This window comes from Lotus japonicus, chromosome 2, assembly GCF_012489685.1.
Source record: "Lotus japonicus ecotype B-129 chromosome 2, LjGifu_v1.2".
NCBI lineage: Eukaryota > Viridiplantae > Streptophyta > Magnoliopsida > Fabales > Fabaceae > Lotus > Lotus japonicus.
This window is the reverse complement of record NC_080042.1, coordinates 3,823,240-3,895,328: the sequence shown is the minus strand read 5'-3', so window position 1 is coordinate 3,895,328 and position 72,089 is coordinate 3,823,240. Positions and strand designations below refer to the sequence as shown.

General features: G+C 39.3%; 2 protein-coding genes across 2 annotated transcripts; both read left to right on the top strand.

Moving 5' to 3' along the window:
* Positions 1-39,948: 39,948 nt before the first annotated feature.
* On the top strand, positions 39,949-42,879 carry LOC130735932 (uncharacterized). The gene is made up of 2 exons (XM_057587801.1): positions 39,949-40,910; positions 41,010-42,879. The coding sequence occupies exons 1-2, from the start codon at positions 39,949-39,951 to the stop codon at positions 42,877-42,879; spliced, it is 2,832 nt and encodes a 943-aa protein (XP_057443784.1).
* Positions 42,880-46,884: 4,005 nt separating this feature from the next.
* Positions 46,885-61,434, top strand: LOC130735931 (histone-lysine N-methyltransferase EZA1-like). The gene is made up of 19 exons (XM_057587800.1): positions 46,885-46,923; positions 47,667-47,768; positions 48,105-48,376; positions 48,571-48,744; positions 48,838-48,922; positions 49,045-49,200; positions 49,301-49,348; positions 49,428-49,499; positions 49,857-50,061; positions 50,133-50,183; positions 50,266-50,455; positions 54,895-55,042; positions 57,538-57,755; positions 58,147-58,278; positions 58,386-58,473; positions 58,566-58,613; positions 58,687-58,815; positions 60,519-60,596; positions 60,954-61,434. The coding sequence occupies exons 1-19, from the start codon at positions 46,885-46,887 to the stop codon at positions 61,149-61,151; spliced, it is 2,433 nt and encodes an 810-aa protein (XP_057443783.1). The 3' UTR covers positions 61,152-61,434.
* Positions 61,435-72,089: the final 10,655 nt, after the last annotated feature.

Here is a 72,089-nt window from a genome sequence, read left to right as displayed (position 1 = left end):
AAATCCTTTGCATTATTATGTACAAATGAAAATGTAAAAATAAAAAAGAGAGATGAAATCAAAATAGAACCGGCACTCACGATTCTATACCAAATGTAAGACCTTTCTCCATGTAGCTAGATCCACCACACCACACAACAACTTCTCGCAAAGGAACCCACACGTGAACGGTTGTTCCGTATAAACAAAACCAAATTAAAGATGCAAATTCCCTTAAGAGAAAAAATATATGCAAAGGATAGTAGATGAACGGGTTGTCGAGGAGCTTCTGAATTGCAATGAGAGAAAGTAGACGAAATAGGGGAAGCAAGCGTATGAGGTAAAAACATGAATGAAAGCAATAAAATAGTTGCTCCCTATTTATTTTTGAAATAAATTTCTATCTTTAAAAAGGAATGTAATAAAAAAAATTATATTATTTCGTGAAAATATAAGTGAAAAAAAGTGTAATCAATTATTTAGATTATTATTTGCTGCCTGGTTTAATTATTTTTAAGATTTTTTTAGATATATATAGGGTTTTAAAATTTTAAGTAAAAACATTTATATTATTCGTGAAAATATAAGTAAAATAAAGTGTAATCAATTAATTAGATTATTATTTGCTGCCTGATTTGATTATTTTTAAGAATTATGTTTTTCTTTGTATATAGGGTTTTTTTATTAAATAATGAGTATATATTTCCTATTTGTTTTGGAGGGAATTGAGATGATATGAGGGTGTCACGTGGCAAAACATTCTAGAAAAAAATCTTCTTTTAGTATATTATATAGAAATCTTAAATAATATTTTTTTAAAAAAGAGCAAGGGAAATGTACTTGTGATTAAGAAAAAACAAAATCATTAATAATATATATGTTTTTTTAAAAAGAGCAAGGGAAATGTACCTTGTGGTAGCTTCTTTTCCAAAGAAATTTCGGTATCTGAAATTTTAGAAGTAGAAATCCAACACGGATTTTTTTTTAAAATATGTATTAAAAATATGTTTTTCAAAGAATGTATTCAAAGTTAAGAAAAAACAAAATCTTTACAGATGGATGAGGTGGATAAAACCAAAATCTTTAATAAGTTAAGAAAAACAAAATTTGTATATTTATTTTTTTTTGGATGATATGGGGGTGACATGTGGCAAAACCTTCTAGAAAAAAACATCCCTTTAGTATATTATATAGATATAGATATAGATGAGGGTAAACATGAAAAAATTAATTAATGCTTAATAGATATTGGAGAGTGGGTTATATTTTAGGACAATTTTTTTTTGAGAAAATGTAACTTATAATATGTTTATCAAAAAAAATGTAACTTATAATATGGGAGGAAGAAAGCAATTGATATTCCATATATTTTGGTAGAGAATTCCCTCGTGAAATTCTAGTTCCCTTAGAACAATGTCGTACGTGATGTCAGGACAATCGATTATGACAACAATCACACAGTATTGGTAAAAGTTAAACACAAAAGTAACAAGACACAAGAATTGGTAACCCAGTTCAGTGAAACTTCACCTACGTCTGGAGGGCTAAGCCCAAAGAAAGGAAATCCACTATTTCAAGATTCAAGAACTACAGACACACATGAACACAACCAGTTCATTGTTCTTTTCCTAATCTACCCAGTGTATTTCTACTTAGTATCTCAAATAACAAAAGTGTTTGAACAACCAAACTCAACACTGTTGGTAAATCCGCAAGTGTACGAATCCACCCGGTTTTAAATATCGAACCACAAGGATTGTGAGTGACTAAATTCAGCTTAAGCCTTGCGTTTGAAGGTTTGTTTTATTGAATAAGAGATATGTCGAAGTAGTAAAAAGGAAAAAGGGAAATTAAAAGACAATTCAGAAATTAACATGCTTTGGGTTCTTGTTCAATTAGTCAATTCAAGCATGTCATTCTAAGCACATGAAGTCATGAATCTCTCCTTTATGTTATAGCGTAAGCAACTTACCTATCGATGCCTCACATAGATAATTCTTTCAAACCAAAAGATAAGCCCAATTCCTTGTGTACTTAAACATTTGTTTGAAGCATAAAGATTACAAAGTTCAGGCCAACAAACCCCAACCCTTCCTCTATTCCTAGTAGCCAAGATAGAAGGGGTAATCCCAAATCAGTTCCCTAATCTAGAAAAGCATAAAGCAAGCATGCATACACGCTTAGATTGAAATTCAGCAAATGGGATTCAAGGGAAGAAGAACATGTGGGAAAGAACTTAAGATTATAACTCAAATATAAAAAGTCTTACAAATAAAACCAAACCAATAGAAGAGTGATTAGCCAAGTATGGCAAGGGCCATGCTTGGCTAAGAACCTGAATTACAAGCTTGGAAGTCTTCTCTCACTCTCCTAGATATTCCTCTCCTTCTAAACTTATGTAAAAATGGAATGGGTATCAAAGATTACAAAAGAAAACCACTAAAAGCCTATTTATAGGCAAAATAGTCGAGCTGGGGCGCTCAAGCACTGCCCTAGGGCGCTTGAGCGCCCTTATGGAAGAAGCTTGCTCCCCTCATCTGGAAGGCTGGCGCTCAGGCGCCAGACATGGGCGCTTGAGCGCCAGACACACGTTTCTGGTGGCTTTTTGGCTTGTTGTAACCCCCCTTTGAATGTTTCCATCAATTCTTCAAGCTTTTTGGCCTTCCCTCTTCATGAGTTACCTGCTGAAGCACTTAAGGACCCAGACAAGGAAAAAAATATCAAGAAATTCAAAGGGCTTTTAAGCACAATAGTCCCCACAATTCCATGGAAAACAAATGCGAGTCCTAAAATCTATAAAAATACAAGAAAGACCCTTATAAAACTACATAATTACTAAAACCAAACAAAAACTCAAAATAAAGATAAAAATGCATGAGAATGCATGAAACACTACATGAGACAAAGAAAAAAGACTCAAAACCTACAAAGAAATGACCCTAAAAACACTACTAAATCCGGGTCATCAAGAGCCTCTGGTAGATCTTGGAGCATGATTCTGAATCAGAGCATTTGAGGCAGAGTCCTTCTTGGTCTTCTTCTTCTTTGCCTTCTGATCGCCTTCAAAAGTTTTCATTTCTGACTTTCTTTTTCTAGGAAGCTCAGCATTTGAGGTCTCCGGAAGAATCCTGATGAACACTTCAGGATCTTCATCAACACCTTCATCCTTCAAGGCGTTCAGATACTCCACCATGGCTTCAGGAGAGTCCTCCTTGGACAAGAGTGGGTAACCATCGACGTAGATGCGTCTCAGAGCCAACTCGTCACTAGATTCCTTGACTGGCTTCACAATGACCTTTTCAATAAGTTTCATGTTGAAGAGGGTCTTGGCGTTAATGGCTTCTCCAGTTGCCACAGTCAGATCTTCTATGCAGTTTGAGTCCGTCAAGAACTTAACAATCCCATTTTCAATGAAAATGTCTGAAAGCATTCTTCCAAAGGGAATGTACTTGATGGATGCTTTGTCAGAGGTGGTTGTGGTCCTTGATTTCTTTACAGCATCCTTCAGATACTGAAAGAGGAAGTAGGGAAAACAAAGCTTGAACCTCATATCCAGACAGAAAAGAATGCACTTCTGGATTGCGTTCATGTAGTCTGGAGAGCTGGAAGTTGGTCTTGGATTGATGCACATCAGAAGTATCTTGTGCCAGACTCTCATGTTGGTAGAGAGATCCTTTGTCTTACAATCAGCTTTTGACGAGACCTTCTTGCGAAAGAGGTGAGGATTAACGAACTGTTGAACCAATCTTATCTGATTATCAACATTGGTGAAGCATTTCCCTCTTTTGCTTTCCATTCTCAGGAGCTTGGCGATGGAGATTTATGTGATGACAATCTTCTGCCCTAAAATGTATGAAGTTATCTGAACTTCATTGCAGGTGGCCTTTCTCCATAATTCTTTGACCAATTTCACATAAACCGACCCAGGAAGACGGTTGAAGTAGCTTTCCCAACCCTGAGCAGCAACTTCAGCCTTCAAATTGACGCCACGTAACTCGAGGTTATCAAAATCACCCCTCGGTTCACAAAGAACACTCAGCTCATCAAAAGTAAGAACACATTCGACCGGAGCTTCTTCCATTTGAGCAGCCTTTTCCTTTTCAGATTCAGGCTTTCTGGGTTGGGCCTGACAAGACGATGAAGATCCCCCAGCATGAAGATGTGGAATAACGGATCCATCAAAGGTATCCTCCATACTTTTGACCCTACCCTCCTGAGAAAAAGAGTTGAGATATTCCAAAACGGCTGCTTGCTTGGGGCTTTTTGATGAATCCATTAATGGTTATCAAGGTTTAGGTGAGAGATGAGAGAGAAGGAGAGCAAAGGAAAACACTTAAGATTTTGAAAATATGTGTGAATGAGTGAAGTGATGGAAACATGGGTGAGAACGTGGGTAAATAGTGATTTTCAAAAGTAACCGCTGAGTAGTTGAGAAATCAAAGGTAAAGGTGAAAATCAACGGTTGAAAATTAATGTGGCAATAATAATCATTAAATACTAATAACACACGGTGGAGAATCAAGTGGATTTGATCATTACAACAGAAATTCATGAGAGGCACAAGGAACAAGGTATCAGAATAAATCTGACACGCGTTTAATGTCTTATCGCAGAAGAAATACCAATGGGTACAAATCTTCTGATTAAGTGACCTTATGAACTAGACAACTTCTGTTAAAGACGCATCATATAGTTAGAGGTTGTGATCCATTTTCACATTAGACAAAAATCCATATGAAGATTTTTCAGAATAAACTTAAATCTATCCTCTGCTAAGGGCTTTGTGAAGATATCTGCCCATTGATGGTCAGTATCCACAAACTTTAGAAGTAGTACGCCCTTCTGAACATAATCTCTAATAAAGTGATACTTTACCTCAATGTGCTTGGCCCTTGAGTGTAAGATACGATTCTTACTTAGAGAGATAGCAGCAGTGTTGTCACCGTAAATTAGGATATTGCTCTCAAATATTTGATAATCTTTCAGCTGATGTTTCATCGAGAGCATCTGAGTGCTACAGATAGTAGCTGAGATATATTATGCCTCTGCAGTAGATAAAACAATTTTAGATTGCCTCTTGCTTGCCCATGAGACTAAGTTACTTCCCAAAAATTGACAATTTCCAGAAGTACTTTTCCTTTCAGTTCTATCTCCAGCATAGTCAGCGTCACAATAACCTAAAAGCTTATACTATGATGTCTTTTTATACATCAAGCCTAGGTTAGTAGAACCTTTCAGATATTTGAGAATTCTCTTAATAGCAGTTAAGTGAGTTTCTCTAGGATCTGATTGAAAAATGAGAACATAAATGAACTCTGAAAAGAATATCTGGCCTGGATGCAATCAGATAGAGAACAGAGCCTATCATACCGCGATAGAGCTTCTGACAAACCTTTGAGCTTGTGTCTTCTACCTCCTGAATCCATGTAGGATGCATTGGTGTTTTAGTAAGAGTACATTCTGACATATTGAACTTCTTCAGAAGTTCTTTGGTATATTTACTTTGATGAATGTACGTTGCTTCTGGTTGTTGATCTACTTGAATTCCCATAAAGTATTTGGGTTCTCCCATCATACTCATTTCAAATTCAACCTGCATTAACTTAGAAAATTTCTTGCAAAGAGAGGGATTAGCAGAACCAAATATAATATCAACAACATAGATTTGCACAATCAGAATATCTTTATTGTAAGATTTGCAAAAGAGAGTTGTATCCACTTTCACCCTTACGGACCCATTTTCCAGAAGGAAAGTACTGAGTCTCTCATACCATGCTCTTGGAGCATGCTTGAGACCATAAAGAGATTTCTTTAACTTGAAGATATGGTCAGTGTAACACCCCGATTTCCAGGTGTCACTTTAGTAACCAAAAATAAACTTTACGCGGAAAAACAGGTAATTTTTTTTTTCTTTCCTTTAAATCAAAGCGATAAAGAAGTAGAGACAATACCCAACAACTAAACTAACCGATATACAAATATATATACATCTGTACAGCCTCGGCTGCACTCCATGTCACGCGAAGCCGCAGTGACTCCAAAGTAGTACGCCCGCAGGCAAATATACAAACCAGAACTGTGAGAAAAAGTATCAAAAATACAGTTATCCAAGAGAAAGTCGGCACTCAAAAATGGCCTGAAAGGAAGACCCCTATACTCCGACAGACTCTCTGTGATCCTCCTCAAAAGAACCACACAAAAAGCCACACATCGGAACCTACCCTGTCCCAAAAAGAAACTGACGATCAGAGCTCTACACAAAAATGTCGCTAATCCTAACCTACCCTCCCAGCTCAGCTCACCAATCATCCTCCTCCTCATCGCTGCTCGGCGAGTAGCTCTCCCCACTGCTCTCGGAGTCAGAGTCGGAATCCACCGTAATCATCTCGGTGTCCAAATCCATAACCTCCCTCCTCACTGTCCTGCGCACCGCCCTAGTCGAGCCGGTCTCCACATCCACCTCTCCTGTGAGAACATCCTCCTCCTCCACCCTCATCAAGGGGTCCACACGGTAGCCGTGCGGTGAAGAGAAAGATAAGAGACGTGAGACAGATGGGACAACAGACTCCCTCCTCGGCTGTACGAGCCTAGAGGACGACGCCACGTCGGTAGAAGCGATGGCAGTAGCCGGAGGTGGCACAACAGGTGTAGAAGCAGCAGCAGGCTCGATCTCCTCTGGGTCCTCCTCAACAGTAGGTGAAGTCGGAGGTGGTGCAGGTGGTGCATGTCCAGTGCCTGGTCCACAATGAACTGAGGGCGGCAAGTCAAAACTCAGCTCCATACGCCGTAACACTCCGCTCGTCAGGCGTCCTCGCTCATCCGTCCGGTCCTCCATGACCCTTCCCCTATACGTCGCCCGGTGACCAGCCACATCGATCACCCAAGCGGTGGGGGCATCCCTATCCAGCAACTCATATCTGATCCCCCCCGAGGGAGAGACCGTCGAGAACCAGTCGGCCATCGACATCTGGCAGCAGGCCGACCGCCCAAAGACAAACATACAAACAAAGCCAAGGCGCTAGGGTCAACTCACAGCAATAAGTACATATACACACAACATGTGACAGGGTATATATATATATATATATAAGTTGTTATATAAGCATATAAGTAATCCTAGCATGTTATGGCTCTAACATTGCTTCAATAAACAAACAGCACACAGTCTCAGTCAGCATGAATGTATGCGTGAAATGCACAATATGAATCCGGATTTGTGACGCGTTCCCGTTCGCCACAAGTGAAGCATTTTCACTATGGATGGACCATTCCCGTTATCCATCCTGGATGAAATCCATCCTGGATGAACCATTCCCGTTATTCATCCTTGGTGAACCATTCCCGTTATTCACCGAATGATGAACCATTCCCGTTATTCATCATTAATGCAAGGTGAACCATTCCCGTTATTCACCATGATATGCACAGGTGAACCATTCCCGTTATTCACCCGATTGAATGCAACGTGGTTAGCCAAACAACGAATCGCCCTTACCACGAAAGTGTCTAGCTCACAACCCAATCTCAACCAAACCCAATGAGTTAGTGTCGGTCAATACAACACAACTCGGAGTAAGTGTCGGTCAATACAACACAACTCCAACAAGAAAACACAAGGGTCTAGTGTCGGTCAATACAACACAGCCCAAACAACAAGAGCACTAGGTGTCGGTCAATACAACACGGCTCCACAACACTCCCCAAGAGTACTAAAGTACTCGGTGACTTCAATCATCACCATAGCTCACCTTAGTAGCTTTCCCCAATTCCGATAACTCTCAGCAAAGGTCGACTTTTCCCCGTCTTTCGTAAATATTTTCCCCTTCAGTTTTCCTATACTTAAACATTAATAAAAATGATTTCAATTCAGATTAGTCAGGTTATGAGTTTATTTCTCAAAATCTAGGTTTCCCAAGTCTTTAGTTTTTCAAAGCTCTATCATTCTAAGTTTTCAAAGATCAATCACCCAAAATACATTTCCCGGGGAAAGTCTAAGAATTCCAACATATGGCTAAGTCTCAAACCCCACATTTGGACTTGCCTAGGGTTGTTCATCCAACCCGAAATATCAAAGATCACCAGATCAATGAATCTCCACTCCGAAATTGCGTCAAAACGCTCAATCCAACAAAGCACAACATCACAACATCAGTTCATCAACATAATCAACATCAAAGTAAAGCATAAGTCGAATTGATCGACGCCTATCATGCATTCATAGCTAATATATATGTAAGTTGCCCTAACCTCGAGCTGTTCCAGCTTCGAAATCAAGGTTGTCCTCAAACAGTTGCTCTGAATATTCCAAAGTTCCTTCAACTGAACCTCGGAGAAAAACAAAGCAGAATTCAAACAAAATCGATTAGTTCGATCGTAAAACAATACATAAACGATAGACAAAGCATCAAAGCTTCAGAATACGACAAACGTGTACGAAAGGACAAGTTTTCGAAAACGAAAAACTCCCCTCCCCTTAGGAAAACCCACGGCCATAAGGAGAAAAGGGCTTCGGCTCTTTTTCTTCGATCAAATCAGTTTACAAGGTAGTTTTAGGGTAAAACTAAGGCAAAGAAACTGTCAGAACAATTTTCGGACAATCGGGCCGAAATACGACTACGCAGGGGCATTTTGGTCCAAAATAAAGGCTCAAAACTTCAAAGTTATCAGTTCTGAAAACAAATTTGACAGCAACGATCCTCATGACATCCGTGACAACAAATCCTAAAGGCACGAAGTCAGATTAAGTCTTTACGACAATAAAGTTTCGAAATGTGAGACAAAAAGAGTTTTGAGTCAATTTTTCAGATCCTGGACAAATGAATCGCAATCAGAGTTTACTGACAGAGGTTTTAGACTCAGGGAAACATAAGGAACATAACCCAAGCGAGAAATCAGAGAAATCGGACAATTTTAGAAAAAGCTCAAAACTTAGAGCACAGAAACGGCTTCAGAAACGCAACAGAAACAACAATCAGAGGCAGGATTCATGATAGTTACCTCGATACCTATAAGTAGGGACGAACTGCACGAAGATTGGTCAAGGTTTCGCGAAATCTCCTTCTCCCCCCAAGCTCTCCACAATCTCGGCCAAAATGGTGAAAATGAAGAGGATATTAGCTTTTTCGCCTATTTATAGGCGGGCGAAATCGCGGGAAAATGAAAATTTCGCGATTCCGATTTTTGCAGCACGATCACCGAGAAATTCTAAGAGAGATTCTGGCGTCAGAAATCCAGAACTCAAAACAAACATCTAAGATTTGGGAAAAACGATATCGAAAAACTCAAAAGCGGTGTCGGTTAATCTGCCCCGAAAAACTACTTTTTGCTGTGATGCTCAGACGACAAAACTTCCAACAGAAGAAAGATTGGAAATGTCGAAACAAGTCTGGCAACGCGGACGGAATCTTCGTTAGAAGTCCCGAATAGAAAAAGTCTTCATCCATTGCTCGAAAATAGGGTTTCGAAGCAAGGAAATTAGCATCGGCGGACATCCGAAAAGTGAAACCTATCGTGCGTACAGTCCAGAGTTCCGAAATGAAACGCTGGTCGATGGAAAAATAAAGAGAATCTTTAAATTTTCCGAGAGTTCGAAATCTCACTCAAAACGTTGCTTTAAGAGCGAAATAGCCTATTCTGGACACGCTCGCCATAAGGCAGGTGTGCAGACGACTCGCACTAACTCCGAAAACAACTACGCAACATCCCTCAAGCAATTCCTGAACTTTCTTCTTCATTAATCTTCCTCAAACATCAAACTCCTGTCACGCTTACACTGATCCTACGCGTGAATCGGAAACTAGCTTGTTCTGAAAATTCAGGTCTTACAATACTCCCCTCCAAAAAGAAAGTTTCGACCTCGAAACTCAGAGTTCAGCAAAAAGTCCGGGGTACAATTCCTTAATCTTATCTTCCAATTCCCATGTAGCATCTCCCGTATCCTTGTTCCATATCACTTTTACCAACGAAATCTGCTTTCCCCTCAGCTGTTTCACTCTCCTATCCCCAATACTCACTGGCGGTGCCTCAAAGGTCAAATCATCCTTCAGTTCAACGTTGTCTGGCACGATCACATGAGTCGGGTCTGGAATGTACTTCCTCAACTGTGACACATGAAATACATCATGAATGTTGGAAAGAAATGGCGGTAGTGCAATCTGATATGCAACTGGTCCAACACGTCGAGTGATTTGATAAGGCCCAATAAACTTTGGCGCAAGCTTCCTTGACTTAATAGCTCGTCCAACTCCCGTAGTCTGAGTAACTCGTAGAAACACATGGTCACCTTCCTCAAACTCTAGGGTTCTACGTCTCTGATCAGCATAGCTCTTCTGTCTGCTCTGTGAAGCTCTCATCTGTTCTCTGATCTGCTTAACCTTCTCAGTCGTCTGTTGCAGCATTTCTGGCCCAATCAACAAACTCTCCCCATCTTGATACCAACACAAAGGTGTCCTACACTTCCGACCATACAAAGCTTCATACGGTGCCATCCCAATGCTCGCATGGAAACTATTGTTGTAGGTGAATTCAACCAATGGCAGAAGATCATCCCAGCTTCCTCTGTTATCTAGCACACAAGCCCGTAGTAGATCCTCTAGCGACTGAATAGTTCTCTCTGTTTGCCCATCCGTTTGTGGATGATACGCCGAACTCAACCTCAGCTTGGTTCCTAACGCATCATGAAGAGCTCCCCAAAAGTGCGAAGTAAACTTTGGATCCCGATCAGACACAATACTTGTCGGAACTCCATGTAGTCTCACAATCTCCGCCACATAGATCTCAGCCAACTTCTCCACATTGTAGGTAGTTCTCACTGGTAGAAAATGCGCTGACTTGGTCAAACGATCCACAATCACCCAAATCGAATCGTGTCTCTTCTGTGTTCTTGGCAAAGCCACCACAAAATCCATGGATATACTATCCCATTTCCATTCTGGCACGTCTAAGCTCTGTAGCATACCAGCAGGTCTTTGATGCTCTACCTTGGCCTTCTGACAAGTCAAACATGCAGCTACATACTCGGCCACTTGTTTCTTCATTCCTGGCCACCAGAAATTCAGCTTCAAATCTTGATACATCTTGGTCATTCCCGGATGAATACTCCATTTGCTCTTGTGCCCTTCATCCATGATCAGCCTTCTCAATTCTGGATTGTTGGGTACACAAACTCTGTCTTTGCATCTTAAAATATCATCCGTTCCGATCTTGAATTCCGGGTCTTTCCCTTGAATCACTAAGTTCCTCTTCTCCAGCAGAAACTCATCTTGCAGTTGTTGCTCTCTAATCTCTTCCATCAGTCCACTGGCAATTCTGATCATACCGAACTTCAACTTTCCCTCAGACGGTGTCACACCTAGACTCATATCTCGAAATTGTTCCAGTAACTCCAGCTCTTTAACCATCATTGACGAGACATGCATCTTTCTGCTCAAAGCATCAGCAACTACATTCGCCTTCCCAGGGTGATATTGCAACGTAAACTCATAGTCTTTGATGAACTCCATCCATCTTCGTTGCCTCATGTTCAACTCCTTCTGATCAAACAAGTATTTAAGGCTCTTGTGATCGCTAAATATCGTGAAAGTACAACCATAGAGGTAATGTCTCCAGATTTTCAGCGAAAACACAATGGCAGCTAACTCCAAATCATGAGTCGGATAGTTCCTCTCATGCGTCTTCAACTGTCTCGAAGCATAAGCCACCACTTTTCGATGTTGCATCAACACACATCCCAAGCCTTGATACGAAGCATCACAATAAACCTCATAAGGTTCCTCCGGTTGCGGCAAAATAAGCACAGGTGCCGTCGTCAAACATTCCTTCAGAGTCTGAAAACTTGTTTCACAGGCCTCTGTCCATGCAAAAGGTTGATCCTTCCTCGTCAGTTGAGTCAAAGGTCCAACAATCTTAGCAAATCCCTCAATGAAGCGTCTATAGTATCCAGCCAAACCCACAAAACTTCTGATCTCCGTCACTGTCTTCGGTTGCTCCCAAGCCAAAACAGTCTCTACTTTCGCCGGATCCACAGCTATGCCTTCCTTTGAGATAACGTGGCCTAAGAAATTAACTTCCTTCAGCCAGAATTCACACTTGGAAGGGTTCGCATACAGCTTCTTTTCTCTCAACACTTGTAGAACTTGGCGCAAATGTCCTTCATGTTCCGTTGCATCCTTCGAGTATATCAGTATATCATCAATAAACACCACCACAAACCGATCTAGGAATTCATGAAAGATGCGGTTCATGTAATCCATGAAGACAGCAGGTGCATTTGTCACTCCAAACGGCATCACTAGGTACTCGTAGTGTCCGTAGCGTGTTCTGAATGCAGTCTTCGGTATATCCTCAGTCTTCACTCTGATCTGATGATAGCCTGATTTCAAATCTATCTTCGAAAATACAGCAGCCCCTCGTAATTGATCCATCAAATCATCTATCCTCGGCAACGGGTATCTGTTCTTGATCGTCGCCTTGTTCAGTTGTCGATAGTCCACACACAACCTCGACCTTCCGTCTTTCTTCTTAACTAACAACACCGGCGCTCCCCACGGTGAAACACTTGGTCGAATGAATCCTTTTGCCGAAAGATCCTCCAACTGAGATTTCAACTCCGCTAACTCCGCAGGTGCCATACGGTAAGGTGCAATCGAAATCGGTCCAGTTCCGGGTACAATGTCGATCACAAACTCCACATCGCGTACAGGCGGCAGTCCAGGTACATCTCCAGGAAAAACATCCGCAAAATCTCGAACCACCGGAATACCTTGAATATCCGATTCCTTCTTCCCCTCCCGACTTAGCAATGAAAAGTACTTCTGAGTGCCCTCGCTCAACGACGCACTAATGTGGTTAATAGAAAGGTACTCGAAAAGATCCGAGTCTGGGAACACCACTTTCTTTCGACTACAGTCCAAAAGACAATGGTAGTGGGATAACCAATCCATCCCGAGGATTACATCTAGGTTTTTAAGGGGTAGACATACTAGGTTGGCATGAAAAGTTCTATCTTTATATACTACTGAACAGTGCATGCATGCGGCATTAGCAATTAGAGTCCTAGCAGGTGTAGTTACCATAAGATCAAAACTCAAAGTAGTAATAGGCAGATGTAGTCTTGATACGCAATCCTTAGAGATAAATGAATGAGTTGCACCAGAATCAAAGAGTACAGTTAGAAGATTACCGTCAATTTCACATTCCCCTCTGATCAACCCATCAGCTCCTTCAGCTTCTTCTCCATCCATTGTATACACTCTTCCCTTAGCCACTGGGCGCTTCCCACTAACAGCATTCACAGACGGTTCAACCTTCGGTGCCTTGCATTCCGTAGCCAGATGCCCAGATTTGTTGCAATTGTAGCATCTTGGTGGCCTCGTGCAACTGTTTGCATAGTGTCCCGTTCCTCCACAACGGAAACAAGTCACTTCACGATTTTGGGGACGGCTTCCCGACCCTCCAGAAGTAGCAGCACCAGTCATCGGCTTGTAAGATCCCGGGGTAAACCCTCTCCCCGCAGGACGTTGATATGGCTTCCTCGCCTGAAACCTCCCTTTTCCCTGAAAACTCTGTGGTGTCGACCTCACCGGTCCTCCTGTTCCAGCCCTGTTGTATCTCCGATTCTTCATCAATTCCACCTCAGTTGCCTTCTCAACCAATGCCTGGAATCTCATGATCCCCAACGGTCTCACCGAATCTTCAATATCGGGCCTCAATCCCCTCACAAATCTCTTGCACATGTAGGGTTCATCAACTTGATCACGGAAAAACCGAAAGTACTTTGCCAGAGACTCTAACTTGGCAGCATACTCCGGAATGGTCATGCTTCCTTGTTTCAGAGTCAGAAACTGTGATTCACGCTCGTCACGAGCACTGTCTGGGAAATACTTCTCGAGAAAAGCAGTTCGAAAAGAATTCCAGTTCACCTCCACATGATTGGCCTCCATCATTCCTCTGGCGCCTCTCCACCAGTATTCAGCATCTCCAATCAACAGATAGGTTGCCAGCCCCACCTTGGCTCCCTCAGCAGTCTGTAACACTCCAAAGATCTTCTCAATCTCCTCTATCCAGAGTTCCGCTTTGTCCGGGTCAGTACCTCCCGAAAACTTAGGCGGATCCTGTCTCCTGAAGTCATTCAACCCTCTGTTCTGATCCAGGGTCGCCTCCCTCTGACGCTGGTGTTGATCACGCGCTTCCTCCGCAGCACGTCTCAAAGCATTGTCATTCGCTTGGTTAGTCATTGCCTGGGCCATAGTGGCCATCATCTCTGCTAGCTGATTCGTGTTCACCATCGTCTGTTACCCCCAAGAAAACTATTAGTCCTACTCGTAGAATAGCACCAAACTATAACATATGGTTAAACAACCATGCAATCAATTAGAACGAAAAATCGTCCTGCAGACAATCAATTTTCACTCTTTGCAGAGTCACACAACCTAGCACAGAAGACCTATTCCCCAAAGACTCCCAAAAGACTCGACTAAGCTCTGATACCACAATGTAACACCCCGATTTCCAGGTGTCACTTTAGTAACCAAAAATAAACTTTACGCGGAAAAACAGGTAATTTTTTTTTTCTTTCCTTTAAATCAAAGCGATAAAGAAGTAGAGACAATACCCAACAACTAAACTAACCGATATACAAATATATATACATCTGTACAGCCTCGGCTGCACTCCATGTCACGCGAAGCCGCAGTGACTCCAAAGTAGTACGCCCGCAGGCAAATATACAAACCAGAACTGTGAGAAAAAGTATCAAAAATACAGTTATCCAAGAGAAAGTCGGCACTCAAAAATGGCCTGAAAGGAAGACCCCTATACTCCGACAGACTCTCTGTGATCCTCCTCAAAAGAACCACACAAAAAGCCACACATCGGAACCTACCCTGTCCCAAAAAGAAACTGACGATCAGAGCTCTACACAAAAATGTCGCTAATCCTAACCTACCCTCCCAGCTCAGCTCACCAATCATCCTCCTCCTCATCGCTGCTCGGCGAGTAGCTCTCCCCACTGCTCTCGGAGTCAGAGTCGGAATCCACCGTAATCATCTCGGTGTCCAAATCCATAACCTCCCTCCTCACTGTCCTGCGCACCGCCCTAGTCGAGCCGGTCTCCACATCCACCTCTCCTGTGAGAACATCCTCCTCCTCCACCCTCATCAAGGGGTCCACACGGTAGCCGTGCGGTGAAGAGAAAGATAAGAGACGTGAGACAGATGGGACAACAGACTCCCTCCTCGGCTGTACGAGCCTAGAGGACGACGCCACGTCGGTAGAAGCGATGGCAGTAGCCGGAGGTGGCACAACAGGTGTAGAAGCAGCAGCAGGCTCGATCTCCTCTGGGTCCTCCTCAACAGTAGGTGAAGTCGGAGGTGGTGCAGGTGGTGCATGTCCAGTGCCTGGTCCACAATGAACTGAGGGCGGCAAGTCAAAACTCAGCTCCATACGCCGTAACACTCCGCTCGTCAGGCGTCCTCGCTCATCCGTCCGGTCCTCCATGACCCTTCCCCTATACGTCGCCCGGTGACCAGCCACATCGATCACCCAAGCGGTGGGGGCATCCCTATCCAGCAACTCATATCTGATCCCCCCCGAGGGAGAGACCGTCGAGAACCAGTCGGCCATCGACATCTGGCAGCAGGCCGACCGCCCAAAGACAAACATACAAACAAAGCCAAGGCGCTAGGGTCAACTCACAGCAATAAGTACATATACACACAACATGTGACAGGGTATATATATATATATATATAAGTTGTTATATAAGCATATAAGTAATCCTAGCATGTTATGGCTCTAACATTGCTTCAATAAACAAACAGCACACAGTCTCAGTCAGCATGAATGTATGCGTGAAATGCACAATATGAATCCGGATTTGTGACGCGTTCCCGTTCGCCACAAGTGAAGCATTTTCACTATGGATGGACCATTCCCGTTATCCATCCTGGATGAAATCCATCCTGGATGAACCATTCCCGTTATTCATCCTTGGTGAACCATTCCCGTTATTCACCGAATGATGAACCATTCCCGTTATTCATCATTAATGCAAGGTGAACCATTCCCGTTATTCACCATGATATGCACAGGTGAACCATTCCCGTTATTCACCCGATTGAATGCAACGTGGTTAGCCAAACAACGAATCGCCCTTACCACGAAAGTGTCTAGCTCACAACCCAATCTCAACCAAACCCAATGAGTTAGTGTCGGTCAATACAACACAACTCGGAGTAAGTGTCGGTCAATACAACACAACTCCAACAAGAAAACACAAGGGTCTAGTGTCGGTCAATACAACACAGCCCAAACAACAAGAGCACTAGGTGTCGGTCAATACAACACGGCTCCACAACACTCCCCAAGAGTACTAAAGTACTCGGTGACTTCAATCATCACCATAGCTCACCTTAGTAGCTTTCCCCAATTCCGATAACTCTCAGCAAAGGTCGACTTTTCCCCGTCTTTCGTAAATATTTTCCCCTTCAGTTTTCCTATACTTAAACATTAATAAAAATGATTTCAATTCAGATTAGTCAGGTTATGAGTTTATTTCTCAAAATCTAGGTTTCCCAAGTCTTTAGTTTTTCAAAGCTCTATCATTCTAAGTTTTCAAAGATCAATCACCCAAAATACATTTCCCGGGGAAAGTCTAAGAATTCCAACATATGGCTAAGTCTCAAACCCCACATTTGGACTTGCCTAGGGTTGTTCATCCAACCCGAAATATCAAAGATCACCAGATCAATGAATCTCCACTCCGAAATTGCGTCAAAACGCTCAATCCAACAAAGCACAACATCACAACATCAGTTCATCAACATAATCAACATCAAAGTAAAGCATAAGTCGAATTGATCGACGCCTATCATGCATTCATAGCTAATATATATGTAAGTTGCCCTAACCTCGAGCTGTTCCAGCTTCGAAATCAAGGTTGTCCTCAAACAGTTGCTCTGAATATTCCAAAGTTCCTTCAACTGAACCTCGGAGAAAAACAAAGCAGAATTCAAACAAAATCGATTAGTTCGATCGTAAAACAATACATAAACGATAGACAAAGCATCAAAGCTTCAGAATACGACAAACGTGTACGAAAGGACAAGTTTTCGAAAACGAAAAACTCCCCTCCCCTTAGGAAAACCCACGGCCATAAGGAGAAAAGGGCTTCGGCTCTTTTTCTTCGATCAAATCAGTTTACAAGGTAGTTTTAGGGTAAAACTAAGGCAAAGAAACTGTCAGAACAATTTTCGGACAATCGGGCCGAAATACGACTACGCAGGGGCATTTTGGTCCAAAATAAAGGCTCAAAACTTCAAAGTTATCAGTTCTGAAAACAAATTTGACAGCAACGATCCTCATGACATCCGTGACAACAAATCCTAAAGGCACGAAGTCAGATTAAGTCTTTACGACAATAAAGTTTCGAAATGTGAGACAAAAAGAGTTTTGAGTCAATTTTTCAGATCCTGGACAAATGAATCGCAATCAGAGTTTACTGACAGAGGTTTTAGACTCAGGGAAACATAAGGAACATAACCCAAGCGAGAAATCAGAGAAATCGGACAATTTTAGAAAAAGCTCAAAACTTAGAGCACAGAAACGGCTTCAGAAACGCAACAGAAACAACAATCAGAGGCAGGATTCATGATAGTTACCTCGATACCTATAAGTAGGGACGAACTGCACGAAGATTGGTCAAGGTTTCGCGAAATCTCCTTCTCCCCCCAAGCTCTCCACAATCTCGGCCAAAATGGTGAAAATGAAGAGGATATTAGCTTTTTCGCCTATTTATAGGCGGGCGAAATCGCGGGAAAATGAAAATTTCGCGATTCCGATTTTTGCAGCACGATCACCGAGAAATTCTAAGAGAGATTCTGGCGTCAGAAATCCAGAACTCAAAACAAACATCTAAGATTTGGGAAAAACGATATCGAAAAACTCAAAAGCGGTGTCGGTTAATCTGCCCCGAAAAACTACTTTTTGCTGTGATGCTCAGACGACAAAACTTCCAACAGAAGAAAGATTGGAAATGTCGAAACAAGTCTGGCAACGCGGACGGAATCTTCGTTAGAAGTCCCGAATAGAAAAAGTCTTCATCCATTGCTCGAAAATAGGGTTTCGAAGCAAGGAAATTAGCATCGGCGGACATCCGAAAAGTGAAACCTATCGTGCGTACAGTCCAGAGTTCCGAAATGAAACGCTGGTCGATGGAAAAATAAAGAGAATCTTTAAATTTTCCGAGAGTTCGAAATCTCACTCAAAACGTTGCTTTAAGAGCGAAATAGCCTATTCTGGACACGCTCGCCATAAGGCAGGTGTGCAGACGACTCGCACTAACTCCGAAAACAACTACGCAACATCCCTCAAGCAATTCCTGAACTTTCTTCTTCATTAATCTTCCTCAAACATCAAACTCCTGTCACGCTTACACTGATCCTACGCGTGAATCGGAAACTAGCTTGTTCTGAAAATTCAGGTCTTACAGTCAGGATGTTGAGCATCTTCAAACCCAGGGGGTTGATGAACATACACTTCTTCAGAAATGTAATCGTTGAGGAACGCGCTCTTGACATCCATTTGATGAAGGACAATGTTGTGATTCACAAAGAATAAAATCAACAACCTTATGGCTTCTAACCTTGCTACTAGTGAAAAGGTTTCAGTGTAATCTATGCCTTCTTGTTGACTGTAGCCCTATGCAACAAGCCTTGCCTTGTTTCTAGCCACTTGGTTCCAATGATATGAGTATCCTTGGGCTTCATGACAAGGTTCCAAACGTCTTTTTTGGTGAACTGATTCAGTTCTTCTTCCATAGCCAGAATCCAGTGTTTATCTTGAAGAGCTTGATCAATAGAAATTGGTTCGATCGGAGAGACTAAACCCTTTAGGCTCAAGAGAGTCTCTTCAGAAGGTTTGAAGGCGGATCTGGTTCTGACTGGTTCATCTTTGTTTCCCAGAATCAATTCTTCAGGGTGAGAAGCTATCACTCGGCTATTCTTCTGACGTGGTGGTTCAGAAGTTGTAGCAGCATCTTCTGATGTAGTTGCTTCTGGATTAGCATCCTCTGAATCGTTGCCTTGATCTGAAATATCTGCAAACTTTTCAGCTAGCTTTGACTTGTCAGAGTCAAGCTTGTCATCAAATCTAACATGAATAGATTCTTCAATAGTTCTAGATTCAATGTTATAAACTCTAAAACCTTTAGAGCGTTCAGAATATCCTAGCAGATAACATTTCAAAGACTTAGAATCAAACTTATGCAATCTATCCTCAGTATTTAACATATAGCAAATGCATCCAAAATGATGAAAGTATGAAATGTTGGGCTTTGTATTCTTCCACAATTCATAAGGAGTCTTATTCAGAATTGGTCTTATGGAGATTCTATTCTGAATATAACATGTTGTGTTTACTGCCTCAGCCCAGAAGTGCTTTGCCATGTCAATTTATTGGATCATGGTTCTCGCCATCTCTTGAAGAGTTATGTTCTTCCTTTCCACAACGCTATTATGCTGAGGAGTTCTAGGACAAGAGAAATCATGTGATATCCCATAGGTATCAAAGATGTTTTCAAACTTCTCATTCTCAAACTCTCCACCATGATCACTTGTGACACGGACAATTCTGCAACCCTTCTCGTTTTGCACTTGGGCAACAAAGGTAGAGAACACAGAATGCGACTCATCCTTGCGTCTTAAGAATTTTACCCATGTCCAGCGGCTATAGTCGTCAACGATGACCATCCCATATTTCTTGCCACCTATAGACTCAGTTTTCACCGGTCCAAATAAGTCAATATGCAGAAGTTCCAACTGCCTTGAGGTGGAAACATTCTTTTCCTTGAACGGGACTTTTGTAAATTTGCCTTTCTGACATGCTTCACAAAGAGCATCTGAAGAATACTTCGGAGTGGGTAAGCCCCTGACAAGGCCAAGCTTACTCAGTTGAGAGATCTTTCTCATGCTAGCATGCCCTAACCGTCTATGCCATACCCATTGCTCCTTGTTAACAGAAAGAAGAAACTTTACTTTCTGAGTTTCAGCTCAGATAATCTGATCTTATAGATGTTGTTTCGCCTCTTGCTGTTAAACAGAACAGAGCCATCAATCTGACTTACAGTCCTGCAAGACTTTTGATTGAAAATAATGTCATAACCCTTGTCAGCTAATTGACTTATTGACAATAAATTATGCATTAAACCGTCAACTAATAAAACATTATCAATGCATGGACCCTTACCAACACCTATGGTTCCAGAACCAACAATCTTACTCTTCTCGTTGCCTCCAAAACCAACGTCACCTCAAGGTTTAAGTTTTAGGTCTTGGAACATACGCTTTTCTCCCGTCATGTGACGCGAGCATCCATTGTCCAGGTACCATGATTAGAGTCTCAGTGGAGCTATCAAGGATATCTGCAACATATACAATCCTTTCCTTAGGTACCCACTTTCTGGGTCCTTTATTGTTACTTGCCCCAGAAGTTCTGAAAACTTCGAGTCTTTCAACAGAATAATGCAAAGGAATCTCAGCATGATATTTTGACATAGAGAATGTTCCTTTCTTAATAGGTAAAGAAACTTCAGATTGTAAGGGTTCATGAATTATGGTGCCAGAGGGAACAAAATGTTCATAAAGAGATTTAGGTTTAGGCATAGGAGGCTTATTTCTACTGGGTCTAGAATAGCCAATACCATTCATTCCATTTCTGATAACGCCATAGATCATTGAAGCCACTAAACTTCTATCTACGCTTTTAGCTAGGAACCTCTGAAAAGATTTTTCATATTTGGTTTCATTCTTATCATCAGAAGTACTAGATGCAATAACTTCTTCTAACTTGGAAATTTCATTTTTAAGAACAGAGTTAGAATTAACCAGAGAGAAGTTGTTTTCATTTAATTCTGAAATGGTTTTCTCATATCTAGCAGAGACTTCAGAAGCAGCAAGAAAATCCGTTTTCAACTTTTTATGCTTAGTCAAAACAGAATCATGTTTACTCATAATTTCAGCTAAAGCAGATTTAAGTTCAGACAATGAGAAAGATGCGAATACCTCATTTTCATTTTCAGAGTCTGACTCAGCTTCTGATGTTGGATCAACATCTGATTCAGCTTTTGACTCTGCTTCTTTGTCTTTGACAATGGCCATGAGTCCTTCAACAACTTCACCATCAAAGTCCACTTCTTCTGAGTCTGAATCATCAAGAGTTACCATGAGACCTTTCCTAGCCTTGAAGTGTTTCTTAGGCTTCTTGTCTTTCTTCAGCTTAGGACAATCACTCTTGTAATGTCCTGGCTCCTTGCATTCAAAGCATGTAACCTCTTTTGGTGATGACTTGCGTTGACCCGATGAAGACTCTTGTTTTCCTTTGGCTTTTGATGATCCTCTGTATTTGATTTGCCTGTACTTCCAACGGTGATTGATCCTTTTCGAAATCAATGAAAGCTCATCTTCATCAGAATCTTCAGATGATTCTTCTGAAACTTACTCAGCTTGAAGTGCCTTGGCCTTCTCAGAGTTTGACTTCAGAGCTATGGATTTATGCTTCCTCTGAGCTACATGATCAGCTCGATCTATCTCATGACCCTTCAGAATACTGATAAGTTCTTCCAAAGTCATCTTGTTGATGTCCTTAGACAGCTTCAAGGAAGTCACCAGAGGCATCCACTTCTCAGGAAGGCCTCTGAGAATCCTCTTTACGTGATCAGCAGTGGGGTAGCCTTTGTCAAGCACTCTAATCCCAGCAATGATCATCTGGAATCTGGAAAACATAACACGTACTGATTCTTCAGGTTCCATCATGAAGGCTTCATACTTTTTGATCAAAGACAATGCCTTTGTCTCCTTGACTTCCTCATTTCCTTCATCAGACATCTTTAAAGAATCAAAGATGGCCTTTGCAGAATCACGGTCAGTGATATTCTCATACTCTTCATATGAGATAACATTCAACAAGATGGTTCTTTCTCTATGATGATCTTTGTGCATCTTCTTTTGAATCTCATTCATCTTATCTCTTGGAATCTTCACTCCATCTTCATCAATTGGACGAGTGTAGCCATCAACAACATGATCCTAGAGATCAGCATCATAGCCAAGAATGAAACTTTCAATTCTGTCTTTCCAGTAATCAAACTTTTCTCCATCGAAGATAGGTGGTTTAGCATTGTAGTTATCTTTTTGAGCATCCTTGGTGGTGGTCGCCATTTGAGTTTTTCACACCGGTCCAAATCTCTGAACACTGTTAAATGTGGTAATCAGAACTTACGCTTTGATACCAATTGAAGGTATGAAAAACACTAGAAAGGGGGGGGGGAGGTTTGAATAGGGTTTTTAAACTGAACTGGTTTCTTTCAAAGATATTGATTATCTTTTCGGTGAAAGAATATAAAGTGCTAAGAATGAAAGATAAAGAAAAGCACACAATGATTTTATCCTGGTTCACTTGATGAATCACTCAAGTTAGTCCAGTCCACCCGTTAAGGTGATTTCTTCCTTCTTAGAATGAAGGCAACACCAAGACAATCTTGCCTTAGTCTTCTCAAGAATACCGACCTCACCGGTCTCTCAAGGAACTACAAACAAAGTTTGTGAAAGGTTTGGTTTACAATGAAATGCGTCTAAACAAGCAGAAGTAAACACAATAAGAACAATGAAGAAATATTGTTAAGGTGTTCGCTTGAAAGTTTTTCACTTGTATGCACAGTATTTTCTTAGCTGATTTCTTCTATCTTCAGCCTTTAAATATTCCAAAGTGTATAGGATGTTTCTGTTGAAAGAATCTGTCTGTTGGAGGGCAATTTTGGAATTTTCAGAGCTTGCTATGGCTGAACGTCGTAGGTAAGGCGGTCAGAATAGTACATCTGCTTTTGCACGAATGATAATGACATTGCCTTAGCCTAGTTGACTCTTGATCTTGGGCGACGCTTCATATTGGAACTTGTGAAGCTATGCGATCAGAGTCAGAATGAAGTTTGGATCCTCTGATCTTCAGAACTTCTACTTCTGGACTGTTCACCTAAACTTCTGGTCTTCAGATCATGAAGTGCTTCATATCTTGAGAGTCAGCTTATCCTTGGACTTCAGAGCTTTCAAGTCTTCAGCTTCTGGATCGTTCATCAGAACATCTGGTCGGAAATGCTCGATCGGGCAAGTACATATATCTTGGACGATGAGGACGATGCATTGAAGCGCAAATGCGCAAGAATGGAAAGAGACGGGGCATCGGTTAAGCATTCGCGAAAGGACAAGTGTAGTAGTGAGCGAGGCGAGGGAAGTAGGCGCAAGGAAGAAAAGGGAAAGTTGGCGGAAAAACCAACTAGAGAGCAGCCGTACCCGCCAAGGGAAGATTATGAACGCCGTCGTCCTTGGCAGTCGCAGCAATATCAGCCCCGGCAGGAGGCGAATATGGTGCTTAACACCAACCTTACAGATATGTTTCGCGAGGCCAAGGCAACAAGTTTAGTTGACGAGCCTGAGGCACCAAGGTACCAGCCGCGAGGTGTAACACCCTCTAATCCCCTTGTTTATTTTAAACTTACATCAGAGTGATTATACGCATATTCAAAGAGAGCATTACAAAAATATTCCAAGACTACATATCTCCTCAATAACATATGTCACGTTCTCAAACTTTAGATCAAAATATTTCATAAAATAATCATACTTCATCTTTTATGCATTGCACAACGGAAATAAATAGAATCATCAAAAAATCATCTTCCAGACATACTTCAATAAAAAAAATTCAGTAAAAGAAGTATAGGCATTATGGCCATCCAAAAACGTCAACTCCATGTAACAAGTTTACAAAAGAAAGAACCAAAAAGAGTTGTCAATTACTCTCATCAAAATAATTTATTAAACCACGTCCCCCAATGTTACATACAGAGCAATTGACCCTCATACTACTAGATAACTATCTAAATAACAGTATATAGCTCTCTGTCTACTTCTCATGAGATGCTCCACTAGCACCTGTACCTGTACGATGTCGCATAGAACATCATTCCAACAGAAGGGTGAGAACTTCATCATATAATTAAGCATAATAACAGGTAATGAAAGAACAATACAGAAGTTTACATTATAAAAACTTTCTCTTCACAATAATACTTTCCTTACTCATTATTTCCAAAGACAGTTCTACTTAGCAACTTTGTTCCACAATAAAATATCTTTAACAAAGTAAACGTCATCCAAACTTTTACTAACAACATCATTCACAGATATTCACCAACAACAACTATCACAGTTCTTATATTTCTTCCATCACATAGGACCACTCAAAAACGTGAGACTCAATGTGTGGCTCCAATGCACATGCATGTGGTACCAATTGTTAACCTTAGCGGTATCACCGCGTTCACACAGAACAGTTAACCACCAAATAAAGTCTATCAGACTTCCAGAACTACCCCGGTTTATGGACATTCTCTAGCTCCGCAGTAACTAGCAGACATACCTCTGTCACCGGGTTCTGGAACACTCTCTAGCACCGCAGTAACTAGCAGACATGTCTATTGACTGTATGAAGTGTATTTGTGCAAACATCTCAACTCTATACATGCATTATATAGAATATTTCTTCATCACTTTCCATAATGAAAATCTCATCATATTTGCTCAAACAACACTTCAACCTGTTATCAAATAATCACATTTGCAAAACAGCAATACAACAATTCTCACTTCATCAACAACCAATTCCAATAATTCATCTTATTGAATTCAAAATATTCATTTTCACCAATTCAAATAAATCACCATAATCCATATATCCAAAATTCAAAAGAGTACCCAAATTAAATAACAGATACAGTAATAATTTTCTGAAAAACAAGTACAGTAATCCGTTTTCTGAAAAACAGCAGGCATATTGGTAACTAAAAACGATCTCCAGGACTCATTACTAAACTTAAAATTACGTTCTTTACACGCATAGAAATCTGATTAAAAACCCTAAAATTTCTTAGTTTACCAAATTTTCATTTGAACGCTAGAACTGGGTGATATCAGACCACGAAGTTCGCTGTCCAGCACAGAAACTGACAGAAACAGCAGGTACATCGGTCACTAAAAACGATCTATAGAACTCATTACTAAACCAAAAATTACGTTCTTTACACTCCTGGAAAGCCGATTAAAAACCCTACAATTTCTTAGTTTACCAAATTTTTATTTGAACGCTAGAACTGGGTGATATCGGACCAAGAAGTTCCCTGTCCAGCACAGAAAACTGACAGAAACACTTCTACCTCAAAATTAAATTTCGAAAATTCCGAATTCAGGGTTCCTAGGCATGGCTCTACATCAACCTATCATCATACTACAATTATAGGATAAAGCTCACACCCTTACCGTGATTGATGATGAACCCTAGTTCTCTTCCTTTCCTCTTCCTTCTTCTTTCACGCGTCCTCTTCTTTCTTTTTCTTCTTCTTTCACGCGTCCTCTTCTTTCTTTTCTTTAGCTGCTTCCCCATCCTTATTAAACCATCTAAACCTAATTCCTCAAGGGCTAAACTAAAAATCCTAAAATCTCTCCTAGTCCTTGTCTCTATTTTTAATCCTAACTTTCACCCCCTAACTCTCTTCCATTTCATAAAACACACCCAGCATCACAAAAAAAATATTTTATTTCATTAAAGTATTATTATAGCACCTATTAAACCACCATACAATATAATCTTAATTAAAATAAAATACCAAAATTATTTTAATTAAAAACGGGGTGTTACACGAGGCGCGGATCCGAACAAGTGGTGTGAGTATCATCGTTCGATAGGGCACGACACCTATAGTTGATGGACTTTGAAGCGCGAGATAGAGAAGTTGGTTAAGGTGGGGCACTTCAGGCGATACGGTCAGAAAGATGATCGCCAGAGGGATGACCGTCAATATGATGATCGCAAGCGTAACGATCGCGAGGGTGATGATCAGCAACGCGATGATCGTTGAGACAATGAGAGAAGACATGATGACCGCTGGAGGGAGCCGGCGGGAGAGGTAAATTCCGTTCATGAGATTCCTTTTGGATTTGTGCATCCAGACATTACAATCTCGATGTAAGACTTTGAGGGAGTTAAGTCTCTTAAGGATGATCCGATTGTGGTACAATTAAAGGTGAATAGTTTTAATGTCAAGCGCGTGCTTCTGGATCAAGGAAGCTCGGCCGACCTCATTTACGGTGACGCATTTTATAAGCTGGGGTTATCTGACAGCGACATAACGCCATACACGGGAACGTTGGTAGGCTTTTCTTGCGAGCAGGTCATGGTGCGTGGCTACCTCGATTTGGATACAATTTTTTTTGAGGAGGAGAATGTGAAGGTCTTGAGAGCCAGGTACCTCGTGCTACAGGTTATGGCTTCGTACAATGTGATAATTGGGAGGCATACTTTGAATAGACTTTGTACCGGCATTTCGACGGTACATTTGGCGGTCAAATATCCATTAAGCAATGGGAAGATCGGAAAACTCAAGGTTGATCAGAAAACGGCGAGGGAATGCTACAACAATTGCTTAGATTTGTATGGCAAGAAAAGGGTGGCGGTGGGCCATCGATTCTATGAGATTGAGACCCCAGACGAAAACTTCGATCTAAGGGGCGAGGGGCGTTTAAACAGGCCTACCCCGATTGAAGAAACCAAAACATTGAAGTTTGGCGAACGACTGCTGAAGATAAGGAACCAAGCTCTCTAGCGAGCAAGAGGAGCGTTTAGAAAAGCTGCTGGGAGAAAACCTGGACCTTTTTGCTTGGAGCTGCAAAAACATGCCTGGAATAGACCCCAACTTTATCTGTCACGGGCTGGCCTTGAATCCAATCGTTAAGCCAATTTCACAAGTTTGTCGTCGCATGGGGGGCGACAAAGGAAAGGCGGCACAGCAGGCAGTTGATAAGCTCTTGGCGGCGGAGTTTATCTGGGAGGTCAATTATCTGATGTGGCTAGCAAACATTGTAATGGTAAAAAAGGCGAAAGGAAAATGGCGGAGGTGTGTAGATTACACATATCTGAATAAGGCGTGTCCAAAAGATTCGTATCCTCTTCCCAGCATCGACAAGCTAGTTGATGGCGCTTCCGGAAATGAATTGCTCAGCTTGATGGTCGCTTATTCAGGATATCACCAAATCCGAATGCACCCATCGGATGAAGACAAAACGACTTTCATGACTGCTAGGGTCAACTACTGTTACCGCACTATGTTGTTCGGATTGAAGAATGTCGACGCAACTTATCGAAGGTTGATGGACAGGGTCTTCGCTAACCAGGTCGGAAGAAACATGGAAGTCTACGTGGATGATATGATCGTGAAATCCGCTTTGGGAGAAAACCACCATCAAGACCTCTCAGAGGCTTTCGTGGAGATACGCAAACACAACATGCAGCTTAATCTAGAAAAGTGCTCGTTTGACATTCAAGGCGGAATATTTTTAGGCTTCATGATTACTTCAAGGGGAATCGAGGTCAACCCCGACAAGTGCAAGGCGATCCAGCAGATGAGAGTCCAACCATGGCGAAAGAAATGTAGCGGTTGACGGGACGCGTGACGCCTTTGTCAAGATTCCTCCCCTGATCATGCGATAGGTCGGCTCCTTTTTTCAGATGTCTCAGGAAGAATGTGACATTCGAATGGACGGCGGAGTGTGAAGAGGTTTTTACTCGCCTTAAAGAGCTCCTATCCACCCCGCCCACTCTGTCGAGACCCGAGCAAGGCTTTCCCTCCACTTATACTTCGCCATAAGTGATAATGCCATTAGTTATGTTATCCTATAGGAGATCGGCGGCGAACAGAAAATAGTCTACTTTGTGAGCCACACCTTTTAGATACCAGAAGATTGAAAAGGCGGCACTGGCGGTTTTAGTGACCGCTCGGTGTTTAAGACCTTATTTCCAAAGTTTTCCGGTGAAAATACGAACTTACCTACCTCTGAGGCAAGTTTTACAAAAGCCCGATTTATCAGGGAGGTTAGTTGCATGGTCTGTGGAGTTCTCTAAATAAGGACTGCAATATGGCAAGGGTGGAACCGTGAGTGCTCAATCGTTGGCTGATTTTGTTGTGGAGCTGGCTCCTGACTCTAGCAAGAAGGTGAGTACCTAGTGGACTCTGTTTGTGGATGGATCTTCTTACAGTAATGAAAGCGGCGCGAGAGTCACGCTTGAGGGGCCAGGGGAGTTTGTCTTGGAGCAATATTTAAAGTTTGAGTACAAGGCTTTGATCGCCGGACTCAAATTGGTGATAGAAGTTAAAATTGAAAACTTGCTTATCGAAACGGACTCGCAGCTGGTGGCGAGCCAGGTGACAGGCGCTTTTCAGGTGAAAGAGCCTAATTTGATCAAGTACTTGGAGCGAGTGAGATACTTAATGACCCGTTTTCAGGAGGTGGTCATGGAATTTGTTCCCCGAACACATAACCAACAGGCGGACGCCCTAGCTAAGTTAGTAAGCACACGGAAGCCCGGAAACAATCGAAGTGTGATACAAGAGACATTGGCGTGTCCAAGTATCAAAGGAGAATTGGTGAGCTGCGTAAATAGAGGAGCCACATGGATGGGACCCATTATGGACATTCTCGCCGAAGACCCAGGGGAAGTTGAGAAGTACACATAGGAACATAGAAGAGAAGCCAGTCACTATACACTCATCGACGGTCATTTATTTCGTCAGGGTTTTTCATCGCCTCTGCTGAGATGTCTGCCGCCGGAAAAATATGAGGTTGTCATGTCTGAAGTTCATGAAGGGGTTTGTGCAAGTCACCTCTGCGAAAATAATTACTTTTTAGTGGCGACGGATCGTTTACAGGTTTGGAGTGTCACGAGCGATAATGTCTGATAATGGGACCCAGTTTACGAGCAAACAAACGCGAGAATTATACAAAGAAATGGGAATTAAAATGAGGTTTGCATCAGTAGAGCACCCACAAACGAATGGGCAAGTGGAATCGGCTAACAAGGTGATCTTGCGAGAGTTGAAGCGGCGGCTAAGCGAGGTCGGTGGAGCATGGTTGGATGAGCTTCCGGTGGTTTTGTGGTCCTATAATACCACGGAAACACCATTCAGAATGACTTATGGGACGGACGCCATGCTGCCAGTTGAGATTGACAACTCTTCTTGGCGGACTGAACCACGCTTGGACAACGAAAACCGGGAAAATATGGCGATTGAACTTGATTTGTTGTCCGAAACTCGAGAAGAAGCCCATGTGCGTGAGGCGGCGATGAAGCAACAAGTGGCGGCTAAATACGATTCGAAGGTTCGCCCCAGAGAGATGCAAGTAGGTGATTTAGTTCTCAAATGGCGAACAGGTACCGTAGGAAACAAGCTGAGTCCAAACTGGGAAGGACCCTACAAGATTGCAGAGGTCTTGGGCAAGGGATTTTACCATCTTGAAGAGCTAGACGAAAGGCGGGTTCCGCGATCGTGTAACGCCGCAAGTCTCCGCTATTACTACAGTTAGGTTAGAAGCTGAAGGGGACAGTTTTCTCCAAAGAAAATTAAACAAAGACGCGTCTTTTTCTCGCAAAGTGGAGTTTTTTAATGAGGCGCCAAGAAAATGTAATAACATGTTGATCTATAAATGAAGAAATATTTTTCAGGAATTCTTATGATTGAAATCGCCCGGTCCAAAATGCTGAATTACGGTGGTTACTAGGTGGGACAAGCTTGATCCCCAAAGGGGCTGGCTGGAACCCTGAAGGCGGCGATTCCATCACGACCTTTGACGTTTGGGAATCGCCCCCGGAAAGTCCATAGTAACCACTGGATCCGTTGACAATGTGTAGGGTAAGTCTCCCTAGAATACGGGTGAGCGCCGCAGACTCGGCAAAAGTCTTGGACCACCTAAATGGCCATTGGGACCCAAGCATCGTAAGTCTTGAGCGGGCAAAGCCCTAGGTAAAGTCCTCCAGAATAAAGGTCACTTTTCCTTTTAAGGGAAGTTTCTAAAAGCCTTGGCAAGGATAAACCAAGCATGAAGTCCTAGTCAAAGTTTTACACACTTAAAATCGTTAAACGTAATTCAGTTCAAAAACAACGCGTGAAATAATAGCGCAAGTAATAAGGTCGGCGAATGAATAAGGTGGAAGGCGAGCACTTTGTTGCTCGTATATATAAAAAAAGGAAGACGAGGGTGAAAACACAATAACTTAAGGAAGGACAAAATGCATAAAAGGCCATGGGCAAGTCAGTTACATAAAGCCTTGGAGGGCGAGTGATGGAAAAGCCGAAGTAAAACAGAGTCCTACATGGCGAAGGTAAGGTACAAAAAAAAAACTAATTGTCTTCATTTTCTTATTCTTCAGTTCCTTCAGCCCAAAGATTTAGCCCCATCCTTGGTGGACCGTCTGATCCAACCAGCCTAGTGTCTGTTATTTCCTTAAGCATTCCCATGGGGCTCAAATCTATGTTGGGGAAAAGCCATTGAGACTGGTCTTTGGCGAGGTAAAAGCCATCTTCATGTTGCTCATAGGCGTCATCCACAGAGCATCCCTCGCCTTGACGACCTTCTCCTTCTCTTCAGCAAGTTCTTTTTTCTTCTCCTCAAGCTCCGCCCTCAGTGAGCTCAATTCCTGATCCTTCAAAGCAAGGGCATCATCCTTGGCCGCCAGTGCTGAATGGGCTTCTTGCTTTGCTTCCTTCATTTCCTCCTCAAGATCGACGATCCTCCCTGCCCGGCGGACAAGTTCGACTCGCGCCTCGGTCAGATCGTTGGCGATCGTCACCAGCTTTTTGTCAAGGGCGATTTTCTCCCTCGCCGCTCCAGTCACGACCTTATCCAAGCGGTAATTGCACTTAGCATGCTATGCATGGTGCATAGTGTAGTTGGTTTGAAGCTTCTCTCCTCGGCAGTAGAGGCCTGATGACCCGGGTTTATATGATGTTTTTAGGGTTTTTCCTTGTAGGTTTTGAGTCTTTTTCTTGTGTCTCATGTAGTGTTTCATGCATTCTCATGCATTTTTATCTTTTCTTGAGTCTTTGTTTTGTTTTGGTAATTTTGTAGTTTAATAGGGAGTTTTCTTGCATTTTAAGTTAAGTTTAGGACTTGCATGATTTTCTTTTGTTTTATGAAGGACCTCTTGTGCTAATGAGCTCTTGGAGCTTCTAGAATCTTCCTTGACTTGTTGGTTAGGTTTGGAGAGCAGAAACTGAAGGAGAAAGAAGGCCAAGAAGCATGGAATTGATGGAGAACTTAAAGAGGGTTGAAAAGAGGAGTTTCAGAAGCCAAAAAGTCCTTTTCAGGCGAGCTTAAGCGCCTAGGCGCTGGGAATGGGCGCCTAGGCGCCAATTGGCTCCAGAGAGCATGTTTTGGGCATGCAATTGGCGCTCAGGCGCTCTTAATTGGCGCCTGAGCGCCCAGAACAGCCCAGACTCGGGAATTTTGCCTATAAATAGGATTTTAGTCATTTTCTTTAAAAATCTTGGATATCTTTTCATACTTTGTAAAGTTCAGAGGTAGAGGATCATCTAGGAGAGTGAGAGAAGGCTTCCAAGCTTGTAATTCAGGTTTTTAGCCAAGCATGGATCTTGCCATGCTTGGCTAATCTCTCTTCTTATGCTTTGGTTTTCATGTAAGACTTTTCATGTTTAAGTTATAATCTTAAGTTCTTTCCCACATGTTCTTCTTCTTCCCTTGAATCCCATTTTCTGAATTTCAATCTAAGCTTGTATGCATGCTCGCTTTATACTATTCTATAATCAGAACGGAAGTTTGTTATAGATTAGGGAACCGATTTGGGATTACCCCTTCTATACTTGCTACTAGGAATAGAGGAAGGGTTGGGGTTTGATGGCCTGAAATTGCATGATCTAAAACCTCATATAAATGACTAAGTACACAAGGAATTGGGCTTAGCTTTTAGTATGAGAGAATTGCTTATGTGAGGAATCGATAAGTGAGTAACTAGGCTATATCATCAAGGAGAGATCCATGAGAACATGTGCATAGAATGATGTGCTTAAATTGACTAGTTGAACAAGAACCCAAAGCATGTTATTTTCTGAATTTTCTTTTTATTTTTCCTTTTCCTTATTACTACTTCAACATATCTCTTATTCAATAATACAAACCTTCATACTCAAAGCTTGAACCGAATCTATTCACTCACAATCCCTGTGGTTCGATATTTAAAACCGGGTGGATTCCGTACACTTGCGGATTTACCAACAAGTTTTTGGCGCCGTTGCCGGGGATTGTTTGTGATTTTTGGTTTGAGTTCGAGTTTGAGGTAAAGTCTACCTAAGACTCAAACTTAGGGCTGAATGGGAGACAACCCATGTTTCTTTTTTCTGTTTTACGTTTTGTTTCTTCTGTTTTTTTTTCCAGGAAATAAAAAGGATACAATGGCGCTCGAGCGGTGGTAATTAGCACTTGAGCACCTTGTTTTCCAGCATTTGAAAGACCAAAGGAGAACACTTGGAAGCACTCAATCACTTGGAAGGAGGTTCTTTTCTTACTCTGAATTTTAGTCCATGCATTCTTAGCATATTTTTCTTTTATAGATTTTGTTTAACTCTTTTATCATGCATTTTGTTTTTATAGAGTCTTTCATACCTTGGTCTTTTTACCCTTTACTCAAATGACATGTTCCCAAGTCTTGCTCACTCACATGACGCTGGTTTTGAAAATGTTTTTAAGTGGATACTTTGTGCTTTCTTTTGGGGAGTGATTGTATGTTTGGGAAAGAGAGGACGAGACTTCGGTCTTCTAAAGTGTTGTCTTGAGGATATAGTTGATGTGAGTCCACAAGGGTCCATCTTTGACCCTTCACTATATAATTTCCCTGGAGGATCCTGACACACTTGCACTTCTTGGTTCTGTGTTTCATTTTATGCCTCCTTGAGTGCAGCTTTAGGAGACTTGCATTCTTGAGACTGGTAGGTTTTCTTGTACTTCAGAAATTGTTTTATAACATCTTTGTCCCTAGTTGACCCTTTTGAGCCTTATGGAGATTTCTTTGTTACCTTTGTTATTTGGGCTGGTTGTTTGGTTGGAAAAATGGGGAGTTGTGGTTCTTAACTCTCAATCGAGCTAGTTTATAGAAAATGCAATTGTCTTTTGCCCCAAAGAAAAAATTCAAAAGATGAACTCCATGGCCGGATGGAGTTCCAAAAAAAAAAGTCAAAAGAAAAAAATGAACTCCATGGAATGGGTGGAGTTCCAAAAAAAAAAAGAAAAAATTCTGAAACAAAAGGGGGTTAAGAGACTTGTTTACTAAGTATCAATTGCTTTAAGCTCCGGTTTTCATGAAGGACCACACTCAAATTTTGTGCAGCCTTAGTCTTCCTTTGGGACCACCTACCTTGTGCTTTACCTAGCCAACATCATAACCCTTTTGAAGTCTCATTCAATAATGCATTGTCAACTTTAGTTGCTCTTGAGGAAATGATTCTCAGAACCTATGAACTTGCTTGTGTACTCAGTGCACTAAACAATTGTCTCATGCTAGGATGTTAGCTCTAAATGCTTCTCATAGTGGACTCTAATTCTTCTTTATCTAAGAGTAGCATGAAGTTGGTTGTTGAATCTTTCTCTTGGAACTATCTGCATTTACTTGATCCCCCGGTTTTCTAAAAATGTATCCTTCTTTTGGCATGTGTGTTGGGAGCAATTCTTTGTCCTTGAGGGCAAGCTAATCTTAGTGACGCTCGAGGGTGAGCTGTCGTTGAGTATAGTGGTGTGATGACCCGGGTTTATATGATGTTTTTAGGGTTTTTCCTTGTAGGTTTTGAGTCTTTTTCTTGTGTCTCATGTAGTGTTTCATGCATTCTCATGCATTTTTATCTTTTCTTGAGTCTTTGTTTTGATTTGGTAATTTTGTAGTTTAATAGGGAGTTTTCTTGCATTTTAAGTTAAGTTTAGGACTTGCATGATTTTCTTTTGTTTTATGAAGGACCTCTTGTGCTAATGAGCTCTTGGAGCTTCTAGAATCTTCCTTGACTTGTTGGTTAGGTTTGGAGAGCAGAAACTGAAGGAGAAAGAAGGCCAAGAAGCATGGAATTGATGGAGAACTTAAAGAGGGTTGAAAAGAGGAGTTTCAGAAGCCAAAAAGTCCTTTTCAGGCGAGCTTAAGAGCCTAGGCGCTGGGAATGGGCGCCTAGGTGCCAATTGGCTCCAGAGAGCATGTTTTGGGCATGCAATTGGCGCTCAGGCGCTCTGAATTGGCGCCTGAGCGCCCAGAACAGCCCAGACTCGGGAATTTTGCCTATAAATAGGATTTTAGTCATTTTCTTTAAAAATCTTGGATATCTTTTCATACTTTGTAAAGTTCAGAGGTAGAGGATCATCTAGGAGAGTGAGAGAAGGCTTCCAAGCTTGTAATTCAGGTTTTTAGCCAAGCATGGCTCTTGCCATGCTTGGCTAATCTCTCTTCTTATGCTTTGGTTTTCATGTAAGACTTTTCATGTTTAAGTTATAATCTTAAGTTCTTTCCCACATGTTCTTCTTCTTCCCTTGAATCCCATTTTCTGAATTTCAATCTAAGCTTGTATGCATGCTCGCTTTATACTATTCTATAATCAGAATGGAAGTTTGTTATAGATTAGGGAACCGATTTGGGATTACCCCTTCTATACTTGCTACTAGGAACAGAGGAAGGGTTGGGTTTGATGGCCTGAAATTGCATGATCTAAAACCTCATATAAATGACTAAGTACACAAGGAATTGGGCTTAGCTTTTAGTATGAGAGAATTGCTTATGTGAGGAATCAATAAGTGAGTAACTAGGCTATATCATCTAGGAGAGATCCATGAGAACATGTGCATAGAATGATGTGCTTAAATTGACTAGTTGAACAAGAACCCAAAGCAAGTTATTTTCTGAATTTTCTTTTTATTTTTCCTTTTCCTTATTACTACTTCAACATATCTCTTATTCAATAATACAAACCTTCATACTCAAAGCTTGAACCGAATCTATTCACTCACAATCCCTGTGGTTCGATATTTAAAACCGGGTGGATTCCGTACACTTGCGGATTTACCAACATGGCCCCAAACTTCCGGAAGGCATGGACAAAGATGCAGCCGGCGTGCAAGAGCGACGCCACGCATTCTTGCCCCGCGTCATCAATTCCCTTACCAAAAACTTATTTTTCCAAGTAATCATGGTTGATACCAGAAAGCAGAAATTCCACAGGGTCGGTAGCGTCGCGCCGCATGGCGGAGTTGTCGGACGGAACTTCTTTTTCTTTTTCGCCTGGATCCGAGTGAGTTTCTTTGTCAGCCGGTTCGGGGCGGCTTGCTTTTTCTCCTGAGCCAATTTGGCTCCCTTTTTCGCCAGTTCCTTGGAGAACAGGGCTGAGATTCACAAGAACTTGAGGAGTTAGGGGGATCGTTGTTTGATAAGTTGGTGATGGTTGGCGAAGGGGAGACTTTAAAGGGGAGGTCTCCTCCCCTTGGCGATTGGCGGTGTTGAGGGTAGACTGGGAGGACCTTGTAATCTTCTTTTTTAGAGGCGAGGGGTTCTTGTCAGCCTGTCGCGAGGCTGGCGTTTCTTCCTGGCGGCGACTTGGAGTTCAGCATTGGTGAAACCCATTTCAGCTGAAAGAAAAAAAAAAGAGTAAACTTAGTACATGCATAATTTTCTAAAAAGAGATAGAGAAGGAAAGGTAAATATCAGAAAGATAACCAAGTAACAGCGTTCCAAACTTCCGGAAGGCATGGACAAAGATGCAGCCGGCGTGCAAGAGCAACGCCACGCATTCTTGCCCCGCGTCATCAATTCCCTTACCAAAAACTTATTTTTCCAAGTAATCATGGTTGATACCAGAAAGCAGAAATTCCACAGGGTCGGTAGCGTCGCGCCGCATGGCGGAGTTGTCGGACAGAACTTCTTTTTCTTTTTCGCCTGGATCCGAGTGAGTTTCTTTGTCAGTCGGGTCGGAGTGGCTTTCTTTTTCTCCTGAGCCAATTTGGCTCCCTTTTACGCCAGTTCCTTGGCGAACAGGGCTGAGATTCACAAGATCTTGAGGAGTTAGGGGGATCGTTGTTTGATAAGTTGGTGATGGTTGGCGAAGGGGAGACTTTAAAGGGGAGGTCTCCTCCCCTTGGCGATTGGCGGTGTTGAGGGTAGACTGGGAGGACCTTGTAATCTTCTTTTTTAGAGGCGAGGGGTTCTTGTCAGCCTCGCTGTCGCGAGGCTGGCGTTTCTTCCTGGCGGCGACTTGGAGTTCAGCATTGGTGAAACCCATTTCAGCTGAAAGAAAAAAAAAAGAGTAAACTTAGTACATGCATAATTTTCTAAAAAGAGATAGAGAAGGAAAGGTAAATATCAGAAAGATAACCAAGTAACAGCGTTCCAAACTTCCGGAAGGCATGGGCAAAGATGAAGCCAGCATGCAAGAGCGACGCCACGCATTCTTGCCCCGCGTCATCAATTCCCTTACTAAAAACTTATTTTGTCAAGTAATCATGGTTGATACCAGAAAGCAGAAATTCCACAGGGTCGGTAGCGTCGCGCAGCATGGCGGAGTTGTCGGACGGAACTTCTTTTTCTTTTTCGCCCGGATCCAAGTGAGTTTCTTTGTCAGCCGGGTCGGGGCGGCTTTCTTTTTCTCCTGAGCCAATTTGGCTCCCTTTTTCGCCAGTTCCTTGGTGAACAGGGCTGAGATTCACAAGAACTTGAGGAGTTAGGGGGATCGTTGTTTGATAAGTTGGTGATGGTTGGCGAAGGGGAGACTTTAAAGGGGAGGTCTCCTCCCCTTGGCGATTGGCGGTGTCGAGGGTAGACTGGGAGGACCTTGTAATCTTCTTTTTTAGAGGCGAGGGGTTCTTGTCAGCCTCGCGGTCGCGAGGCTGGCGTTTCTTCCTGGCAGCGACCTGGAGTTCAGCATTGGTGAAACCCATTTCAGTTGAAAGAAAAAAAAAGAGTAAACTTAGTACATGCATAATTTTCTAAAAAGAGATAGAGAAGGAAAGGTAAATATCAGAAAGATAACCAAGTAACACCGTTCCGGCATAAGGTGGCGACCTAAGTATTTTTGGGGTTTTGGAATGGAGAGCGCCTTCGATAACCTTGGAGCAATCAAGGATTGAGAGTTGGGCGAAGAAGCTGATCATGGTTTTGTCCTCGGCAATAATGAATCTACTGGGGGGTTGACGATTCCGTTGGGTTTGTCGGTCCAGTAGAAGGGTAAATAGGCGGTCCCGTCTCTTGAAGTAAAAAGCTCAGGGTAGGCATGGTGGACTGCCACCATGAAGTATTTTCGAGCAAAGCTAGTTTTTGCGTTACTCTTAAAAGGGTTAAGACATTTGCGGCCCGGGCGAGCCTTTAAGGAGACCCAACCTTTGGCCTTTAAAGATTTGGCATCCATATCATATAGGTACAAGAACTGGACTGGGAATGGTGGGACCTGGATGGCGGCACACAAAATTTCGAAGCACCGCAGGAACACCTAAGCGTTAGGGTGCAGTTTGCTGGGGGCCACATTGATATTGGCCAAGACTTCACAAAAGAAAGGCGAAAAAGGGAACTTAATTCCCAGTTCCGTGAATAAATATTCATACACATAAAATGTAAGATCAAGTTTTGATCGAGTAGTACAACTCTATGTTTTGATGATTACAAGTTAACATTTTAGTATGAAAAATTATGGTACTCTAACGTGTTTTTCTGAGTGTGCTATTTACAGGCTCTGACCTCAATATTATCTCACACAAATCAGAAGCACTGTGCTTAAAGAGTGACCCAAGCAACGCTTTCGCAACATCTATGTTCACTCTGAACAGTAGAAAAGCTTCAAATGATCTGAAGCCATACAAGCTCTGATATGGACTCAGTCACTTGAAGTTCTGAAGATCCAGACGTTCTGACAACCCAGACACTCTGAAGGTTCAGATGTTCTGATGGTGTAGAAGACTCTGATGATCCAGAAGCTGAAAAGTGGAAACTCTGATGTCCAGAAGCAAGATGGCTCTGAAGACCAAGTACTTCCCTCTGAGTTCAGAATCAGAAGGTACAACGGTCAGAGGATCTCTGCTTCCCTCTGACTCTGATCAACGAGCTTCACAAGTTCCAACATGAAGCTTTCCCCTGATCAGAAGTCTAGTAGGTTAAAGGTCAAGTCACTTTCCAAAGTACAAAAGCAAATGTACTATCCTGACGACCTACCTAACATTCTCAACCACAGCAGAAGCTGGAATTTCCAGAACTGCCCTCCAACGGTAGCATTCCCCATGCAGCGTTCAAACCCTAATCCTTGGAGTATAAATAGAGGCTGAAGATTGAAAGATGCGGTTGGAAGAATCCCACACGCGCAAGCTATATTCAAACCTTCTAAGCATTCTTTCATCTGAATTCATTGTGTTTACTATTAGCTTTTCAGAAGCAAATTCTTTGTAAAAATTCTTTCTAAAACAGTTGTTTAGTTACCTTTAGGAGATCAAGTTTGATCGGATCCTAGAGAAGACTAAGAAAGTGAATCTTAGTGTGAGCTAAGTCAGTGTATTGTTAGTCACTTGTAGGTTTCAAGTGCAGTTGTAACATTTACCTGATTAGTGGATTGCCTTCATTCTAAGAAGGAAGAAATCACCTTAACGGGTGGACTGGATTAGCTTGAGTGATTCATCAAGTGAACCAGGATAAAATCCTTGTGTGCTTTTCTATCTCTTATCTTAAGCACTTTGTTCTCGAAAGATTTGTTAAAATCTTTGATGAGCAATATTTTACCCATTTTATATAGCCTTAATTTGTCATTATTAATGATTATTCGTAATTAATTGACCTTGCTTGACAAAGATTTCTATTATTTGGTCTAATTACGTTTATTCTTATTTTCAGGTTTTATTTGACATCAAGGGCATTTTGGGGAATTGCGGAATGAAGATTTGATTGTGCTGGAGTGAAGATTGTATTTTAGGAAAAATTAGGATTTAATTTCGGAATAAATTAAGTTTGATATCTTTCAGATTCAAACTTATTTAGGTTGTTATTTTAAAACTCTATCTTTAGGATTTGTTAGGATTTGATTTTGATATCTTTTAGGATTTGATTTTGATTTTTGATTAGGATTTGTGATCTCAGCTCCTATTTAAGGGTTTGTGCTGAGAGAAACAAGAACCTTTTACCTTCTACATTATTATTTTATGCAATTTCGAATTTCAGTTATATTAGAGCTCTGCTAGGGTTTTATGCTTTTAATCCCTATTCTCTTCTCCAATATAATTGTTGAATTCGCCCCATCCATGGAAGGCTAATTCCTTTCGAACGAATTCCTTTGCAAAGTATATCGCGCTCTTGAGGTATAGTGCTTAATAAAATTCAACTGATTAGTTTTCTTCATCTCTAATTCTGGCTTAGGTTTGCTTAATTCCTTAGGTTCACGAATTAGAAGATGATGTATGTTCGCTTAGTTCATATTAGGGCGTAAAGGATTCTTAATCGCTTAGTTTAGGAATCTGTGAATTAGTTATCGCTTAGTTAATTAATTCTCACGAACTAGGAAACTAATAACAAGAATTGATCTTTAGATACCCGTGATTGAGCAGCGATATACTGAACAAAGGGATTCGTCCGTCTTTACTTATCATATTAATCTTTGTTTACTTTCTGCTAATCTTTTGAACTGAATCACAACCCCCCCCAGTGTGTGTGCGTTTAGGGTTCTTAATATTGAATCTGTGCCGAACGATAATCCTTGGGAAACGACCTAGGAGTCACTTCCTAGTTACTACAGTTTTATAAATTAATTATTTGTATCGGGTACGACCTCGATCAAATTTGGCGCCGTTGCCGGGGATTATCGTCCTTGCCAAAGGTTCAATAGAGTTAGTATTAGCATTAGTAGTATTAGTATTATTAGTAGTAGTATTAACAAGTTCGATCTCTGACGCAGGTAATGGATTTGTTGGTGAAGGTAAGGATTGGTGATTTTTGAAGGATAATTAGGCTGTAACTTCAAACGGCCATATCTTTTGCTCCAGAACTCGGAATTCAACATAATTTATATGCTTTTGGGTTTTTGATAACATGGCTGAAGAAGGACCGCGAGAAAGAACATTAAGGGAGCTGGCTGCACCTGATTTCACCTACGAAAGCTTGTGTATCCAGTATCCTGAGGATGTACCATGTGTACTCAAAACTGGACTAATCCATTTATTGCCTAAGTTTGGTGGTCTTGCAGGTGAAGATCCTCATATGCATATCAAGGAGTTTCGTACTGTCATATCCACCATGAAGCCTCCTGAAGTTGACAAAGATCATATCTGTTTGAAGGCTTTTCCTCATTCCCTTCAGGGAACTGCAAAGACTTGGTTGTATAACCTGCCTCCTTCATCCATTGCAAGCTGGGACGACCTGAAAAGAAAGTTTCTTGAGAAGTTCTTCCCTGCCTCTAGGACAACTTCAATCAGAAAAGACATCTCAGGAATCAGGCAGCTACATGGAGAGACTCTACATGAATACTGGGAAAGATTCAAGACACTATGTGTGAGCTGCCCCCATCACCAGATTTCCGAGCAGCTCCTAGTTCAGTATTTCTATGTGGGTTTGCTCAACATGGAAAGACATCTCATTGATGCTGCTTGTGGAGGTGCATTGAATGACATGACTCCTACTGAAGCCAGGCAGTTGTTTGAGAAGATGGCTGCTAATTCTCAGCAGTTTCACACAAGGAGTAATGATGCTGTTAAAACTGTTAATGAGATTGGGACAGATCCAAGGATGGACAAGCTTGAGAAGAGGATGGAAACCATTGCCAGCTTGGTTACTCAATTGGCCATGAACCAGAATAAACCTTCACAACAGGCAAAGGTTTGTGGCATTTGCACTAAAGACCATAATACTGATGTTTGTCCTTCTCTGCAGGAACCTACAAATGAGAATCCTGAAGCATATGCTGCCAACATTTTCAATAATCGACCTCAGCAAAATTGTGATCTGTCATCTAACAGATATAACCCTGGCTGGAGAAATCATCCAAATCTTAGATGGTCTGATCAGTCACAACCTGCCCAAGCACCGTTTCAGAGTAATGCTAGACCATATGTTCCTCCTCCAATGCAACAACAGGCTAACAACCCTGCTGCACCGCAATCTAAAGAATCTTCATTGGAGGATATGTTGAAGCAGATGACAGCCCAAAACATGCAGTTCCAACAAGACACCAGATCCTCTATTCAGAATCTGACCACCCAGATAGGACAGATGGCTACTTCAATAAACCAGCTCCAGTCCCAGAATTCTGATAAGCTGCCCTCTCAGACGGTTGTCAATCCAAGAAATGTGAGTGCCATCACCTTACGGTCGGGGAAGCAAATTGATGCAGATCATGGACCAGAGCCAGAACCTGAACCTGAAAAGGAGACAGAGACCACTGCCACAAGAACCTTCCAAGTACAACCACCTTCCATTCCTCTTCCATTCCCTCCGAAAGCTATGCCAAGCAAGAAGAAGGAAGAGGTAGATAAGGGAATCTTGGAGATATTCAAGAAAGTGGAGGTGAACATACCTCTACTTGATGCACTCAAGCAAATTCCAAGATATGCAAAGTTTCTGAAAGAATTATGCACTCAGAAAAGGAAGCTGAAAGGAAATGAAAGAGTTCGCATGGGGAGAAACGTTTCTGCAATCATAGGTAAAGCTGGTAAACCTACTCCTGTTTCTGATGTTCCTGAAAAGTGTGAGGATCCAGGTACGTTTTCTGTTCCTTGTGTCATAGGTGATACTAAATTTGAAAATGCCATGCTAGATCTAGGAGCTTCAATTAATGTGATGCCTATGTCTATTTTTAAATCACTTTCACTTGGACCTTTGAAACCTACGGGTGTTGTCATCCAATTAGCAAATAGGAGCACGGCACACCCTGCTGGATGGGTAGAGGATGTTTTGGTTAGGGTTGGTGAACTTGTTTTCCCTGCTGATTTTTATGTGCTTGAAATGGAAAAAGGATCTTCCCGTAATACAGTTCCTATCATTTTGGGGAGACCATTTTTAAAGACAGCCCGAACCAAGATAGATGTTTATGCTGGTACACTGACTATGGAATTCGGTGATATTGTGGTTAGGATAAACATTTTTGATGCTATGAAACATCCACCTGAAGATTATTCTGTGTTTCATATTGATTTGCTTGATGAACTGCTTGATGATATGCTTGATGAACATGAATCTGATTTCCTACATGAATCTGATTTTCTACATGATTCTGATTTTCCTTCACTAACTGGGTCATACACTTGTCATACATGTACTGCTACTGAAATGTGTGATTCTTGCATTGATCAATTTTTGGACACTGTTGTTGTTGACTCAGATGTTAAGAAATCTGATTGCACTAACCCAGTTGTTGAAGTGCAGGCTGCAGAAACTGTATCTGCTAGTTTGGCTCCATCTGTTTTGCAGGCACACGTATTGGAGCTTAAGCCCTTACCAGATAACCTCAAGTACGCTTACTTGGAGGATGATAAGAAGCTCCCTGTCATTGTTTCCTCTCTCCTTCGTGAAAATCAAGAGGAAAAGTTGCTGCAAGTACTAAAGAAGCACAAGAAAGCTATTGGTTGGACCTTAGCTGACATTCCTGGGATTAGTCCATCCATGTGCATGCATAGAATACTCTTGGAAGAAGGAGCGAAGCCAGTAAGACAACCACAAAGGAGACTCAACCCAGTGATACTTGATGTTGTGAAGAAGGAGATCACTAAGCTGCTACAAGCTGGAATTATATATCCGATCTCTGAAAGCTCTTGGGTGAGCCCAGTTCAAGTGGTCCCTAAGAAGACAGGACTTACTGTAGTGAAGAATGAGAGAAACGAGCTTATCCCTACTCGAGTGCAAAACAGTTGGAGGCTCAATCAAGCAACTAGAAAGGATCACTTTCATTTGCCCTTCAAGGATCCTTCTCTTGTGGATGTTACCATGGAAAATGTTTCCTTGGTTGTTTCCACCCTCCGCCCGCCATGAATCAGGGAGTTTTCCTTCTCCTTCTTTACTTTTATTGCACTTGTTCAATTCCATATTTGTTATGCTTCATTGGGACAATGTGTAGTTTAAGTGTGGGGGGGAGATTACCGTAGGTAGAATATTTAGTTTTTGAATAAATTAGGTTGATCCATGCTTTCTTTGAATTCTTAGGTCTTGTTTAGATTATGGGCATTTTCTTTCTTTGAACTGAGTCATGATATCTTGTGATGTGAATCCATGCGTTCTTGTTGTCAAGTTACTTTTGAAAATTGAGGGGTTGAAACAATTATGATAGACTTAATTCCCCTATGAGAGTTTTTGAGCCTTAACTGTAGGTGGTCAACTGTATGCCATCTCTAATCTTTTTCTTGTGTGATTGCACTCTTGATTACTTGCACTCTAGAATTTGACTTGACGCTTGTTTCTACTTGATATTCACATGCACATATTGAGGTGATTTTAGGCATTTTCTTCTTTTAATTAATAAGCCACTAGCCATATAAGCTTACCTTGAATGAATTATCCTTTGATAGCCACTTTGAGCCTTTTTACTCTTCTTTTCTTTAGCTCATTACAAGCTTATAAGTGAAAAACCATGATTGACCTAATCTTAGGGAATTTTGGAGCTTTGGAATTGTTTTGGGAGTAAGTACTAAGTGGGTAAGGGTGCATTGTTCTTTAATTCTTCCAATTCTCGGTTATGCTTAGTTGGTTGTTGTAAATAGTATGGTGGTGCTGTTTTTCTTAGTAGTTTTGAACTTCAGTTAAAAAAAAAACGAAAAAAAAATGAAAAGAAAAAGAAAAGAAAAAAAGAGAAGGCCAAGAGAAAAAAAAATGAATGAAAGAATAAAGGACGAAAAGTTGAAGTGTGGAATTGGAGGAAGAATTGCAAATCTTATGCTATTAAATTGGGTTGATGTTGACTTACTTTTTACTTATTCCCCATTGCTCCTCTATTTCCTAAGGTTCTAGCTACTTATCCCATATTTTATCCTACCTTGTCCTTGGCCCCATTACAACCTTTAAAAGCCCTTTTTGATCTTTATGTGCATGTGTTTTTGATTGTTGATGTTAGCGTCTTGTCAAGCCTATGGTAGTGTTTGTTCTCATGAAGTGCCTTGAGCGTAAACACAAACCGTAAACACTTGAGTGTAAACACTTTGAGAGCATAACTTGTGAGGTTCTATCATCTTTGTTCTCACCTCTTGGTTTGATGGGTTACTTTACATGCTTGGATGTTTGGATGATATTCATGGATTTCTTGTCTCTTTGATTCTTCACTTGATTTTGCCAATTTCTCTACATTTCCTAGGATTCATTGTTAAGTATGTGATCTTTTAGGTTATTGCATGATTCACTTCCAGTTACAAATTGGTTTTCATGTTCTTAATTCTTCATTTTGCCCAGGAGTGCAAAAGGCTAAGTGTGGGGGTATTTGATGAGCAATATTTTACCCATTTTATATAGCCTTAATTTGTCATTATTAATGATTATTCGTAATTAATTGACCTTGCTTGACAAAGATTTCTATTATTTGGTCTAATTACGTTTATTCTTATTTTCAGGTTTTATTTGACATCAAGGGCATTTTGGGGAATTGCGGAATGAAGATTTGATTGTGCTGGAGTGAAGATTGTATTTTAGGAAAATTTAGGATTTAATTTCGGAATAAATTAAGTTTGATATCTTTCAGATTCAAACTTATTTAGGTTGTTATTTTAAAACTCTATCTTTAGGATTTGTTAGGATTTGATTTTGATATCTTTTAGGATTTGATTTTGATTTTTGATTAGGATTTGTGATCTCAGCTCCTATTTAAGGGTTTGTGCTGAGAGAAACAAGAACCTTTTACCTTCTACATTATTATTTTATGCAATTTCGAATTTCAGTTATATTAGAGCTCTGCTAGGGTTTTATGCTTTTAATCCCTATTCTCTTCTCCAATATAGTTGTTGAATTCGCCCCATCCATGGAAGGCTAATTCCTTTCGAACGAATTCCTTTGCAAAGTATATCGCGCTCTTGAGGTATAGTGCTTAATAAAATTCAACTGATTAGTTTTCTTCATCTCTAATTCTGGCTTAGGTTTGCTTAATTCCTTAGGTTCACGAATTAAAAGACAGCTCAGTAGGAGCCGTTGATCGTCGCAATCGCCAATCTGGTTCCTTGATCGCCTCACGCCACAAGACCACTCGCCGACTTGTGGACTTGTGAACTTGTGGACTTATGATGTCATAGATCTAGGACCTTGTATGGATATGCGGTTCAAACGCCATGTTGGCGACCTATGATAAATGAATGCCTTAGAATCTAGATAGGCTTAGAAGGTTGTTAAGCTTTTTAAGACACGCTCGGCTTTCGTGCCTTAAGCATGTTGTCTTGTGGACTTTTGGACCGGGCGAGCCCCTATAGGGGCAACACCCTAGGTTTTCCCGCCCGTAGGCGGGTCGCTTGGCTTAAAACTTGGGCCTGTTTGCATGGCCCAATTGGCCCCTAGGATAGGTTAATGCGCGGGGGGCCATACCCCCTATAAATAGGAAGCGGTTATCAATTGTAAGGGACTTTTGGCTCATTTCTAAATAATATATGTGAAATTCAGTTACTCTCTTTCTCTCTAATCTTTCTCTCTTGTGCAATCACTCTACACTCTAGGTACTACCCTATCTCACAATGTTCCATCCCGGAACAAAAATCATTAAAATATAGAAAAATTCTAAAAACTACATAAAATAGTGAAGTGCATGGAATAATCCAAAAGTGATAAAAAATGACCAAAATACCCTAAATAATACTTTAAAATGCATGCAAATAAACTAGAAAAATAACTTAGACACCCGGGTCATCACACCCCTATACTCAACGGTAACTTGTCGTCAAGCGGAAACTTAGGAAAGCTTGTCCTCAAGCAAAGATAAATCAATTCCAAATCAATTGTCTACACTTCAAAACACAAGATACACAACTACAAAGAAAGACCCAGGTCAATGACAAACTAGTCAAGAGAAATAAGAAATTTAATAAAGAAAGAGTGAAACCAAGAGAAAGTGAGAAAAAGAGTTCACAGAAAAAACTCACAAACATGTACAACCTTCAATTATTTTGTGCATCTGACATGCAAACATTATGCATCAGTTCTAATAATCAATCAAACCAAGATAAGACAGTAGCATGCTATGCAACAAAGAAGAGATTTACAAGGGTTGTAACGTGGCCATAGTGTTACTTCAGGTAGGATAATAAAAAGGGAAAGAACAAGAGGCAACACACACAAAAACTGTCGAGTGATCCAATTTAACTTTGTATTTCAGAGCATTTATTTGCAAGCACCAAAGTTTAATCCTCTCTTTTTTTATTTTTTTCTTGCATGTTGGTCTTTATTTATTTATTTATTTTTTTTGCATCAGGGAAACAAGAAACTTATTGAAATACATTGGAAATAGGTTATAAATAAGCATAATCTCTTATTCGTAGGCTAATCTAAATAGTTTACAATAATTATCTCAAAATATATTATATGTAGGTTATAAGCTATAAGATAAGATGAAGTAAGATATTTCAAACAAGGGCATGGTTAATGTGATGGGAAAAGAAGAAAAAGATGAGAAGATAAAGTGTGTGAGAATAGGATGAAAGAGAAAAAGAGGTGTGGATATATGAAAGTTGTAACTAAAATATAATAACTTAACATTTTCATTATTTCAATAATTTTTCAATTTTAGGAAAAAAAATATCTTTAGAAAGTAATAAATATCTTTCATATTTGAATAAATGAAATATATTTATTTTTATTAAATAGATTTCTTATCATATACATTAAAGAATAAGAAGAATTATAAATATATTTTGAATAGTGCACAAAGAGTTGTAGAAATGATATTGCTTTGGTGGTAGCTTTATCACTAAGTGTGCTCATCTTCTTCTTTTAAAACCCCTAACATTCATGTAGTCTTATCTTCGTTTCTTTCTCGATTCACTCATTTCATCCAAGTCTTTGCGCAACGCACACATGTTCTCTAGTGCCACCTTATTCACTGATGAACCTCGTGTAAGTTACTCTTTCGATGATTATCTCTCTCTCTCTCTCTCTCTATTTCTTCAATTCATTTTTTTTTTGACAGATTTATTTCATCTACTGAATCAACATCCAAATTGTACACTAGAATTCAGTTCACCAACATTATGTTCAATGTATCAGACAATTAATGTTGTAATCTAAAATACACTTTATTCTTATCTTTCCCATCACTTTGATTTTAAATATCCCTATGTGTTTTATCATGGATTGTTCCTTTCAGAAACGACACACTATTCATTTTCTTCATCACATGAGAACTGCACTTATCATGCATTACTTATGTGCATTTAACCAAACATGATATAGTAGGAGAATATGATTTTATTTATTTGTTAATTTTTTTTTTAGATTTATGTGTTGATATTAAATTTGCGTTTAACCAAACATGACACAGTATGAGAATATGATTTTATTTATTTGTTTAAATTTTATTTTACGTAGATTTATATTGAACAACACTTTGTTCCTCTCTTTCTTATCACTTTAATTTTAAATTTCCCTCTGTCTTTTATCATGAATAGTTCCTTTAAGAAATAATACACCGTTCATTTCTTCATCACAAGAGAATTTAACTTATTATGCATTACTTATCTACGTTTAACCAAATATGACATAGTAGGAAAATATGATTTTATTAATTATTTTATGTAGATTTTTGTGTTGATATTATGAAAATAGTTTTTAATAATTTATTCTATGAATAATATTTACAGGAACAACATCGAGAGGAAACAACATATGATATTGGAATCTTGGAGAAGAAGTTAAAGTTGTTGATAAAGAAAATCAAGGATGAGCGAAAACAATCGATTAAAGTAAGTTTTCCATTTGGATAGCTCAATCTTACTTCTTTTTGTGGAATTATTGGAGCATTTTTGGACTTTTATTAGGGGAATAGGGTAATACCGTAGTTAAAAAAAATAATCTAAACTAAAGCATATTGAAAATTATCTATTAGACCATCGTATTGATCTATCCTATTTTTTTGTTGCAACTACCTCTTTCACTTTATTAGCATTTTGATCACATAGTTATTTCTCAATGAATGTTTATTTTCCTTTGATTTCAACATACACTATGGAAAAGGGTTATTTTTTATCACCTGAATGGAGCACATACGAATAATCTTTGTTTTTTTTATTTTGCCTCAGGAAAAAATTAAGAGGAATGAGGAGAATATACAATGTCAGGTTTCTACTGTCATCTCTGCAATATCAAGAAAGGACTCGTTACAAGCAGACAGAAATACCAATCAAATGCTTTCTTCAAGAATTAACCAACCTTTATGTAAGCTCAATGGTTTCTTTCAAGGTTTGGGAGAGAAAGATGACATCTACATTCACAATGTACCATTTGTGACAACTATCAAGATTCCATACATTGAAAAATTACCACCCTTTACAAGTTGGGTTTATTTGGCTAGGTGAGTTTTACTTCTAAGTTCCAAAGATTTTCCCCCTTGATGTACAATTTTTTCTAAGTTGACATACATGCTCATGCTCCTGGAATTATGTTCTTTTATTTAATAGAAATTAAATGCCAAGTTTTATTGATTAATCCTTATGGTGATTGTGATATGTATAATTTTTCCTTTCTAAAATCCTTCATGCGAAATAGAAATCAGAAAATGGTGGAAGATGAATCAGTTATCGGAAGAATACAAATATATTATGATAAAAAAGAAGGTGAGACAAAGATAGTCAGTGACAGTGACGGTGACAATGACGAGGATTTACAGGAACCTGAGGAAGCTAAGCATGACTTTTCACAGGGCGAAGACCAATTTCTCTGGTATATTAACATAGAGAAGCTATACTTACATGCTACAAATCTCAAACTTCTCATTTACTAAAATACTATATATCTTGATCATTTATTATTTAGGATGGCATTTGAGGAAAATGGGTTAACTGAGGATGTGTTGACTATGGTTAGCGAGTATGTTGGGTGTACCATTTCAAAAATTCAGGTAAATTTGAATAACTCATGGATGTGATTATATGCTAGGTGGGTGTTAATTCTAATCTTTTGTTAAAACATAAGTCACACAATGTAGATGACATAGACATTTTTTCCAATTAAAATATGCAGGATAGGTATAAACATCTCAAGGAAGAGAACATGAGAAGGATGAATCAACATTCTGAATATTTTGGAGTGACAGAATCTAATTTTGGCATATGTTTGGAGAAAAGCTTGAGTGCTTCTTTAGATACTCTTGATAACATATTCTGCCGCCAATGCTTAGTACATACAATAACATTATCTTTTTTATTTTTGTTATCATCATGGTTCTAATGTGGCATTAAATATTATCTGTTTATGATTTTGTTATTTTCTCCAACAGGTTTATCATTGTCCTCTACATGGTTGTTCTCAACCTTTAATATATCCTGTAAGAACCATTGTTTTATGTTCTTTTCAATTCGGTATGTCTTTCCATTAATATATTAATGTGATATTTTACTTTACAGAGTGAAAAGCAACTATTTTGGTTTGAGCCTGAAGGTGACAAGAAACCATGTAGTGATCAGTGTTACCTTCAGGTATACATTAATCTTCTCTTAAGGTCTAGGATTTTAAAATAACTTTTAATATTTTGATGTCGGGTCCAGGGTTCACAACATTTTTAATTTCAAAATAATGCAAAAATGATGTTGTGAAATTATTTTTTCTCAACTGTTATTCTATGCGAGAAACTTTAAAGGATGACATCTTTATTATAAGCGATTTGTTGATTTGTATTGGAATTAATTCATCAATAACATATGCTCTCTTTTTCATTTAAGATTAAAAATTCTACTTATGTATCTAACCCCAAGAGCTATGAGTCATCTACGTTTATATTATCTTTGATAGGAAATGTGTGACCACCAACTGGTCTCTGTTTCATTTTCTTGCAGTTCAAGGATATCAATGTTTTATTACAAGATACTAGTCAAGAGTCTTTACAGGGTGAAAAAAGTAAAACAGTGGAAGAGGTAGATGTGATATTAGAACCTTTTGGTGTAAAAGAGACTGGTGATCAGAGTAATAAAGCCATCTTGCAGAAAGAAAGACACAATTATATTCATAATGATCTCAAATCAGATGTTCCTATATTTAAAGGTATGGGAAAACAAAAGGTCGCATATTTGACTCAATGTTATGTTACTTGACATTGTAACCTGATGATATAGGTACCACAAGTGATGATTATAAAAGGAACTTAAGTTTAAGTTTTGATACTTGTAATGAAGAAACTCACACAAGTACTTGTGCATCTTAAAATTTTGTTTTTAACATACTTAAAGTAAATTTTGATAGTTTCAGGTAGCATATGTGATGGCGAGCATGAGAAGGGTATTGAGAATGGACAACAAGATGTCACAAAGGCGATAGAATTTGAGCAGTTGTCCCATTCAATGGAGTTGCAAGTTGATGGCATGCTAGGGGTCGCAGACTGGAAACCTCTTGAGAAAGAATTGTATTTGAAGGGAGTAGAAATCTTTGGAAGCAATAGGTACGGTCTTTCTACTTTTTCACCTCACAATTATAACACTTAGACAAATTAAAGTAATACTTAGGTTTTTTAGATAAGCCAAAATTGATATAAAATGAAGTATTATGGGTACTTCAACCAAATACAAGTTAGAAAAAAAAGTTAGCAAGAGAGCCAACTACTAATAGGAAGAAACAGAGCTATATGAGGAGCCACCCAACTAAAATTATCATAAGGCAGCGCCTAGCTTCTACAAAGCAAACCCTATTACCCAACATCACCAGAAATAAAAAGGATTCAATACTAGAGAGCATTTCCACTAGAAGTCATATGCCTTTAAGTCCAACGAATCCTGCTATTGAGGGATATGTCACGTGATATTATCATGTGGAGAAACAATGATTTTGTACCCCTTTGATATCGGGCCTAAAAACATACAGGTCATAGAGAGGAAATTAAATAAAACGATTGTGTCCGCCATTCGTAGAGCGTACAATGGAAGCATTTTACTCTTCTTATGAGCCAACTCCATGATTTGAATTGAATCTCATCCAACAACTTGTCACTGTCCACTTGATAATTACTAAAAATGCAAGTATTTCTGAGATTCTAGATTGACCATGTTATAGCTATCCACACCACACATGCTCCTTGTTTCAGTGATTTCGACCACCAAGGATAAATATGCTGCAAAAATTGTTCCCTTCTAGCCATTGTGAGTACCGTGGAGAAACTAAACCATTTATAACAGGCCATCCAAACATCCCATACTTCCGGGCAAGAGAAAAGGAGATGGGAACAAGTTTCCTTCTATGACGCACAAAAGGGGCACAATGCTTCAGTGTGTGACAGGATCACTTGTCTCTTCTTGAGATTGGCTCGAGTTTGAATTTTATCATGGATTACCTTCCATGTGAATGCCAATGCATTTGATGGAGCAGGGACGCACCACACACTCTTGAAGATATCAACACCTATGTCGGTACCCGAAGCTTACAAACTCGCATAAGCAGATTGAACAGTATAGGTTCGCTCTGGGTTAGCTAACCAGAGCCATTTATCTAAAGATGGCACAAACGCTTGCAGGTTATTCAACATCTGGTTAAGTAGATTCAATTCACAATCCCTTAAAGCCCTTCTCCAAGTAAACCACAACACCCAAGTTCCATGTTGCCAAGAGCCCACCTCCTTGATACATCATTTCTTTTGTGTAGATAAGGAGAAAAGTCTTGGGTATCTATCACAAAATTTCAGGTCATGGAGCCACCCATATAACCAAAACAGAGTTTAATTCCCTTCTCCTACTTTCCTACATAGTTGATTCTCAAACCATATGTCATTCCCTTCTGGAAAGCACATAAGCTTCAAGTCTTGCCACCAAATAGAAGCCTTAGAAGCATTTGGACCTATAGATTTTTCCCAAAGTACCTTGTGCCACAAGCTGTCCTTCTCATTCAAAAACCGCCACCTCCATTTTCCCATTAGCGCTTTATTGAATCTTCCACAATATTTGATTCCCAAGCCTCCTTCTTCTTTTGGTCTGCAAATCTTTTCCCAACTTATTCATGCTATCTTATTGTTGCCCTCTACACCTGCCCACAAGAATCTTCTCAAGATCTTATTGCATTTGTTAATAATAATGGTTGAGGCATTAATGAAAGAAAGAAAAAAGAGAGGGATTGAAGATAAAACACTTTTTAACAAGCAAATCCTTCCTCCAAAAGACAACACTTTGGTCTTCCATGAAGCTAGTCTTTTCCTTACTCTTGATACTACCGGTTCCCAAAACGCAACCCTTCTAGGATTTCCAAGGTACTTATCTGGGGTACCATCAACCGTGCAATGCAAAGAGGCAGCAAAAGCTATTCAGAATATTATCCCCAACTGCTACCGCTATCAATTTGCTCTTAGAGAAGTTAACCTTCAATCCAGAGGCCAATTCAAAGCATCTCAAGACAAACTTGAAGGTCAAAACATTTTGTGTCGTTGCTTCACCAATAAAGAGGGTATCATCTGCAACCCGTACCATCGACACTTCCACTTATGAATTACTTCCTAACTTGAATCCTGTAAATTTGTGAAGATGAACAGCCTTCTTGAGAACGCCATTGAGGCCTTCGGCTACCACTAGGAAAAGGAATGGAGCCAATGGATCTCCTTGCCGAAGGCCTTTCCACATTTTAAACTCTGGGACAGGACTACCATTAACTAACACCCCTTTATCAAGTTTATCCATTGACTGCAGAAATTTATTCTATGTAGCATATACAAGAGAAAGTCTCATCTAACTGAGTCGTAAGCCTTCTCATAATCCAGCTTGAAGGTGAGCGTTGGGTTTTTCTTCTTCTTTGCTTCATCCACAACTTCATTGACGATCATAACACTATCCAACATGTTCCTCCCCCCGAGGAAAGCAAATCGATTCACATCAATCCGCTTGGGCTGCACCATTTTCAACCTTTTCGACAGAATCTTCGACACAGTTTTATAAATTCTACCCACAAGAGAGATGGGTCTAAACTCGTTTATCCCCACCGGAGATTCAATTTTTGGAATAAATGCTATGAAGGAAGGAAGAATTGCTTCCTTTAGGCCACACACCTCTCATATATAAATCATGTGGTACCTTTTTATGTCCAAGTGTACCAGATGCTATGAATATTTTTGAACTTGAAGTTATAACTGTCTGGCTCAGGGCTTCTATCTCCATCACAGTCCCTAATTGCTTCCTTAATTTCCTTCATTTCAAGCGGTGCCTTAAGGAAGGTATTATCAGCCTGAGACAAATGATTGAAATAGATCCCATCAAGCTTTAGTGCCGCCTCATTATCCTTGCCAAACTTATTCTCAAAGAACTCTTTCACCTTTAATTTTACCGTTTTTGGTTCTTCATACCAAACACCATCAACATTAAGGCCCACAATAGCATTCTTTCTCCTTTTCCACCTAATAAGAGATTGTAAGTATTTTGATTTGGGATCCCCTTCCTTGATCCATCTTGTTCTTTATGGTAAAGAAGAGATTCATTAAGTCTAGCCACCTTCTAGAATTCAGATTGAATAACTCTCATTTCCCTTGTTTCTTCCTCCAACAACGACCTTTTCATATGCTTTTCTATCAATCCACTCAAGCTTGCGGGATAGCTCGTTCTCTTTTGTGGTTAGATCACCAAAGACTTTTGCGTTCCAAGTCTTTAAGCGAGCTTTAAGGGCCTTTAGCTTTTCCTTGAGGATGAACACGCCCCGAACGTGAAAGTGAAGATCGTTCCACTCCTTCTCTACAAAGGTTTTCAATCTAGGATCTTGTAACCAGCCATTGAGGGTCTAAAAGGGTTTGGGGCCCTAGTTATGCGTAGAGACGTTACGGATCAAAGGACAATGATCGGAAAAATCTCTACTCATGACATGGAGGAAATAGTTGGGCCATGCCTCCATCCATTCAATCAAATCAAGTGCTCTATCCAACCTACTATTCGCCTGACCATTCGGTCTAAACCAGGTATACTTTCTCCCTACCCAAGGTAAATCCAAAAGTTCCAAATCATTAATGAAACGATTGAAATATTTTGTGACTCAACGGAACGGGGCAAAATTAGTGGCTAAACCTCTTCTCTCCTCAGGGGAACATACAAAATTAAAATCCCCTAATATACACCAAAGATATGTTGTGAAGCTGGTCCTTAGTTCGGCAAGCTCTCCCCATTGCTGAACCTTCTCTAGTCGCGTACATGAATCATAGAAGCTGATAACAATACATGGCAGATCATTATCACCCCACTTTCCTCGCAATCAAATGAATCCCCTGCCTAAGTGTTTCTGAATAAGTTTGAAAGAACCTCTCTGCCAAAAACATAGAAAATCGCCACCCCTGTTAACTGCTGGTGTAGAGGTCCACTCGAATGAATCATCCCCCCCCCCCCCCAAAGAGCTCTGCACAATCTAACATCGATTGTCTCCAATTTGATTTCTTGGAAACAAGCAAAAATCAACTCCTACTTGATGATCAACTTGCGAATAATTCGCCATTTTATTATATTACCCAACCCTTTGACATTATACGAAAGAATCCTCATTGAATACCTGTCTCTTTCCTCCTTTGGCTTGCTCTAGCCGCCATTTCCTCTACATCCCTTTATTCCATACCGTGCATCCTAGCAATTAGAGTTTCCTCATCCCCTTGGTGTGTGACACCAAGCTCTTTCCCCACACTCCAAATATTTCTTGCTTCGGTTTACAAGTACTTAATTATCCCAGAACAATTTGTTACAATTCATAATACCTAAATCGGACAGAGAGTTGCTTAGAGAGAAAAAATATTGCCCAACCTCCTTTCGTTTTTCCTTTCCACTTGACCCCGGCCCATACGTAAATAATACTCTTTCCACGAATATCATATCTTTATATATTGTGTAGTAGGAACATTTTTCAAGTTTTGACTCATGTAGTGTTCATGCTCTGCAGTTGCTTAATATCCCGAAACTTACTTTCTGGCTTGAAGACTTGTATGGAAGTAACTAAGTACATGTACGCTGGTGAAATGTCCACGGCCAATGGATCCATACTAAGTTCAAGCATGGACAAAAATCAAGAAATGGATGCAACGTGCAAGGTGAGAAACACAGTTAAACATCAGTTAAACATCACTGGCCAATTACAAACTTACGAAGGTTACTTGTTTTGTTGTTTTTTTTTAATATATACCGTTTTTTTTAACTTAATATATACTTAAACATAGAATATTTGTTAACTTTATAAAATTTCATTTCAAAAAAACTTTAAAACTTAATAATATTATATCTATTATAATATTACATGTAATGAAATTTAAATCTGGGTATAAATTTAAGAGTTATAAAATAAGTATTAGTAATAAATGATATTTTAAATATTATTTTACTATTAACGGTTCGACCTGGTTCGATCTCGGTTGAACTTTTAAACTTTAAATTAATACTTTCACCGGTTCAATGACCGGTCCGGTTTTCAGAACATTGGTAAAACTTTTTGTGGATTATGAATATTGAATTCATAAAAATATCAACAACATAATTCTTTTCAGAATTGAATATCCATCATTTTACTGAATGATCTCAATTCCATGAAAATAAGATAATAAGATAAGAATTATAGTAATGATATATACACACCTCATTTTTAAAACTCTTCATTTCCACCTCTTTTTGTTTCTATCTCTCTCCTCTTATCATCTATCACATCTCATATTTTCTCTCCCTTACTTTTTCTTTTCTTCCTATCTCTCTCATCATTCCACCTCACACACCTCAAAAGAGAGGTGTGTGAGTAACATTACTCTACTAAAATCTATCATTCCAAAGCATCTAATCAGTCTCCTTGAATTCTACAATCTTCTCGGTTAGTTAGGCACTGTAACCTACAAAACCACACCGCTTCAGAATCGTGCTTCTTGCCTCTCTCACTAGAATGGGCCAAGATCCGAAAATCCACAGCTTCCGTAATAGTTGATTTGGGCTCTTTTAATCTTCATCCTAACAGTACTGGCCCAACATAAAACGTTGTAGCCTTGTCTTTGCTCGGGTGCTGGGGTGGAAGAAAAGGTTTCTCTCAAAGTGATGCAGCTGTCATTGACCAAAAAAAAAAAAAAAAAAAGTGATGCAGCTGTGAATGTGGAAAGGGGGTGTTTCATGCAGATTGTTTCACAGAGAGCTAGGAAAATATCTAAGTATAATTTTGGGCTTCATGGCTTTGGTGCCAAGTTCATATGATATCATCTGGTTATGCTGATTGTGCTGATTTTTCTTCTGGTTTATTGCTGTTTCATTTTTGTTTTTGCTGTTTTGTTCTTTTTCTCTCTTGCTGTTTTCGTTTAGTGCTCTTTGTATTTTGTAGGTCTTCCTTGCATCATCTGTTGCTATGCCTTTCCTTGTTTGGTTTGGCTTTTTGTTCTTGTCTACTCACCCATGAGAGAGTTGTTCTTATGCTTCCTTCTTCTGGGTTTAATAAATATACTTCTCTTTTAAAAAATAAATATTAGACATGAACATAAAGTGTACTTTAAAAGGCATCTATAAATACATGCTTCCGAAAATAAGACTCGATCTTTATGTACCACACTCTTAGTGCCTACTACAAGCCATATAACTCTGTTTATTCTATAGACTTTATCATATTTTTCTTGAATCTCATATCTCACAAGGTCTTTAACATGTACTTCTTCCTGCAAAGTTCTATTCAAAAATGCATATTTAACATTCATTTGTGATGGAATAGGAATATTCTTCCCGTAATTAAGCATGATTTATTGTAATTGTATTTATACCTAGGTTGATTTTACCTGTATATATACTCTGGTTACTGATCAATGAAAGCACGAAATTATTTCATAATCTTACATGGTATCAAGAGCATTGCATACTGTGCAAGCCGTTACTGGTATGAAATTGGATCCACACTTCTTTCTGCTGGTATATCTCCATAGTTCTGGCTTGGGCATTTTGAGTAGTTTGCAAAGTCAAGGACTGTCACTAGGGTTGCTTCCTTGTAATGCAAAATCTGTATTCTCTTAATTGATTTTTGGTTTGTACTGTTAGTGGATGGAAAGCTCCTACATGAGCTCTGTTTCTCCTCTGCTTTCTTTTTAGTTGTTGGCATGGCATATTTGCTAACTTCTCTCAATTGTTAATGGTTGGAGTACCCATAGTACTCCCCTTAATATCATTTTTGCTTACCTAAAACAAATCAAGAGCTTTGCATCCTCTGACCTAAGTTCTTTAATCTTTTTCCTTTTTTTCTTAATTCCCCTCTTATCCCTAGGCCACCGCTGCCTTCACCATTGCAGCCGCGCAAAAGGGATCGGTTGCACTTTTGAGCTAATGTCCATGAATGTTTCAGCTATGTTGTGTTCTTGGACTCTTGATAGTCTTAGGAGTTGTTCTTGTCTTTATGAAATTTTATCAATTGTAGAAGAAAGAAAATATAATTCCGAATTTTTGGCTTTTGGCAATTGAAATTCAATTTTGCAAAATTTCTTTGAACATATACGACCAATCTTTATGTAATGCTCTGTCTAATATTTTAGATACCACCCGATTAGTTTTTATTTTTTAATATGAGTTATGTTGTTAGGACCAAAAGAAGCCACAAAGGTCACGGTTGCTGTGGAAAAAGAAGAAAACTAAGAAGTTTAGGCATGCTTCAAAGTCTGGCCTCCCATCTACGTGGACAAGAATTAACAAGGGGAAACACCATATTTTTAAGCAGTATACGCCTTGTGAGTGCCAGGGAATGTGTGGAAAGCAATGCCCTTGTATTCAGGCTGGAACTTGCTGTGAAAAGTATTGTGGGTATGTTAATTTTCATATATGTATCATTTGTAGTAAAGGAACGTACCTATAGTTGCCTAATGTTTCATATTTCTCATTTGTATTGCCATTTTTATTGAAAACAACATCCATGAGATAACTAACCATAGGAGTATTCATGTTTAATTACCTTGGGTGATCAGGATAGATTTTCAAATATAGTCATACGCCTTTGAACTCAAACACTAGAGAAACAATGGTTTTCCTTCAAGTGCTACATATATACATCTATCACTTGCAATAAAAAGATATTTTTCAAGAAGAAGAAAATGAATTACATGTTCTCAAAGAATCTAAAATTGCATTTTCAACTTAACTAGTGAACTTAAGTAATTATTCTTTAAATGTAATAAATTATCTTTTCTACCTTCAGATGTTCAAAGCTCTGCAGAAATCGATTCAGAGGATGTCAATGTGCAAAGAGTCAATGTAGAAATCGACATTGTCCATGCTTTGCTGCAAACCGGGAATGTGACCCAGATGTCTGTCGAAATTGTTGGATTAGGTATTGCCGTTTCATATCGTTATGTGTTTCCTATTCCTATTATAACTATTTTAGTTATAACTGAGTGGAACTGACCTCTATCTGTACAATTCCTTTAAATTAAACAGTTGTGGCGATGGTTCATTAGGGGAGCCACCTCGACGTGAAGATGGTCAGTGTGGAAATATGTTGCTTCTTTTAAGGCAACGTCAAAGGGTTAGTAATTGTTTTAGTCTTTTAATTATAAGTATTTGATTCATGCATAAAGAAATATCTTGCATTATTTTCCTAATATGTGTACTTGTCAGATTCTATTGGGAAAATCTGATATTGCAGGATGGGGAGCCTTTTTAAAGGTTTGATGTCTCTAGTTTCTTTGTTTCAAATAATTTGAGCTTCTTCTCGTCACTAATTGATGACTTATTTCAGCACCCCGTGAACAAAAATGATTTCCTAGGAGAGTACACAGGTGAATTGGTGTCTGATACAGAAGCAGATGAGCGTGGGAAAGTATATTATAAAATAAACACCTCTTACATTTTCAACTTGAATGACCAGGCAAGTGTCTCCTATAAACTTTTTTTTCTTTTAACTTATGTTTGTTTTATCATCTCCTATAGATTTTGGTCATGTTTTGAAGAGCTCATTTGATTTTATCTTTCTAGTATAAGCACTTCTTAGTGTTTAAGTAGCTTATAAAAATAATTTATAACTTACCTTTAAGTTGTTTTGAGCTTATTAATTTTTTTTTTTATAAGCCATAAGAAATTAATTGAATATGAAGTACAAGGGGTATTTCAACCAAATACAAGAAGGAGGGAATGAAAAGAAAAACTAAAAGACAAAGAATACATGATTGAAGTCCAATGAAACCTCCTACTAGTGAAAGAAACTCACCACCCACCACCTCCTTGAGGGCAGATTAAAAAAATCGTGCCTCGTTAAAACCTTACCAGGGAAAACCCCCTTGGAAAAACCTGGTGAAGAAAAAAAAGTACATGATTTCAGTAAACAAGAGGTAGTCCACAAGGAGGACTTTACAAAAGTAGACATAGAGAAAACATATAGCACAAAGTAGCAGCAATCCACAGTTCTGTCCCATGATATTTAGGCCGTGCAGCAACCAGCAGAGCTAACAATAATTAATCATTGTAAGTAGACTTCGACAATCCACTAAGCTGACCTCCAATTGCCCTTCATGATAGACTAAATTAGGAGCAACGAGCCACCCTTGACCAACACAAGAAAAACAGCGTCCTGCATACTATTTCCAATTCAAAGAGCAAAATGCTGATAGAAAATTCAAAATAGGAGATAAGATAGAACAAAATAACAGAACCAAAATCTCAAATCAGAAAGGATTCTCCACGCAGAAAACACTCCATAAAGCCACACGGAGCCATAACTCCCATTAAATCAGCCAAGTTGACGAACGCAGCACCAAGGATTGGCCACCCACTCATAGTGAGAAACATGGAAATTTCATTCTCTTTCCTTCAACCAGATCCATGACTTAAATTGCACAAACTCAACAATCCTATCCCCTTCAAAAACAGCATTCTGGAAGATAATAGACTTACGGAAAAACCAGATAGCATTAATTATCGCCACCCATATGGCCATATCATAGTCACCGCTCTCTTAGCTTTAGGACCACCTGCAAAAAGCTCCCTGAATTGTGGAAAGTGAGGGATAGCCTCCATGTGAAGCACTGAACAAACCCCAAGCCAGTTTAGGATTTTCGACCAAATCTTCCAGCTATCAATGCAAACAAAAAACAGGTGACAGCAGGATTCCAAAGCACTGGAACAGAAAACACAGTTCAAGTTTGAGTTTGGAGGAATTGCGCTTCTTCTAGCCAAAGCATACTTTGTTTGAACTCTGTTTAGGAGCACCCTCCAAGCCAAAGCTATCGAATTTGAGGGTATTAACATAAAAATAAGTGCTTATATAAGTTTTTTAGTATGTCCAATTAACATAAGGATAAGACTTATGTCATAAGAGATAACTATTATAAGAACTTAATTAAGTTGGTTACCTAAAGATGCCATTGATTTTTCTTGTCATTTATACTTGGTTTTCATATGATGTAAGATTTCTAATCATGTACCTATAAGCTACTATTGTGCTAATTTTTAATTGATTTTTGTTAGTTTTCATCAACCTACCCCACCCCCAATATCTTATATGCACAAGGTACAATATATTTGGATTTCAAAATTTTGAAGTATTATATTAAACCTAGTTTCTGATTGTTTTAGTACGCTCTCGATGCTTACCGCAAAGGAAACAAGTTGAAATTCGCAAACCACTCTTCAAAACCCAATTGTTATGCTAAGGTAAGTACTTGAACTTCGACTTTAGGGAGATATGAAAACTTACTCCTCCTCTTAGTGAATTTTTCCCATCTTTAGTAGTATATATTCCCTTATTTAATCATGAATCTTGGATTATATAATGTATCCATCCGACCTAAATATATATTCCCTTGTCCATCCTATGTTCTCAAAATTTATAGTTAGCTTTTTACTTTTAAAATTTTATAAATGATACGAAAATTAAACATTAGAACTAGTTATTTTGAGAGGGAGAACTAGTTGTTCAACCTTACAAGAGGACCTTTAAATTTCTAAGTCGCTATACCCATAACTCAATTGTGTAGATTTTATAATTGGCTTTTTATATTTGTTTTATAGGTGCTTCTTGTTGCCGGGGATTATCGTGTAGGCATATTTGCAAAGGAACGTATTGAAGCTGGTGAAGAGATTTTCTATGATTATCACTACGAACCAGATCTTTCACCAGCTTGGGCTCTTAAAGACAAGGGTTCAAGTTCAAGTAGAGGCGAATCAAAAGTTTCTCGAGGAAGGGCAAAGAAACACCCTTCTTATTGAAGAACCACATAGCCAAGGTTCAGGGTTTGGGATTTACATTATCTTTAGTGAAACTAAATTTATGACATTCTATCATAAATACCCTGGAAGAACCTTCATGAGGATAAAAGTAACATATACTATTCTGCATAAAGTTGTAGAAATAATAAAAAAATAAAAAGGAAATAGGTTAAGCATTTCCTTATTGAGGACAAAATTTCCTTGAATTTGTTAACTAGAGTACAGAAGTTTGTTGAACATGTTCGTGGCATGTTTATTATTTTTGTTTATACTTCTTCCAGTATTTTGCAATTTTTGTGATTGTCACAAATATTTACCATTTCAATATGGTAAAAAGGAAAACAGATTTTAGTTACCTAATGTGATATCGTTAATAACAGTTATGTTGCTTCCTATCGTACGTAATTTGAGATAAAAAAAAAATTTAGTCGGTATGACCACGTCTGCAGATCTTAGTTAATTGAATTGCACCGAATTAAATTACTTTCACACCTCTTAAATAGGTGTAAAAGGTGGAGAAAAGAGAGATGGAAAGAAAAGAAGAAAGAGAAAGAGATGTGATAGGTGATATGATTGATAGAGAAGAAAGAGATAGAGAAAAAATGAAGGTGGAAATGAGGTGAGATGTGTGAACGTATCATAGCTACACTCGCACTCTCACACACTTCTCTTCTCACACACTCCACCTCTCACACATTCACACACTCACTAAGCTACTTTTTATATTAATACACATCGCATCTACTTTCGCACCCCACACTAATTTCTACAACACTCTTTTACTTTACTCTCAAATTCTTCTATTTTATCCACCGACAGCTACCATTGCTTAATAGCTTTGGCGCATCTCATACTCGACTCGTCTCATGCCCATCTTAATACTTGTACCTGAAAATATTAACCACTGGGAGGGAGTGTGCTTGGTGATAAATAGGCTTCCCACTTGGACTACCAGCATATTAGCTAATCATATGATTATCAATGTAAACATCCACACTCACAACCGTGCATATCAATATAATGCATCAATGTATGTGCATGCCACCTTATTCGGAGCCAACCACATTATCATTCACGGTTTTTCTAGTAAGCTACTCCCTCCGTTCCTAAATATAAGACATATTCCAAAAAATTGCGTTTATTAAGAAAGCACTTAATGTGACTAAATTAGTATATTGGTTTTTTAAAAATGCATACATTCTACCCTATTTACCCTTTGTCATTTTCTCTCACTAATAATCATTGCATTTATATCAAAAGTCATAGTTAGTTGGATTAGTAGTAATTAATGGTAGGTGGTAACTTTCGAATTGAAAACATACAATTAATGTGAGGGGTAAATATGGAAGAATACAAAACCTTTTGCTAGATTATTGTAAGAGGTCTTATATTTAGGAACATGAAAATTTTGAAACTAGGTCTTATAATTAGGAACGGAGGGAGTATCCACTAGCGAGTCATCGGGAAAAGGGAAGCGGTCATAATGGTGGTTGGTGCCTCACCATATTCACATCTCATGTGTAAATGCAGGTTCCTGAAGGAAAATTCTCCTTTCTCTAACTTTAGATTGCCGCTTGGGAACATACCAATCAACTATAACAGACTCTCCTTATTGAGCAATGATTGCCCTATTGACTTTCAATTGGGATGACGTAGTCCCTCATGCCTTCCCACTTCACTAGCTAGAACAAAAGGGATCCCAGATCTACGGTCTAGTGTTGAGTCATACCACTTAACCGTCCTCAGGAAACCTCATATCTGGGGTAACCGCCTTAGGTATCTCGAGCATCAACGTCGGGTGTACATCGGTGTCCCTATGGAAGTTTCCACGTGATCCTACTCCTTATTCCACCAACATTATGCATATGATGCATGTCATACAGATACACACAAGTATCAATCATCTTCATGACAACATCCTCTGTCAACTCTAACAAGATGTTAACTTTAACGAACATCTAGTAATTTTAAAAGGCATAGGTTCGTACACCATCTACTCCGACGGGCACATTCCATCTACTCTGATGGTCGTGATGCGTATAACCTCATATCTACCCTCTACTCTGATGAGGCATTGGCGTGTCAAAGGTTATCTCAGCACACCTCTGACTTGGATCTCTAGGAACGTAAACCTTCCTTTTGCCATGTGTTGTGAGCATCCACTATCCACGAAAAATTGTTGGTGCTTCTTCCGACCTGTTAAACAAATCTACAATAGGCACGATCATGTTTGTAGGTACCCAAATTTTCTTGGGTCTTGAAGGGTTAGTGGTACTTCTAGAAGGTGTCTTCTTATCTTCTTGCACAAGTTTGTGATCAACTATAAACATTTTGGATTCAGATGATGTAGATTCAAACCATATGAAATTTATATTAGACAATGGTGTTTCAAATGATGAGGTTTCAGAGGATGAATCACTTTCAAAGCCTAATCCACTCTTGTCATAAAGTTCTCTATTGTTTCCTACGAGTTTTACAAGGTTATTATGACCAAGAGTAAAAGATGATAAATCTTCAATTAAGCCCTTGACTCTTTTTCTTTAAAACGAAAACTTCTTTTGAAGTGTCACGTTTCTTTAAAAACTCATTATCTTCAACTAAGCGTTCTTTTTCTTGTTGACATAACTGATGTTCTTTTTTAAGTTTAGAAAATTGTTTCTTTAAATTCTTAAACTTAGCAGATAAAGCATACGAATGAGCAAGTAATTCATCATATTCTTCTTCATAGATTTCAGATTTTACCTCACCTTTCTCTTCATCTGATTGTCAAATGACGCCATGAGAGCTAAGAATGATTCTTCATCATCATCTTCATCTGAGGATCCTTCAGAATCATCAGATTCTACCATAATAGCTTTCTTCTTCTTGTGGACAAGCATCTTGAATGACTTTTTGTTCAGTTTGGGACATTCTGGCTTGATGTGCCCTAGCTTTCTTCATTCATAATAGACGATGGGTTCTTTGTCGGTGGTTGATGAAGTCTAATTGAACTCATACTCCTTTTTGTGGTCTCCAGCTCATTAGATGATGCTTCAGTTTTCAGAGCCTTGAAGCTTTTGGCTTTAAAAGTCACAGTCTTTTGCTTCTTGGATCCTTCCTGGTCTTTAGCAAGTTCAATTTCATGCACATCTAAATATCCCAACAAATCTTCTATTTTTAGGGTGCTTAGATATTTTTCTTCTTGGATTGCGGTGACTTTAGGTCTCCATCTCTTCGAGAGACATCTCAGAATCTTTGTTATTGAATCAATGTTGTCATATTTTTTATCCAGATTTCCGAGACCATTTAAAATAGTTTGGAACCTTCCAAAAATATCATCTATGCTTTCGTTTTCCTTCATTTTGAACATTTCATACTCTAACACAAGTAAGCGGATCTTGGCTTGTCTTACGTTAGCTGTTCCTTCGAATGCAACACCCAAGGCGTCCCATATTTTCATAGCAGTTCCTAGACCACAACTTTTTCAAGTTTAGATTTACTTTAGGAACATTGAAGGAATAGCTTTGTCCTGAAGTTGAGTTGATCTTCTTTCCTCTAAGCCTATGTCCAATCTTCCTCTTTGATTGGTTCATTCGCATCATTTTTGGGAACAATGTTTCCCTTTTGAATAATTTCCCACATCTTGTAGTTATTAGACTTGATATACTGGTTCATGTGGTTCTTCCAGGATAGTTTGAGCCATCGAAGAATGGAGGTTTGAGCGTGGCTGAGCCTGTGGGGTTAACATGATCTTCTGCCATGGTCTAGTGCAGCTGATAGAAGAGTAAAATAGTAAATAATTAAAACACTAGCGATGTATCATGTTTTACCCTCAAACGATGGGGCTACGTCCATTTCTTGGCTATACAAAGATTTCAATAAACAAGTATCAAGGACTTTTCCTACAAGTATTATCCAAGACTTCTACAAACAAGTATTGTCCAGGACTTCTCCTAACAAGTATTATACGGGACTTCTCCTACAATCTTTTTCAAGATCTTTTTCTTCTAAGTAGATATCTTCTTACAAGAGTGATAATAGAGGCTTTCAAACTCAAGAACTATAAAATATTTGATATGAGATTTGACTCTGAGGGTATAATTTATGTTCTAATTCTAGAGAGAGAAGGATGATAAGATTTAACTCTTTGGTAAGGTTCTTTCTTCTTGAAGTAGACGATGTCAAAATATTTGGCTCTTAGGCTTGTGTAGATTTCTTGCTTTTTTACTTTGATCGTTGGAATGAGTTTCAATGGAGAGCTGATTCTTGATTGCAGAAATCTCCAAGTCTTTCTTTTATACTTCAATATCTTCTATGAGAGAGATAATAGTCGTTGGAGCGTGAACCTCACAAAGATTCTAGCCGTTGGATAACACAGTTTTTGTGTACTTGTGTCAGGTGCATTAAATGCATGACATTGTTTGATGAAGACCTTTAGCAAAAAAGGTGTAGCTGTAAGCTAGTAGGTAGCATAGGTCTTTGCTTCTATTTGTTGGTCAACCAATATGACAACTTGATTGTGATAACATTGTACTTCAGCTTTGGCCATTCTACTTTGTCAGATATGTTATCTTCTATTAAGACTTCTTCTCAAAGATTGTCCGAGATCCTTTCTAATTTAAAGGTGGCGCTCAATCTCTGGACAACACTTCCATTGGTCAGCTTTGAGATTGACGATGAATGTATTCACTGTGTGTAGTCTTCTCTTGTAGCGTTGACCTTTCTTCTCTTGTGTGGAATATCTTGTAGCGCTGTCTTGTATTGATTATCGAACAGTGGAGGGTGTGAGACATAAGTGATATTTCCTGCAATATGATTCACATGAAATTTTAACCATTACACTTATATTCTTTAAAATTGTTATCATTCAAAAAATGATAAACGATATACTAGCATTTAAAATTAACATTAGGACCCTAAATGTCTTTACATGGCAATGGTCATGGGTATGAGAGGAACAGGAAAAAGAAAGAAAGAAAGGGAGGTAGAAAGAGTTGAATGTGAGAGAGAGGAAGGGGTTGAATTATTTCTCTGAATTTTTTACCTATCATATCCTATACTATATATTATTTTCAAAATCAAAAAGTGACGATTCTGATAAGTGTCACCCCTTACTCTATGTCTTTCTTCATCAGGTTTCTCTCATACTATAATTAGTAGATAGATGATGTCATATTTATATTTTCTGATTTTTCAGTAATTTAAATATTATATAATTCCATATTTTCGAAAATAAGTAGTTTATTAATATTTCATTTAATAGTTATTAATGACAATAGAATAATTAACAAAAGTCAATTGTGACTTTTTTCAAAAATAGCTATGGTATTAATTTGACATTTAATTGTTTTAATGACATTAGACTAATTAATTAAAGTCAATTGTGATTTTTCTAACATGATGATATTTTTCTAAAATTATGATATATGCTAACAAAGTCTTTTTTTAAATAATTTGGTTATCTTTTATATTAAAAAAATAAATGTAACATCTTACGTTCAAAATGATATCAAATATGTCATAAGAAAATTATATCAAATAGTTTTAAAGGATTGATTTGGAAATTAACTAAACAAATTTCTATTTTATGTTTTCGTATATACATGTGTAAGATTAAAATTGTTGTGGTATATTGATTCAAAGCATAACAAATTTGAAAAAAAATAGAATTAGAATGTAACTAGGCTTAGAAAAAAAAAACTTAAATAGGTGATATACCTATTTAAAAAAGAAACACGAGAGAGGAAATATGAAAAAGTCTGATGTATGCTGACAGAGTACTCTTATTCCATCCGAGCATGGTGCAGGATCAATAATAATATAGTGTAATTTAGAATGCTTATTACCAAATTTGAGGAAAAAAATTATTTGCAAGTTTAATTTTAATCGCCAATGAAGTAAAACTCATAAACTAGAGTTTTTAATTTTTTTAAGGCCAAAATGAATTAATATGAAGCACAATAGGTGTAGTCTAAAGAGTCACTCTAGAGCAAGGATAATGCCAATACATAAATACATAAAGCAATTGGCTTTCACTGTATCAGTCCCAATAGGGCCTTCTCCTACTTAATACATGACAGACCCGGCAAAGTGAAGGTAAAGCCACGAGAGAATTCTAAAAGATAGTTTCTGAAATTCTGACACTCGTAGGACAGAAGTTCTACACGATGTCTAAGACATCTTGTACAACAAGTTACAAATAACAATGTTTAAATATGTAAGTTAAAGAGTAGTTAGGCAAAATAAACACAAGAGATTGGAAACCTAGTTCGGTGCAATACCACCTACGTCTGGAGGGTTTTCACCCGAGAAAGATAATCCCCTATTATAGAGAATCAACTACACAGAAGGTCTTAACTGAACTCAGAATAACAAAACCCTAATCACACCACACGAAGCACACTAAGCAATTAGGTTTTTGGTCTTCTTAAGTACAATTCTTCAGGCCTTGTCTTCGATGGACTTGAACGAACAAAGAGTCCACACAAAACAGGAAGTGTATCTTTTAAATCTGCAACAAATCTTATCTCATAAGATTTGTACAAAAGATAAAAACTTCCACAATTAATCTTCAAATCAAATCACCTGAAACCGATTTGATCACACTTGATGGTTTAGGCCTATGGTCCTTTCAAACTATGAAGGTAAATGTAACACCCCGATTTCGGTGGCGTCACTTTAGTAACCAAAAATCAAATAAAGCGGAAAAGCAGGTATTTTTTTTTTCGTTTTGTTTAAATAAAAAGACTTGTCGAAATAAAGACACAATCCAATCGCGATTAACAGCGACTAACATACAATATAAGTACAGCCCTTGCTACAACTAAAAACATCGTCACGAGCGTCCTCACGAGACGGAAAGTAACGTCAAGTAACTGAAAGTAGTGCCCGCAGACAAATAAGTGCGACCATAGTCAGAGTCATACGTTTTATAAATACAGTCCTCCAAGAAAGTAAGTCAGCCCAAAACGGCCTCCAAAGGACCTCCTACGTCCGACAAACTCCTTGTGATCCTCATGGAAGAGAACCACACAAAAAGCTAATAGTCGGGGACCTACCCTGCCCCAAAATGAGAAATGAAAATCAGAGCTATGACAACAAAACCCGATATACTACACTCCTAACATCGACCTTCATCTGATCCTGCATGAAGTCCGGGTCCACGTCGAAGGCTCAGTAGTAGTCATTTCGCTCCGGGTCCTCCCCGAACAACGAACCATCACGAATCAACTGTTGAACGTCTGGCAGCAGGCTGACCGCCCAAACACAAACATGAACACAAAGCCAAGGCGCGAGGGTCAACTCACAGAATATAATAGATAATACAAGCAACATGTGAAGAATAGGGGGGTATATATATATATGTTGTATATATGCATATAAGTTTTGTATTGCCTACCCTAAGGTATATACATAGCATGTTACCGAACCTCTAATGCAATTCAATCATCAAAAACACATAACGATGTTTAACAACATTAAATCATCAAAAGCACATAACGATGTTTATCAACATCAAATCATCAAAAACACATAACGATGTTTATCAATATCAAATCATCAGGATCTCAACAAATATAGTTAGAGTGCATGATATGTCATGCAACATCAATCCAAAAATGTTCCAGAAGAAGTAGGCTGGGCACGATCGAGTCCGTCCTAACACTGGCCTTGTGTCGACCATATCCCTCGGGTGTCGCTTACAACCTAGACATAGCCGGATCAGTCCTAACCCTGTGGGTCGACTTTTTCCTCCGCTGTTCCCGACATCAACAGGTCGATCCTAACCGTGCAGTCGATCATATCCCCCGTCGAATGCCCGAGGTACCCGAAGGCACCTTTCACGAATAAATGCATGAGTGCAATATGGTTAGCCAAACAACGACCGTCCTCACCAGGATACGCGTGTCTAGCTAGAGTATATTGTCTCTACGGTACCCGAAGGTATACTGTACCAGAAGGTATATTGTCTCTACTGTACCCGAAGGCATATTGTACCCGAAGGTATATTGTCTCTACTGTACCCGAAGGCATACTGTACACGAAGGTATATTGTGGTCATTGACCAAAACTTGCTTAATCAACAAAAGTGTTAGAGTTTATTGGCTCTACTGTACCCTAAGGTAAATGTCGATTCTGCGCCAAAAGATAGATAAATATAAAAATAGTGCAATCACCCTTGATGACTTCTTGAGTCATCTGACTCATCAAATTTCGATGGTCAAAAATTGCTCAGCGAGCGAAAGAATATAAACATACTCAGAAACTTATGAGTTTCCCCAAAACTTGGATTCGGCGACACTTCTCATTTTCCAAAACTAGTATCCAAGCTCTAAGCTTTTATCTGAGATTGTTATCATTATTTAAAGAGTTTAGATGTTGTTTAGTAAATTATGAATTTTCCTTGAAAATTAGTTTTCATTTGTGTTTGTCTCTAATCTTATGAGTTTAAAAGATCTCATCATCCCAAGTAACTCCCAGAGAAAGTCTCGATCCACTAAAACAATAATAGGGGTCCGAACCTCGGTTCGTCCCGTCAAACTTTCCAAAATCTCATCATGAGTATGGCATAACTACCCGTTTTCCCACACTCTAACGTACAACAGATATATGTATAATTGCGCAACCAAGTTAACACAATTCAATCATGAACACAAATACATCAAGCTCTATCGAGCGATGAAACATTAATGCAGTGTTGTAAAACATAACCTAGTCCTATCCATTAGAAAGCAGTAAGACAGAAACCAGTAAACGGCCAAAGCCTCTCAAAAAAACGGAGACACACGTCTCATATAAGTTCACTCGGCCGAAGCCTTCAGAGAACTTTTTCAATCCAGACAGTTCATATGCATAAACAATAAATCAAGTTGAATTTATCGACGCCTACAAAGCATTAGCTAGCAAGTAAGTTGCCCTCACCTCTAGTTCCTCCAGAATCACAGTGTAAGTCACACTCACAAGCTTGCTCAGTCAAGTCCAAGGTTTCCACAAACGAACCTTAGAGCAAACAAAGCAAAAATCAATCAAAATAAGTCGGTACAATCGAAACAATACTAACTAACGTTAGACAAAGCTCAAGAAGCTTCAGAGTACAACATTTAGGCACGAATGGAAGGGCTTTCCCCGAATGGATGAGTTTTGACTCGATTCAAGTTTTGTACAAAAACACTTTATTCGCTAAAACGTCCATAACTCGAGCTACAGAACTCAGAATGACACGAAACCAAAGCCAGAATGTCGACAACGGAGAGAGCTACGCTATAACTCAGGTCATACAGACCCAAAAATTATTTTTGGACACGGTACCATACCAAATAAGTTTCGGCCACTATCAAGATAGGGTTTCCCGAACTTTTTCTTCGCTTTGATTTAATTCCTAGGTATTCTTCGGCGATATCTAGGCCAGGGAAACTCTCAAAAAAATTATCGGGTCGAAAACTAACACAGGGGTATTTTGGTCAGTGTTTTTAGCCCGAAAACTCAAAGTCGGAATTTTGAAAAATAAATTTGATGAGCGTGTTCCTAATGACATTTATAACAACTAATCCTACTGACACTAAGCTCAGTCGAGAGTTTTTAATCCAAAGAACGAAGCTTTGGTCAGAAAATGGGTATTTTCACAGAATTGAAGCTCCACGACGATTCGGCGAGATTCAACAGAAAACAACCGGATATTCATGCTCTTGGGCACGTAGGCAATAAGTTTAGACACTGAAATCAAGTTATTTGGACAGTTTTACAAAAAGCTCGAAACTTTGAGCACAGAAAGACATAGAGAAAAGCGACAGAATTTACGATCAGAGGTAAGGAAAAACATTAGTACCTCGAGGCCTACGCGTAGCAACGAACAGAGCGACGATCAGACAAGAATCGGCGAAAAGATCTCCTCCCTTTCTCTCCTCCTTGGCCGCGGGTTTGGTGTGGCAATGGTGAAGAATTTTTGAGTTTTTCTCCTATTTATAGGAGATGGAAAACGCGGGAAAAAGAAAATTTCGCGATTCCGATTTTTCCTGTGCATTCCTCTGTGAATTCTAAGATAGGTTCTGGCGACAAAATTCCAGAACTCGAAACAGGTTTCTTGGAATTTAAACAAACGATCCAAAGTCGGTGTAAATCGATTTTACCCGAAAAACTACTTTTTGCAGTTGATGTCGGATGAGAAAACTTCTTTTTGAAGAAAGATTAGAAACATCGAAAGAAATGGGTGTATGCGTGTGGAATCTTCGTTTGAAGCTCCGAATAGAAAAAGTCTTCATTGACAGTTTATTTTAAGGTTTTGGATCTATCAGAGATTCAGTTTCGGCAAACTTCCGAGAATTGGAATCGGACGTTCGTACATTCCAGAGTTTTGTGTCGAAACGCTTGACATGGAAAAGAATAAGAGAAATTCTTAGATTTCTCTGAAGATTTTTGGAATTAGTTTCTATAGTGCTTTTTAAGAGTAAATTAGTCGTTTACTAATGCTCTTTCCCTTGAAATAAGAGAATAAGACTCGCACTATAACTTATATCGATTTTAATACAATTCTTAGCCTTTTTCTGAACTTTCTCCTTCATAAATTTATTCCATTCAGTAAACACTTGTTCAGGTTTCCTTCACGATACATCGAAACCTAATCGTGGTTAGGAATTTAATCAATTAATTATAAGCTTAAAAACTTGGGTCTCACATTACTACCCTCCAAAAAGAAAGTTTCGACCTCGAAACTTATAGTTCAGTAAAAAGTTCCAGATAATGTTCCTTGATCTTTTCCTTAAGCTCCCATGTAGCATCGCCTGTGTCCTTGTTCCAAATGACTTTCACCAACACAATCTCTTTTCCCCTCTACTATTTCACTCTTCTATCCCCAATGTTGACCGGCCTGACCACTTGCGTCTGGTCTACGTTGGAAATATTATTGGTTGGTATTCTGTGCAATTGCACAGCCTTAACCATTTGCTCCTTTACTTTCGTTCG

Coding starts and splice junctions, on each gene's coding strand:
- LOC130735932 (XM_057587801.1), top strand. CDS start 39,949: ATGGCTGAAGAAGGACCGCGAGAAAGAACATTAAGGGAGCTGGCTGCA. Junction 40,911..41,009: donor AATCATCCAAATCTTAGATG/GTCTGATCAGTC, acceptor CCCTGCTGCACC/GCAATCTAAAGAATCTTCAT.
- LOC130735931 (XM_057587800.1), top strand. CDS start 46,885: ATGTTCTCTAGTGCCACCTTATTCACTGATGAACCTCGT. Junction 48,745..48,837: donor GGCGAAGACCAATTTCTCTG/GTATATTAACAT, acceptor TTTATTATTTAG/GATGGCATTTGAGGAAAATG. Junction 58,816..60,518: donor TTTTCAACTTGAATGACCAG/GCAAGTGTCTCC, acceptor TGATTGTTTTAG/TACGCTCTCGATGCTTACCG.